This window comes from Thamnophis sirtalis, unplaced genomic scaffold, assembly GCF_051295495.1.
Source record: "Thamnophis sirtalis isolate CommonGarterSnake01/CBP01778 unplaced genomic scaffold, rThaSir2_p1.2 scaffold_3, whole genome shotgun sequence".
Classification (NCBI taxonomy): Eukaryota; Metazoa; Chordata; class Lepidosauria; order Squamata; family Natricidae; genus Thamnophis; species Thamnophis sirtalis.
In genome coordinates, this window is record NW_028261383.1 from 16,049,831 (window position 1) to 16,110,778 (window position 60,948).

Consider the following 60,948-nt stretch of genomic DNA (forward strand, 5'->3'; position numbering starts at 1 on the left):
ATTTTTATATAATAAGGAGAAGTAATAATAAGAGGAGAAATTAGAATTTGATTGATGGCATTACTAAGTATACTTAAATAATATGGTGACTGTTATAAAAATAATTAATCAAACCATTGATTACATAAATAATGAAAATTATATAGTTCAATATGAATAGGTGTATGCTTGCTAAATGCAACAACTATGACTAAAAATACTTTATTTTTATTAAATTGTTGGGGCCAATATGCTGACTCTGTAAACCACTTAGAGAAGGCTGTAAAAGCACCTTGAAGCAGTCGGTATATAAGATCGGGGTATCATTACAAGAATTATATAAGGTTGTCAAATGAAAAAAATATGATCAATACTATTGTTGATCATATTTTTATTAAAATATATGACACTCAGGTGCAACACTGTTAATGCAGTCACATGTTTGTAATATACATATATATGTGTGTGTGTGTGTGTGTTTGTGTGTGTGTGTGTGTCTGTGTGTGTATGTGTGTATGTGTGTGTATGTGTGTGTGTATGTGTGTTTGTGTTTGTGTGTGTGTGTGTATATATATATATATGTATGTATGTATGTATGTACATACGTACATGCATGCATGCATACATACATACATACATACATACATACATACATACATACATACATACATACATACATACATACATATATATATATATATATATATATATATATATATATATATATATATATATAAAAGAATATCATTCAATGAAGTGGGCACTGCTTCCCTGTATGGCACCAGTGGGTTGAAAGGCAAGCTGGGAGCAAACTATCCTTGGCAATGGACTGATATTTATGATCTCCAACTTCCGGATCACATCTCAACCAGACTGAGACAAAAAAAAAAATCAGATCTAGTTGTTGCCGCCAAGGTTTTAGGGCATCAGTTGGAACCCTGACAATTTTAATTGTTCTGTCAGGAGAGTTTTTCCTTAGTTCTAGGTTGCTTCTCCCCTTGATTAGTTTCCATCAATAGTTTCTTGCCCTGTCTTCAGGTGCTTTGGCGAATAGGTTGAGCCCCTCTTCTTTGTGGCAGCCTCTTAGATATTGGACATTGCTAAGCTGTCAAGCCAGTTCTTTTCATTCAACTGGACATACCCAATTCCTGCAACCATTCTTCATATGTTTTAGCCTCCAATCCAGAGGTGGGTTCGTACCAGTTCGCACCTATTCGGTAGAACCGGTTCGTCAAATCTACCGAACCGGTTAGAAGAGGTTCCACCAGTGGACCTGGAAAGCAGGCCACACCTACAGAAGATGTTCCAAAAAATTTTGAAACCCACCACTGCTCCAATCCCATAATCACCTTTTTTTCCTGTTCTCTGCACTTTCTCTGGACACATCTTCTTTTTTATATAATGACGACCAAAACTGAATGCAATATTCTAAGTGTGTTCTTACCAAGACATTATAAAGTGGTAGTTAAACTTCATGTGGTGTTATAGGTATCTTCAGGGGATATCATGATTAGTAGTATCAAAGGCCAGAGAGAGGTCATGTAGGGGAAGGATGGATGCATAACCTCCATTCCACCCTCACCACTCAGGATAAGGGAGCATCAAACACAAACATTGGAGGGTCACCTTATCCAGTCGTCTCAGTTAATAATGGAATGCATAGAAGAGAAGATGCCATCCAAAAGAATATCAGAACTCTTTCACCTGGGGTTGAACTCTTATCCTACAACATTCATTTCCCAATATGTCCGAATAGAAAGGGTTACAATTGTGCCCTCGGTGCTGTTCCTGTGATTTTGTAGTAACATGCAGTTCTCCAGCTGCCCCTCTGCACATGGAGTCCTGGAAGAAGTTCAAGGTCCCCAGAGAAGTTGCTTCTCTCTCTGTAATTATCACCATCCTGTACTTGGAGACCTTGTCTGATACTTCTCCAGTGGCTGCCTTTGATGTAAACCCAGATTGATACAACATGGAAATAACCATGAAAAGAATAAATACCTCTAGTTATGTTGGGTGTTTCCACAAGATTTAGGACAGGCAGAGGACGTGCACTTGAATGTACCTTTCTCTCCTTTTATTGTGAAGCTCAGTTTGTCTCTGTCTAAACCCGCATTTCAATCTTGTAGCTTCTTGAGGTTTAGAAATAGAGAAGTCTCTGATTCAGACCAAGGAAAAATGGACCTCCTGCTTCTGCTTCCCATGTTGCTGCTGGTTCTGATGCACAGAAACTGTGGAGGGTTCAGAACCAAATGTCCCCTGACTTTGAAGAAGCGGGAGAAAGGAAACCCTTGGAACTATTACGGGGCAGGAGACCACATCATTAGTGTGATCGAAAGTGTAGCAAAGCCTTCTCCTGAGCTATTACTGTTCAACGGGGCTCGTTACATTTCATCTCCTCCGTAAGTCATTCACTGTGATGGACTTGCTTCTTCCCTGTTTGCATTTCCAACACTCTTCTTCCCATCTTTTTATTTCAATTATTCCTAAATTGTAGGGTTATGTATCAGATCCTGGTTGGCTTTGATTTACAGGGCTCTTCTCTTTTACCATAACTTCTATGAGACTCAAATGCAGGGATGGGCAGAAAAAAATTCTGAAAAGAACCAGAGAAATGGAGAGACAGAAGTCCAGAGGATTTTCTCCTCTTCCAGTACTGACTTCACCCCTTGAATAATGTTTTTTTTTTCAATTTCATGTAATAATTGAAAGAGGAATAGTTGTCTCTGCCATCCTATATTAAATGACTGCTCCTTATAGGAATAAGGATGATTTGATTATTGAATTGCTTTGGTGACTCACTTATTCATCCATGGTCTTGCTTTTATAGTGACTGTATTTTAAGGGTTGAATGAAATTGAATCCTGCTGTCAGAACTGCTAGGAGCCAAGGTGGCGCAGTGGTTAAATGCAGCACTGCAGGCTACTGCTAGATCAGCAGGTCAGCGGTTCAAATCTCACCGGCTCAGGGTTGACTCAGCCTTCCATCCTTCCGAGGTGGGTAAAATGAGGACCCAGATTGTTGGGGGCAATATGCTGACTCTCTGTAAACCGCTTAGAGAGGCCTGAAAGGCCTATGAAGTGGTATATAAGTCCACTGCTATTGCTATTGCTACCTCTTGCCTCAACTCTGCTATTGCTTGGTATCAGTCTGCCATGAAATCTGAGAGAGGGAAAACTGGTATGGGAGGGTGGAAGGCTTTACTGATTACTGTGTCTCCCTAAGACATGGCTTCAAGGAGAGACAGCTGGGAATGGAATGCAGCTGCATACCAGCCCCACACTCGAAAGGACCATTCCAAAAACATCTTTTTTTTAAAATTGATTGAGCGATTGTGGTCAGCTATGGAAAATACTTAAAGTGGAGGAAAGTTACACATAGATATTTTGGCAAACAAATTTCAGTTCTGGCTTTGCTTTACCGCAATTCACTTTCCTTTCACAAGAAATGAAACCAAGGATTGTTTTTACTTAGGGGATCAAGCTGAGCAGCTGTTTACTAGGTAGATGAAAATTAGTACTACTAGATATAAGGGTTTACTTGTGATTCTTAACCCTGGTGAAAGAATATCCCCATCCCATCTTCCAAAACTGTAAAAAAAAAATGGTAAAGGGTGATTATCATTTGACTATAGTTTCGGATCAATATTGGTTTAAGACTCAATAGACTCATGGAGATAAATAGGAATAAATTAAAATATTTTGTTCTTGCTGTTTCTGGTGGTGATAACATGAAAACATTTATATAGTACTGAACATATTAATCTGGCAAAACTGCTACACTTCGCTTTCGCCATTCAAATGGTCAACAAGAATTCCTGGCTCCTGCAAAATCTCACACTTGGCTACAATGTCCATGACAACTATTTGAGCACCCTTCGCACTTCTGATGCCTTGATGGACACGCTCTCTACTGGAGAAGTCAATGTTCCCAACTACAGCTGTGGAAGGAAGGACAATCTTTTGGTTATTATTGATCGAGCTCTCAGGGAAATTTCCATACAGATATCAACATTAGTAGGCACCTACAAAGTCCCACAGGTTTGTGTTTCTGTATCTCTACCTAGTAAAGTGAATAGAGGGAGGGATGGGGGTGGGTGAGCAATAGATCTAATCATGCCTTCTCTATTGAATTCAAGAACTGTTTCTTACCAGGGCCATCATCATGACTGTTTATCCATATTTATTTATTACATTTCTACTGTATGCTGCCCTGTACGATGACCCTGGCTAAGGATTGGGATCCAGAGTGGGGATGTGGGAAAGATCAAAGCAGCCATATCTGCTTTGGAGGCTTCAGCTTCTCACTTCTTATAGTGAGATAAGCCTTTGTGTCCAATCAAAGTTCTTCTATACAAAAAAAGATCTAGAAGTGACGGAAGCTGATATCTTGTGCATGTTCTGCTCAAAGGAATAATAATTCCAATGTATTATCTTACCTACTCTTGAGAAAACATATAAAGCATGTCTCACAGAGTCATTATTACTATTAGCATTAGTTGATTATTTTGTTAAAAATATTACAAGCATATTAGTTAACACATTAACTAGTTTTACCCTAATCTGTTCATGATCATAAAAGGTTCAAAGAGAAAGAGATTCCATACTGAGGATTTCTTATTGATTTAAATCGTTCAAAGAAATATGCTGGCTGGTGGGGCCCTTTATTGGCAGGTTGATTTACATATGTAAATGATGGCTCCCATATCCCAGGTGGATAGAAGATGGCAATATCTGTTCTGCATTTTAAAAATAGTAGAAAAATGTCTTTGGAAATGAAATCATGGCCATGGTTGATTACTTCATGGAGAGCCACTAGAGCAAATAATATCTTTACTTAGAAAATTTTCTGTGAGACTGGGTGACAAACTCAGACAAAAAAGCTAAGAGTAAACAACAGTTAATCAAGGAACCACAAAGGCTGCTGCCACCAACATGGACAAGGCACTGGTACATAAAATAAGACCAAGCCCCACTTCCTTCTAGTGCTGATGATGCTATTTTGTTTGGTAATGAAATGTCTGCAAGAAAACATCAAAGATCAAAGAACACCCATTTAGATAATTTGTTCTTTGTCTGAAATTAGAGCATATATTTATAGGTGTGAAATTAAAGCAATAGCAATTTTCCAGTCAGAAAAAACAAAATTTAAATGAAAGTCCTCTTGAATTGTACAAATTATATTTGGAGCATCTAAGAACCACGGTGGTGCAGTGGTTAGAATGCAGTTCTGCAGGCTACTTCTGCTGATCACCAGCTCCCAGCAGTTTAGCAGTTCGATTTTCACTAGATTCAAGGTTGATTCAGCCTTCCATCCTTTTGAAGTCGGTAAAATGAGGACCCAGATTGTTGGGGAAAATATGCTAACTCTGTAAACTGCTTAGAGAGGGTTGTAAAACACTGTGAAGTGGTATATAAGTCTAAGTGCTATTGCTATCTTGTGTGAATAGAGAACAAAGTAAAATATTGTTCCCCCCAAAAAAATCAACACAAAAAAAAACAGAGAAAAATATAGCTGTCCTCAGCAAGCTGACCCATTGAAATGGATAAGTCATTACAAATGGACCTTCCAAAATGCTAAGTATTTAAACACAGAAATATTTAAACATCTTAGCATGGTATTTACTGGAAAAAGATTTTAACAGCTGGACATAATGGTTAAATCTGGAAGGTTTAACTTAATCCATCACAGTGAATAGGCTTTTTGTTTGATTAATTCTTTTTCTTAATGTGTTTTTTATTCCATTTTATATACAATCTTTTTATGTTGTTCTATTTTATATTCTGTATCTTGATATGGGCTAAGGACTAATCAACTAAATAATAAGTTGGATTTATTAAAAGGTAATATTCTGGATTTCATCTGACCCTAAATATAATACACCATTCTTCATTTCTCTTTCAGATCACTTGTAGATTTGTTTCAGAGGCTCTGAGTGATAAAAGTCAGTTCCCCTTTTTCTACCGAATGGCCCCCAAAAGTGAAGTCCAGTACCCAGCAATTGTCCAACTGCTTCTCCATTTCAGATGGACCTTGATTGGTCTCTTTGCTTCAGACACAGAGAGGGGAGAGAATTTCATGAAGACTTTTACTCCCGTGCTTGTTAAGAATGGAATTTGTGTTGTTGTAGCACAACGATTCTCAGTGACTATACACATAGCACCCTTGAAGGATGCCCTCTCTAAGTGGAAGCAAGTCAATGTCTTTGTTTCCTTTACAGACTATACTACCATGATTGATGGAATTTCTGCTGTCCATTTCACACTTGGAGGTTTGCCAGGACCCATTGAAGGGAAAGTCTGGATCATCACACTCTTTGGAGCATTACCAGTGAAAAGTCACAGAGTTTACCAATATGTCCATAGTATTTGGAACTTTCAGATCCAGGAAAGAGGACATGAGAAGACTTACCAACCAGTTATCATGGTGGCACCCCTACATAAGTGCTTTCGCTGTTCTTTTTCAAAGCATGTCTTTTCTGTCAAAGGCCGAAAAAGATGCACCCAGAAAGCACCACTGGAGACTAAAGACGAAAGGAACAGTTACAAATTTGAAGGTGATCACCGTATTTACAGTGTTGTCAGGACTCTGGCTTATGCTTTGAATGCGGCATATTCCTCCATATCCAGGAGGAAAAGGAAGGAGGGTGAAGAGAGTTTGGGAGCTTCAAGGCTTCAGCCATGGCAGGTACAGGGTTCCAACAAGAATCCATCCAACTTAATCCAAAGAAAAAGAAAGAAAACCATATCAGTCTCCTTCTACTACAAGAGTGCAACAGGTTTGACCAATCTGATTTCAACTATGAGAGATATTGGAAGAGTGTTGTATCCTCCCTTTTCCAACCGTGAGTTTATATTAGGTTGAAAAGTGCTCCCAGATGTTTTCCGATTTTCCTGTACACAAACATGGCTCTTCTCCTTGTTTTGACTCAAGGCTAAGAGCAGCTCCTTTAATTAATGCCTTGGCTTAATTGCCCTTCTTTAAAGCCGATCCAGTTTTTATACAAAGTCCCTTCCAAGCAAGGTCCCTGCAAGGGCACGTGGTCCTCAAGAACCATCATTTCCTGAGATTCTTATGGATTCATTTGCTTCTTTCCATTATTATCGCGCTGCTGAGTCATATTCAGTTTACAGCAAATCTTCAATACTTTTCTGTAAGTTTGATATTTTTAAAAAGACATCAAAATAGCTTTGTCTACAAGGTGATATTAAACTTGCATCATAAATTCATCAATTCTACCTGCCTTCTTAATAAAAATGTAGAACAGATGATAGAGGACTAATTGTTGTTCTTAACTTTCCAGTTTTATGAGGAACATTGAAAATTATTTGACTACAATTTTATAGCCAGTTTTTATCCATTTAATGGTTGCACCACCCAGCCCTCACTTAACTAGGTTTCTAATCATGACCTCATGAAGTACTGTGCTGAAATTAAGTTATTAAATCAAGCATTTCCACAATCTAACAAGAAAGTCCCCAATACCCCAATCAACAAATAAAAAGCTACAGGCACTATATAAATACCACAAACAGAATAGCCAAAAGCCTGTTAGACAGCATTTCTCTGAGGATGAGTCTGAAAGCTCAAATGACTAAACCTCTGGTCAAGGGGTTGGATCCTACTGGTGTAAACACCAGTTTGCTGAGTGCTTGCTTCATGCGTGCACTTTCTGCATGTGTGTGATTGCTTCCTAAACCTAACCCTCACCTTCCGCATTACTGCCAGCAAGGAAATCTGCCGGGTTTCAGAAAAGGAAATATGGGTGAGTATGAGGCAGGGGTGGGTGGGCGGGCGGAAAGTCAGAGAGAACCGGTTCACTGCCAGCTGATAGTTACAGCTACCAGTTCGCCCAAACCAGTCCAAACCCCTTAGAATCCCACCCCTGCTCTGGTCCTGGTGTCTCACCCAGATTTGATCCTGTAATAAGAAAGTGTAATTATAAGTGGGAATTATTCAGGGGATTGAGGGAAGAGATGTTTCCTAGAGAATGGCCAGAGCCCACTGTACTAGCATTGCCAAAAAGGCATTGAGAGTTGTTAACCTAATCTTATGGAGCTTCTCCTCTGGTAAAATAGTACTGCTAAGCAGATCATACAAAACATTTGCTAGACCAATTCTCGAATACAGCTCATCTATCTGGAACCCACACTGCATATCGGACATTAACACAACTGAGTGAGTCCAGAGGTATTTCACAAGAAGAGTCCTCCACTCCTCTCATCGAAACGGAATACCTTATGCCACCAGGCTTGAAATTTTGGGCTTAGACAACTTAGAACTATGCCTTCAGTCTGACCTAAGCGTAATACATAAAATTATCTGCTACAATGTCCTACCTGTCAATGACTACTTCAGCTTCAACCACAACAATACATTGCACGCGATAGATACAAACTTAAGGTAAACCACTACAAACTCGATTGCAGAAAATATGACTTCAGCAACAGAGTGGTCAATGCCTGGAATGCACTACTTGAGTGTGGGATTCCTAACAGGTCTGTAAGGGGCATGCATATGCACACCAGTGTGTCTACCTGTTCTTTTTTATTCGTATCCATTCCATGTGTATACTTATATATGTTATCTAATACATGCTTGGCGAAATAATTAGATAAATAGATGATAGATGATAGATAGATAGATAGATAGATAGATAGATAGATAGATAGATAGATAGATAGACAGACAGACAGACAGACAGACAGACAGATGATAAATAATAGATAAATAAAAGGGGCATAGCTGAATAACAATAGAGAAAAAAATTAAGAATGGATCTGAACATTTTCAGGCTTTAAAAAGCATTGGTGGGAGATTTGTACTTTCACACTTGCAAGATACTTTTAATGTAGCATTACAATAAAGTAGAATTAGCTCACCTAGTAGCATTCCCCATCTGGTCTACATGGCAAAATATCAGCCTACCAACTTCTTGACAAATTTTGAAAGAATGAATAATCTGTTTGTTTGTTGGAGTACCTTTGACCTGTTCTTGAATGCTCCCTAGGACTGACAAATTGTATCAATTATTTGTTCTGTCAATATATAATTGGAAAAATATGCTGAATCTTTATTTCTTTGCTTTCTGGTAATCACACCGTTACTTTCAATGAGTCTAAGAATTTTCTTAAGAAGAGTTTATTTATTCAATTTAGCTGTGACCTGCTCTAGAATGTTTAATATAATTGACAAATTATATTTGTCAATATAAACTTAGTCAATATGATTGCATTTTTAAAATCTTTTTCCCCTTTAATATAGTGGTAACATTTGTTCCCCCAGCAAGAATATTTCCAATTTAGACAACCGTATTAGACAGATTCAAATGTGAAAAGAGTATATATGATAATATATTAAAACTTCATTTAAAATTCCTAAAATTTCCATTCTAGCTTCATCCATTTCTTCAGAATAATAAATTTTGCAATCTTTCTGAGATGAAAATGTACTTGAACCTAAATGGAGAGCTGATAGCAGATGTGAATATCTTGAGCTGGGTGATTTTCCTGAAGAAGAATACCATCTTAAAGCACCCAGGGAGTTTTGAAAGACAGAGACTTTTGATCAATGAAGATGTTCTTTCACAACTAAAATGGTGGAATAAGGTGAGAAAAATATTGGTGTCTTTTAGGACCCATTTCAAGTGGGTGAAACCTAATCACCAAGAAGGATGATTTTCACTGAGATTTGAATGTGGAGAGTAGAACACTTATAGTTTTCTTAGACTGCTTGTAAAGCTTGGAGTACTGTACTATAGTCCAAGGTGTCTTTTAAATGTTATAATATGGAACACTGATTTAAGCTGACTCAGCTATGACTAAAATGAGATTTGGGGTGATTATTTTTGAATATCATGATGTCAAGAATTCAATATCTCTACTGGAATAGAACAATCTGTCAGGCCTACAAACCATCTTTTCTTTTTGGACTTCAGGCCTGCCATACTTTCTACTACTCATTTTCTATTGTAGGAAAATGGGAGGGAGGATTATACAGAGTTGGGTGATATGTAGCCATAAGAACATTCTTTCTAGAAAACCAAGGTCATCCTTTGTCTCTGCACCTGGCCAGAACTGGATGGGTGGAAGCTGCCAACATGGCAGTGGAAGATTGGACCATGGGTTGGCACACCTGGGAAAACCCGAATCTGAAGGCTTCTTAGTTTTCCACCCAGTTGAAAGTTCAAGATCTTGCCCCTACACCCACACGTCCATCACACAGTCCAATCTTCCACTGCCATGCTGGCAGCTTCCACCCATCCAGTTCTGGTCAGGTGCAGAGGTGCAGAGACAAAGGATGGCCTTGGCTTTCTAGAAAGAATTTTGTTATAACTACATACCATCTAACTCTGTACAATCCCCCCTCCCATTTTCCCACAATAGAAAATGCATAGTAGAATAATAGAAAAGTGTGGCAGGCCTAAGATCCACAGATTAACAGATTAAATGTTTTTTCTCTGAGAGCATATGCACCAAAGACAAATTCCTTGTGTTTCCAATCCCACTTGGCCAATAAGGAATTCTATTCTATTCTATTCTATTCTCCTAGAATTTATTAAGAGGAAACTCCTTTATTGCAATGAGATATACCAGAAGCAAAAGGAGGAAATAAATGAAAAATCTGTTGGTAGTTATATCTCCTGCAATTTTCAGGAACTTGTTAGAGATTTCCTATTTATCAAAGGGAATCCTGTGGACTACTTAGCTAACATTACTTTTGAGCACAGTTTTTCCTGAATGCTAACATATTTCATTTGGCATTCCTTGTTTTTCGGCTTAGCCTCTGCCTCAGTCCAAATGTGTAGAAAACTGTCATCCTGGATTTTTCAAACAGACTCGGGAAGGTGAGCCAGTTTGCTGCTATGACTGTTCCCCTTGTCCAGAGGGGACCATCTCCATCCAAGAAGGTGGGTGACACCATAGGAAAGAAGAGTAGATTCATCCAGAACATTTGAAAGCACTGCTATGCTTGGTTATTTTGTTCTTGTTTATTTTCAAGCTGCCTAATTTCTTTCATTATGGGCAGAATAAGAAAAATATTTGGAAGGATAAGGTAAGATGGGATACAAAGAAATGGTGGATCAGAATAAACCTCTCTTCTACTTGTCAGTTTGAAATTGTCCTTCAATGTTGTCCTTTCTTGGCAATAGTTGATTTTTAAAAAGATATGAGGTATCATTTCAGGTCAATAGATCTTCCTCACCCATATCAAATTTTCCTTAAGTGCTAAAGATCCATCTCTCTCTCTCTCTCTCTCCCTCTCCAATATTAGGAATAAATCTGCCTCTTTTTTCTCCAGTGCTCTAATTGTCTATGTTATAGTTTAAGAGATGAACATAAATATTATTTGTAGCACATTTCAATAATCCCAGTTTCAGTGTAACCATGATAATGGATTCCTTGGTAGGATTGCTACTTGGCCTTCCCACTACTTCTTATCTTTCTGAATTTTTGTTATTAAATAGTGAAATAGAAAGAATTACATCACCAAAAAATGAAAAAAAAAAGAAAAGGAAGAAAGAATGGAAAAGGAAAGAAAAGAAAAAGAAAAGATTCCATCTGTAGGACTGGAAAGACTGGGGGGGGGGGACATGATAGCAGTGTTTGATAGCAGTGTTCCAATATCTCAGGGGCTGCCACAAAGAAGAGGGTGTCCAGCACCTGGGGGTAGACCAAGAAGCAATGGGTGAAAACTAATCAAGGAGAGAAGCAACTTAGAACTAAGGAGAAATTTCCTGATAGTTAGAACAAATAATCAGTAGAACAACTTGCCTCTAGAAGTTGTGAATGCTCCAACTCTGGATGTTTTTAAGAAGATACAATACAATAATACAATACAATAGCAGAGTTGGATTGGACCTTGGAGGTCTTCTAGTCCAACCCCATGCCTAAGCAGGAAACCCTATACCGTTTCAGACAGATGGCTATCCAACATCTTCTTAAAGACTTGCAATGTTGGGGCATTCACAACTTCTGGAGGCAACTTCTGTTCCACTGATTAATTGTTCTAACTGTCAGGAAATTTCTCCTCAGTTCTAAGTTGCTTCTCTCCTTGATTAGTTTCCACCCATTGCTTCTTGTTTTACCCTCAGGTGCCTTGGAGGATAGTTGGACTCCCTCTTCTTTGTGGCAACCCCTGAGATATTGGAATACTGTTATCATGTCTCCCCTAGTCCTTCTTTTCATTAAACTAGACATACCCAGTTCCTGCAACCATTCTTCATATGTTTTAGTCTCCAGTCCCCTAATCATCTTTGTTGCTCTTCTCTGCACTCTTTCCAGAGTCTCCACATCTTTTCTACATCGTGGCGACCAAAACTGAATGCAGTATTGCAAGTGTGGCCAAGGCATTATAAAGTGGTATTAACCCTTTACGTGATCTTGATTCTATCCCTCTATTTATGCAGCCTAGAATTGTGTTGGCTTTTTTGGCAGCTGCTGCACACAGCTGGCTCATATTTAAATGGTTGTCCACAAGGACTCCAAGATCCCTTTCACAGTTACTACTGTTGAGCAAGGTACCATGTTGGATAACGATTTGTCTGAAGTGGTGTCGGTTTCCTGCCTAAGCAGGGAGTTGAACTAGAAGACCTCCAAGGTCCCTTCCAACTCTTTTATTCTGTTCTGTTCTATTTCCCTATGAAAAAAATCCTTTCCTCCTTTTAATTCCACTATATGGATTAAAAGGAAGAAGACCTGAGATAAAGGAAGGGGAAAGGTTTAGGTTTAGGTTTATTGACATTTGTATGCCTCCCACTCCCAAGGAGCCCACTTTTATATCATTGTGGAGCTCATTTAGTTTTTAAAACTGTTAGGAAATCTATAATCATTATATTTTGCATTATCTTCTCATTTTCAAACCATTTAAATGTTTCAGTCCTAAATTATATCAGGAATTAACCTTTTTGTTTACATTTTTTTTTTAAATTTTATTTATCACACAAAGTGACAGGGTGACATACAATAAAATCAAGAAGGAAATGTATTACAAAATGTTCTGACCCCCCCCCCCTCATCCCACACCAACATACTCCGAGCCAAAGATAAGTTATGGCATTTAATTAACAGACAGACTGGTCCTTGGCAGCAAACCGGCACAGACAAGCTTGGGCAGCAATCCAGCACAGATAAGCCGTGGCAGCAATCCAGCCTGCCAAGCTCACAATAATGTTCTCCAGCATTAATTCCTGCGTTGACTTCTGCAAAAGGGGCGTGCGCACAAGCAGTCCTTTTATAGTCTGGAGAGGAGCCTAATTACCAGCAGCTGAGTGCAATTACCTCCTGTAACTGCGCAACTGTTCCTGACGCCTATTAGTTCTTCGGTGCCGTGCATCCAGGAACAACTCACTGCTGACATCAGGATCACACTCCCTTGTCTCCTCCCCACTGGTCCAATGCTCAGGCGCCTCCTGGTGGCCAACCAGCCTCTCTGCGCCCTGCTCGAATTCAGACCCCTGTCCAGGGTCCTCCACATCCTCCAAAGTCGACTCATAGGGCCCCTCGCTGTCGGAGTCTGGTGGCAGCTCCAATGGCTCCTGCTGGGCCACAACACAAAATGAGATTAAAACCATGACATTTTTTTAAAAAGAAATAAACAAGATTGCTAGAAGGGATTACACCAAGACATCAGCAGCACACAAGCTACTTGTTACCAGAGGACCATCGGACCAATTGAAAGAAACACGTTGTAGACCTCAACAGTTGGAGCTACTCTCCCTTTGGGGTTTGTTTGTTGGCCGCAGCCAATTGCCGAGAGAAGCACCTGGGATCCAATACTTTATTTCTGCACAGAATAAATTTGAGCCCTTGGGAACCAAGTCTAAAGCAAGTGAACTGATATTTGTTTTTATACCATGAAATCACATATACACCATTTACAAATAGTTCAGAATACACACACACCACTGTTGGGTTCCCCGACATTCTACAATATCACACACCCCTGTTGTATGTGCTGCACAGGCACCCAATTTTTCCCCATGTGCAAATAAATTCATCTTTAAAGCTCTGCATGGCATAGAACCCATGGTTTTGGTGAGATTTTCTCTCCTTGAGGTTATCTGCTCATCTCATTACAGCGAATAGGAAATGGCATCCTTCAGGTCCATTCCCTAAAACTTTGTCACTTTGTGGTTCCCTGGAAATCTGTCTTTTTTGTTGCAGTCCCTCCTCTGTTAAGATCTGACAGACCCCCTACCCTTCTAACCTTCCAGAGAAATGACTCTTCCCATAGGCATTGGGAGGACAGAGGGGGTTGAAAATGTGGGTGGACATTATTAAACATGCATAGAAATATGGTTAGCAGTGAAATGCTAGAATTAAACAATGGGTGATTAGATGATGAAAGAATATATTTTAATGTAAACATGTCTGTTAACAGTAGAATTATATGGATTGGAGGATTGGGAAGAACATGAATAGAGATACTTTAAATAGTTATATGATTGTGATTGGTGGTAGAAGTATATATTGAGATATTGAGTAATAAAAGAAGGAAGGATGAAGCTTTAACAAAAATAGAAATGAGCTAAAAATGGAAATGTGAATAGCAAAATAGGTGAAAGAAAGAAAGAAAAAATATTTGAATACGGATAAATAGATATAAATATACAGTAGATATAGAGATAGAGATACATAGAGATAGAGATGATAGAGATATATAGATAGAGATAGAAATAGTAATAGAGAAAGAGAAAGAGAAAAAGAAAGAGATATATAAAAGAACAAAAAGGAGATTTAGAACTGAAGGGTGATAGTAAAAGGTATGTGTAAACAACATGAAACAATGAAAATGAAATGTAATAACCATGAGTAATAATATTATGCTTTTTTTGTATTGAAATGCACGATACCAAGGTATCACATCATTCACTAATTGATATGTACAAACATAAAATAAAAAACTTGAAATAAAAAAAGAAAGAAAATATGGGTGGACATAATGAAAGATAGTTGTAGTGCCAGGTATTTCTCTTTGGGGTATTATTTTGTAATTCATTATATAATCATAAATACTGTAATTGTGCATGTATATCTTTATGTACAGACTCTTCTTTTACAGTTTAATTAGGATTTTCCTGGCTCTCAATATCAGCTGTCATCTAAGCAAGTCTTTCTTGAAATGTGAGAGACTCTAAAAGAAATATGACTTTCTATTTTCTCAGATACTGAAAAATGCACCAAGTGCCCAGATGATAAATATCCAACTGAGAACCGAATTCAATGTATCCCCAAAAGAATCTCCTTCCTGTCCTATGAAGAACATTTGAGCATTATCCTTGTCTCCTTTGCCCTACTTTTGTTCCTAGTTGCCTTCTTTGTTTTAATCCTATTCCTTCAATCCTTAGAAACTCCCATTGTCAAAGCCAACAACCGAGACCTCTCCTACATCCTCTTGATCTCACTCTTGTTTTGTTTCTTGTCCTCCTTTCTCTTCATTGGACGACCGAGGAAAGCCACCTGTCTTCTCCGACAAACAGTGTTCAGCATTGTCTTCTCAGTAGCCGTGTCTTCTGTGTTGGCCAAAACAATCACAGTGGTGCTGGCTTTTCTGGCCACAAAACCAGGAAATCAAGTAAAGAGATGGTTGGGGAAGGGCTTGGCCAACTCCATCATCCTTTCTTGTTCCTCTATCCAAATAATCATCTGCTCCATCTGGCTGGGAGTTTCTCCCCCATTTCCTGACTATGACCTTCACTCCCAGCCTCAACAGATTGTCCTTCAGTGCAATGAAGGATCTGTTACCATGTTTTATGTTGTCCTCAGCTACATGGGTTTCCTAGCTGCCATTTGCTTCGTAGTGGCTTCCCTGGCCAGAAACCTTCCTGGGGCCTTCAATGAAGCCAAGCTGATCACCTTCAGCATGCTGATCTTCTGCAGTGTTTGGATCTCCTTCCTGCCCACCTATTTGAGCACCAAAGGGAAATACATGGTGGCTGTGCAGGTCTTCTGCATCTTGGCCTCCAGTGCTGGACTGCTGGGCTGCATCTTCTTCCCCAAGTGCTACATTATCATCCTGAGGCCAGACCTAAACACTAAGGAACATCTAACCATAAAAGTAGGTAACTGATAGCAAAATTGTTTCTTAAGCACATATTTGATTTTTTTTGCAATGATTATTTGTATGCTTCTTTTTAATATGATAATTAAGGTTATAATGAAGGAATTAAAATAATCAATATAAGAATTATGAAATTTAGAGTCCCGTGTCTGTGTTGTATAGTCATCACTCTCCAAAAACCATATCTTGATATGTCCCAACAACAGCAGTGACCCACTGTCAGATCTGTCCCAGGTAGGTCCCTTAGTAAAGAAAGCCCCTCAATTCCATTTGGTTGAAGTGATAGATTCTTTTACTAATAGATACTGGTTGCAGCAAAATCAGGCTAGAACTAAGTTTTCCATGTGAAAAAGATAGAAAAAGTTTCTTCACATGACCAGTCCTTCTTCAGCCAATGAAGAATCGCCTCGGTGTTTTGAGCATACTGAGATGTTTGGTGTAATCCACATTCTTTCTCAGGGTGCATGGCCTTGAGTGCTGGCACAAACTGGTTCTGAGCTTCTCTGTTCTTTGCCAAGCTTTCATTTCTCCTCTCCTTTTCCCATCACATACCCATATGGGTTTATTACCCATTTGTTCCCTCCCTCCTAGCCTTCGATGCCAGGATGCCAGTGAGGTACCAAGCTGAAGATGACTGACCTGCCACCTACTGCCAAACAGTAACTGGGAGGCTCAACATTCTCTGCAAAGACTTGATTCCAGAAACAAAGAAGAAAAGAACCTAAAACTTTTGTGTGTGTGTGTGTGTGTGTTTGTTTGTTTATTTATTTATTTATTTATTTATTTATTTATTTATTTATTTATTTATTTATTTATTCGAGGTCACTCGTCATCTTCAAGCTGGTGCCTTTGGATTCATGCTTGTGCAAGCAAAGCATGATCAGAGCTGCCATTTTTCTATAAATTGGGGGTTGTGGAATGTTGTGGGGGGTTGTGGAATGTTGGCTTTTTTGCTTTAAATGGATTGGTTGGCTGTGTTGTCACATCTTGATTGGTTGATGGAATTGATGTTTGAACAACATAGGACACCCTCACCAATCAGCCTCACCAAACATAAATTCCATCAACCAATTTGGGAAAATTTGGGTGTACCTTATATACTAAATGTAGCCCCACCCACTCTGACTAGAGGCCAAAAACATGAGGCATGAAGGCATTGATAGTCTCTGGCAATCCCTGTATCCTGGAACAGCTGATTGGGGATATTGCAGCAGTCGGATCCACCAACCAATCAGCTGTGCTGAATCAGGCTGCAATAAGGGCTGAAGCTGACCTGGCTGATCAGAGTTTGCAGCAGCAATCTTATTCAGAAAGCACAGTATCTGTTTCAGCAGGATTCAAAATAATAATAATAATAATAACAACAACAACAATAACAACAACACATTACCAAAAGCAGGTTTTCCAAGGTAACAGTAAATATAAGCAAAACACAAGCAGTTTCACTTTCAGTTCTTGGCTAAGCCAGGCTCCTTCCTTCTCCTTGTTGTCATACAACAAGGAGACAGGATTTGTCATACAGCAAATTTCTGAGTCCAAATAGCCCTCATTGGCTGACTTAGAGGCTATGCCTATTCATTGGCTGCCCTTGTTCCCATGTGTCAGCTGAATACGATTGGATGCTGGTAGGCAGAGGCAGAATTTTTTTCTTTTTATTTTGCTCCCCAAAAACTAAGGTGTGTCTTATACTCAGGAGAGTCTTATACTCCGAAAAATACAGTAAATAAATATAAATCAATCAATAACTAGGAAGCTTAAGGGAGACCTTCTTCAATTGCTAGACACTAATTGACATTGCCACATCCAATAATTAGGAAAGGTGGGAACTGAAGCCCTACCTGAACCGGGAGGCCCTCACAACAGTCACTTGCGCCCTTGTGACCTCTAGACTGGACTACTGCAACGTGCTCTACATGGGGCAGCCCTTGAAGAGCATTCGGAGACTCCAGCTTGTCCAGAATGCAGCCGCGCGAGCGATCGTGGGTGCACCTCGGTTCATCCACGTAACACCTATCCTCTGCGAGCTGCACTGGCTGCCTATTGGTCTCCGGATACGCTTCAAGGCGCTAGTCCTCACTTATAAAGCCCTTCATGGTATTGGACCTGGGTACTTGAGAGACCGCCTGCTGCCAATTACCTCCACTAGACCAATTAGATCCCACAGATTAGGCCTCCTCCGAATTCCATCCACCGGCCAGTGTCGACTGGCGACTACCCGGAGGAGAGTCTTCTCTGTGGCTGCTCCAACCCTCTGGAACGAACTCCCCGTGGAGATTCGAACCCTCACCACCCTCCAGGCCTTCTGCAAAGCCCTTAAAACCTGGCTGTTCCGACAGGCCTGGGGCTAAAGAGCTGTTGCCCCCATTTCGAATGGTATGACTGTTGTGTGTTTTAAATTATGCATTGTTATGTGTCGTTTTTTAATTTTTTGTCTGTATCCCCCTTCCCTGGTTTGAGTTGTGAGCCGCCCTGAGTCCCCTTCGGGGGAAAAGGGCAGCATATAAATATAATAAACAAACAAACAAACAAACAAACAAAAAGGAAGTAAAGCTTTTGGCCAATTTCCTAATCATCTCTCTCTTCCTTTGAGAAACAACTCCAAGGAGGAGGGGAAAAGGGAAGATTCTCCTCCCTCTGCAATTTTCTCCATAGTTGGAGCTGTATCTCGAATAAAGCTAATTCAGTGTATTCAAGTGTTTTACACAAGACATCTCTTTGTGTTGATTTTCAGTCTAGGATCTCCATCAGTGCCTTACTCATGTGAAAATGGAGAGGGGTGATGGGGATGGAGAGGGTCACATGCCACTTTCCAAAGAAACACACAGCCTGGCACTTGCTGCCGTGTTGTTGGTGGGAGCAGCTCCAGAGCCTCTAGGTGCCAGAGGAGTGATGCTGGCTGTGGAGGGGAGTGAGAAGCTGGGGGAAGAGCTGGGGGAAACAGCAGCTCCTTCTTCTTCTTCTTCTGTGCTTCAGGTCAGGAAGGTTCCTGAGCAAAGGCACACCTCACAGGTGAATGTGCCCGGTGCATGCTGATGTGTACCTGGGGCCTGCACAGCTGCCACTGCTGCCTGGATGCTTGAGGCTCCCCAGGAGCTGGCAGCTAAGGGCACTCAGTGGCAGCTGGAGGAGGAAGAAGATGGAGAGGAGAAGGAAGAAAAAGACGTGGGCGATGTTCCCGGGCGTGTGTAGCAAGTTGTGAAAATCCACAGCAGAAAGCTTGGGAAATGAGTGAGAAGGGGGAGCCAAGCCCTTTGTTTCTCTCTCTTTTTTGTCCACCCTCCATCATCTCCTGGACTGGATGTCTGAGGTGGAAAGGTGGGCAATCTTCAGGGCTAAGAGGCGTTGGATCTGGCTTGGTGAGGGGGTCAGGCTGGCCAGGTGCTGATCATCGGAAGCTTTTTTACTAGTTAAAAATGCTTTAAAAAATAAAAATAAGTTGGCCATGCCCACCCAGTCACATGACCACCACCACTACCAAGCCACGCCCACCAAAGAACCGGTGGCAAAAAAAATTAGATTTCACCACTGACTTGGAGGTTTTCTAGTGCAACCACCTGCTCACCCTAGTCAATTAGACCAGTTGAAATGGATCCTAAGGCTTTGGCAAAAAAGAAAAGACACCAATATTTTCCTCATAGTATTGAGCAACTTTAGTTGTGAGAGTGCATCTTGGTTAATCGTAAGACTCTGCCTTGCAAAACTCCCCAGGTGCTCTTTGATAAGATCCTCCTTGGAGAGAACCTCCAAACTTATCCTGATCAGATCTGCTGCTACATCTCCACTGTGGTCCAAGTAGGGCTTCCTGCAGGAAAGATTGCAAAACTCATTCTTCTCCAGAAAGGGATGTAACTAAAATTGAACATTCAAGAATTTTGACGGCTTGGAAACGGAGATGAGCACCATTCCGTAGAGTCTAGCATACATATGCGAGGGGAACCTTTATCTTGTGTGTGTGTGTGTGTGAGTGCACGCGTGCACGCGTGCACGTCCGCATGTGCGTTATATGTACTGTATATGTATATGTATCTGGGTCAGTTGTTGTATATATATAATAAATATATACTGCTCTCCAACTCTTATTTTTATCTCCTATGCCTCCACTCCTCTATTACTCATGCCCACATAACATTTTTTCATATTAATTCCATCATAGGCAAAGACCAACTCCATTTGGTGAGTCCAATAATAACTGCAATGAAAAAATAATTACACAAGCCTAAGAAACAATTTCACTATTGGTTCCCTACTTTTATGGTTAGATGTTCCTTAGTGTTTAGATCTGGTCTCAAGATGATAATGTAGCACTTGGGGAAGAAGATACAACTCAACAGTCCAGCACCAGAGGCCAAGATGGAGAAGACCTGCACAGCCACCATGGACTTTCCTTTAGTGCTCAAGTAGGTGGGCAGGAAGGAGACCCAGACACTGCAGAAGACCAGCATGCTGAATGTGATCAGCTTGGTTTCATTGAAAGCCCCAGGCAAGTTTCTGGCCAGGAAAGCCACCATGAAGCAAATGGAAGCAAGGAAGCCCATGTATCCAAGGACAACATAAAATATGGTGACAGAGCCATCATTGCATTGAAGGATGATCTCTCCAGGCTGGGAGTGGAGGTCAGAGTCAGGGAATGGGGGAGAAACTCCAAGCCAGATGGAGCAGATGATAATTTGTCCAGCAGAACAAAGAAGGATGATGGAGTTGGCCAAACCCTTTCCCAACCATCTTCTCACTGTGTTCCCTGGTTTTGTGGCAAGGAATGCCAGCACGACTGTGATTGTTTTGGCCAACACAGAAGACACAGCTACTGAGAAGATGATGCTGAACACTGTTTGTCGAAGAAGGCAGGTGGCTTTCCTTGGTTGCCCAATGAATAGAAAGGAGGACAAGAAACACAGCATGAGGGAGACCAGGAGGATGTAAGAGAGGTCCCGGTTGTTGGCTTTGACAATGGGGGTTTCTAAGTATTTAAGGAATATGATTAAAGCAAAGCCTGTTGCTAGAAGGAAGAACAAGGTAAAAGAGACCAGGATGATGCTTAGATTTTCTTCATAAGACAGGAAAGTTATAACTTTTGGGATGCATTGGACTCCGTTCTTGGATGGATATTGATCATCTGGGCACTTGGTGCATTTTTCCGTATCTGAGAAAACAAAAAAGCAGTATTTCTTCAACGTTCTCACTTTTCAAGAAACACCTGCTTTGGATGTCACTTGACATTGAGTGACTGGAAAAGGTAAAGGTAAAGGTTCCCCTCGCACATATGTGCTAGTCGCTCCCTACTCTAGAGGGTGGTGCTCATCTCCGTTTCAAAGCCGAAGAGCCAGTGCTGTCAGAAGACATCTCCATGATCATGTAGCCGGCATGACTAAACACCACAGGTACACAGAATGCTGTTACCTTCCCACCAAAGGTGGTCCCTATTTCTCTACTTGCCTTTTTTACTTGCTGACAAACTGCTAGGTTGGCAGAAGCTGGAACAAGTAACGGGAGCTCACTTGGTGCTAGGGATTCAAACCGCCGAACTGTTGACATTTCTGATCGACAAGCTCAGTGTCTAAGCCACTGAGCCACTGCATCCCTTTTGGAGAAGCCAAAGTAAATGGTAAATAAGAGTCTTTGTATGTGCGTGTATGTATATGTGTATTATTAAAACAATAACAAAAATAAAATTCAAATTGATATACTGTACATGGTGCCACAAGCATCCTTTACTTAGGCAGCTCACCCATTTTTCATATTACACTGGTTGGGTCCTGTCTGAGCTTAATGGGAAGGGAGTTCTGAAAGGAAAGGGCTGTAACATAATAAGCAGGTTTCCAAGAACTCACAATGTGCCAATGTTTTAAGGAATGGACCTGAAGCATGCCTTTTATATCTGTTCTGGTGGGACTAGCAGAAAACCTTAGGGTGAGGAAATCCCACAGATACACTGTCCCATGTAGGCCTTTAAAAGTGAACTTAATTGCATTTGGAAAGAAACTGGGAGCCTGTGAAGCTCACACAACAATGGTGCAATCTGGTTGAACATAGGGGAACTCAACAATGTGCATACCATTGCATTCTGAACAATTTGTATATTCCGGGAGGTCTTCAAGAACAGCCTCATATAGAGCACACTGCAATAATTCCAACAGGATGTGACAAAGGCATGAGCAAGGCCCCTTTGGTGCAGGAAAGGGCATAGTTTATATACCCACCCACCTTCCAGAGTGGAGATGGTTCCCTCTGGACAAGGAACACAGTCATAGCAGCAGATTGGTTCTCCTTCTCGAGCCCGCTTGAAAAATCCAGGATGACAATTGTCCACACATTTGGACTGAGGCAGGGACTAAGCAGAAAAAAGAAAAGCACCAAAGAAATGTGTTAGAACTAACTGTATATGGAAAATGGAAGCGGTCTACAGCCCAAGCGATGATGGCTGGTGGGGCCTAAGCACCAGATGGTGGACTGCCAATGTAGAACTGGTTGCCGATGCCAGACAATGGTTGTGTAGGTGAGATTGAGGGGCATGGCCTCGCCCAGGGATGTGTTGCTCCCGGCATTACTACCAGTTCGGAGCACGCAAAAAAAATATTTCCCAATATGGTCAAAAGAAGCACCATTCTTTTTTAATTAACTTTGGCATTGGTCAACGGGACTGTTTTCTTTTTTTAAAAGCTAATTTTGGGCAAGGAACAAGCAATGTTGATGTTATCAGGCCTACAATCTTCAGCACTTCTTGGCTCATCACACCAGATTTTGTGGAGATACTAAAGTGCAGAGGGTACACAAAAGGTCCATGATCTGGATTCTAAGCAATAGTCACCCAGAATCCATGTTAAATATGACTGAATCTGCTTAAATAGCAATAGGACTTAGACTTATATACCGCTTCATAGTGTTTTTACAGCCCTCTCTAAACAGTTTACAGAATCAGCATATTGCCCCCAACAATCTGGGACCCCATTTTACCCACCTCGGAAGGATGGAGGAATGAGTCAACCTTGAGCCAGTGAGATTTGAACTGCCCAACTGCAGCTAGCAGTCAGCTGAAGTAGCCTGCAGTACTGCACTCTAACCACTGCGCCACCTCGGCTCTTAAAACAGTGTTCCATGTTATAGCATCTGAAGGACACCTTAACAGTGTAATAGAACAACAGAGTTTTAAGGGATCTTGGAGGTCTTCAAGTCCAACCACCTGCTCACCCTGGTCAATAATATAGAGATTAGGCTTAGATCAGTGGTGGGTTCCAGATGCCATCACAACCAGTATGCTGCAATGGGGCTGGGCATCCACCAGATGCATGCATGCTGCAGATGCATGTGCTCCCACCACCCGCAATGCTCCAACTGCTTGGCAGAGTGTCGTGTAGGCACCATATGCTGCATGCACAAATGGTCCAGTTGGGTCAAATACAGGTAAGGAACATGGGCAGGTGGGTGGGCCCTCCGAAGCACCATACTGGAACAGTGCCTGCTGCTGCCAGCAGGAACTGCTACGCCCATATCAGGGCATACCAACCGGAACCCACCACTGACTTAGACCAGTTGAAATGGATCCTAAGGCTTTGGGAAAAGGAAAAAAAACACCAATATTTTCCTCACCATATTGAGCAACTTTATTTGTGAGAGTGCATCTTGGTTAATCGTAAGATTCTGCCTTGCAAAACTCCCCAGGTGCTCTTTGATAAGATTCTCCTTGCCGTGAACCACCAAACTTATGACGTTCAGATCTGCTGCTACATCTCCATTGTGGTCCAAGTAGAGTTTCCTCCAGGAAAGATTGCAAAACTCATTCTTCTCCAGAAAGGGATGGAACTAGAATTGAACATCCAAGAATGTTAAGAGCAGAAACCTTGGTTTCTTACCCCAGGTGGCCTTTTCAGGCTTGAATGTTTCTTCTACATTTGTCTAATATGCAAATATGTAACCATATTGGGAGAACAACGTGTCCTGAAAAGTGAAAAACATTTCTATGTGGTAATGATATGGTAATTCTAATACAGTGATGGTGAACCTTCTCCACACTGATTGCCAAAAAGGGAGCATGCGCGTGTGCTGATCAGGGATGCAACCTGGAAGAGGAGCTGCCCACGGGGCATGTACACACCAGGAAATGAACTTCTGTTTTCCAGCACGCACTTCTGGTTTCTGGCATACCCACTTCCCGTTTCTGGCGTGCTTGTGCGTGAGACAATCAGCTGACCACATGTATGCACATGCCAGAAAACAGAAGACCAGCTCTTCGGTTTCCAGCACTGCCACACGCATGAAGGCCAGGTGATCATTGGCTGCGCATGCATGCCAGAAACCAGAAGAAGAACGAGTGATGCTGCACGTGTCAGCTGACATGGCTCTGCATGCCACTTCGGGCATGTGTGCCATAGTTTCACCATTACGGTTCTAGTACATTGTTAATCTACATTAACAGAAATTTGGAAGGTGGGAATTACTAATCTCTCACAAATAGTTTCTACAGCATAGGAAGGAGGATCCTTCCTGAGTTTCTTTCTTTGCCTGTTATGTATCTTCTTCCATCTTATCTGATCATTTTAGGCAGCATCTCTTCCTCCTATCCCCAAATTCCACATGTCCTTATACTTCCTTCATGTATTGTGGGAATGGTGGTGCTCAGGGATGTGCAGTCATTAGAGGCAGGGGAGGCGGGGCCTCACCAGTGTCCTGGGGGAAAGGAAGAATTTTAAATAATATTTTTTAAATAATTAAAGCCAGGGTAGTTGCTACCAGATTCAAAGTCACAGTGGCTTGGTGTCTGCTCTCAGTGTTAACTATAGGAGGAGGCCAGAGAACTTGGAGCCTCTTTTGCCTAAGGAATTGTTCACCTTTTAAAAGTTAAGGCGGAGTTAACAAGCGAACACTTTCATATGCAAAAGAGGCACTGATTCTCTCGCCTCCTGATCGGGGAGCAGCGAATCATGCCTTAAGAGCTTACGTTGAGCACGCTTACGTTGGGCGGACAAGAGGAGAGTTGAGAGAGTTTCCACAGCTGGAAAAGGTGGATTGGATGGAGGGAGGGGGGATTCAAATTTATTGTAATTTAATTTGTAATTTAATAAAAAAAATAATTTTTATTGTGAGGTTTGTGTGTGTTTTTTTTTCTTTCTTCACAGCGGTGGGGTCGGAGGAGGCAGGGGGGCGAGGCGGCAGAGCACGGAAGCGGCAGGGATGTTCTCTCTGCTGTGTTTCAACAGGCCAGGCGTCTTGCATTTATGTCCGCCATAAACACGAGACACCTGGCCTGTTGGACACAGTGGTGGTGGTGGGGGAATTGGCTGGGTGGGCTGGCTGGCTGGGGAGGGGAGACCCCTTTAAAGCCCAGCATCGAGTGGGGAGGAGGAGGAGAGCGGTGAGTCCAGGCAGGGAGCAGGTCGGGCGGGGGTGGGTGGGCTGGCTGCAGGCTGGGACAGCAGGATTGTTCATATGAGGAGGTGGGGGGGCAAGGCGGTGGAACGCGATGGCGACGAGAAGCATCTCAGATGGAGCCAGGACACCCGGAAGGCAAGCCGGCACTTAAAGGCATGCCGAAGCGCCGGCTTGCCTTCCGGGTGTCCCGACTCCATCTGAGATGCTTCTCGCCACCGTCGCGCTCCACCGCCTTGCCCCCCCGCCTCCTCCGACAAACAATCCTGATGCCCCGGCTGCAGCCAGCCCAGCACCGAGCGGGGACGAGGAGGAGGAGGAGGAGAAGAGCGGTGAGTCCAGCAGGATGGTTCATCGGAGGAGGTGGGGGGCAAGGCGGTGGAGCGCGACGGTGGCGAGAAGCAACACCCCCGCCACTGTGTCCGACAGGCGTCTCATGTTTATGTCTGCCATAAATGCGAGACACCTGTCGGACACAGTGCCGGGGACGTTGCTTCTCGCCGCTGCTGCAGTCTTGCCTCACCAACGGTAACCGTCACCGCACGTCACTGGTGGTGCTATATCTTGATTTCTGCAAAGTATTAGAATAGAATAGAATAGAATAGAATAGAATAGAATAGAATAGAATAGAATAGAATAGAATAGAATAGAATAGAATAGAATAGAATAGAATAGAATAGAATAGAATAGAATAGAATAGAATAGAATAGAATAGAATAGAATAGAATAGAATAGAATAACTGAGTCGGATGGGAACTTGGATGTCTTCTAATCCAACACCCTGCTTAGACACGAAACCCTATACTATTTCAGACAAATGGTTATCCAACCTCTTCTTAAAAACTTCCCGTGTTGGAGCATTCACAACTTCTGGAGGCAAGCTGTTTCACTGATTAATTGTTCTAGCTGTCAGAAAATTTCTCCTAAAGTTCTGCTTCTCTCCTTGACAAACTACTTCCTGATGTGATGATAAGGAAGCTAGTTAAGTGAGGACTGGATAGTACGATAAGTAAATGAATTAGAATTGTATGAAAAATTGTACTCAATTTATTTCCAATTTTCCTCATAAACCTGGAGAGTTATTAATAACAATTAGCCGTTAGTTAGCTATAATTCTATGTCTTCATTAACATAGATGGATATAGTTGGCTACTAATATATCCTAATGCAATATTTTTGTGGTGCAAGATTTCTATCAACCCTTAGAGAAAGCTATTTTGATCTGAATATTTTTGATTTTGAATATTTTATGACTTATTCCTAGTTCTGATCTTTTCTTTACTTTGATGTACCTTCCTGGGAATGGGGAGGAGGGTGGGAGGGATGTGCCTGGAGCCATCTGTTTTGTCTCAGCTTCAGAAAGACAAGTACATGGTGCCTGAGAAAAGTTCCTTATCATCTTCTCAGCTCAAAATCCTCACAACAATTTCACAGCTGGAGATTGGCTCATGAAGGACTGGACAAAGGGGACAAAGGGGAGGGGCTTCTACAACTTTTCATCTAATATTTTCACGTGGGAACTTTAGATGCTTCTTTCCCTCCTTGCTATCACTATCTCTCAATAAAAGTTTCCTTTTGAAACGCTGATTGTTTCAAGAGTTCTGCTTTCTTGAGGGGTTAGGGGAGGCAAAACCTTACAGATCCAGAAAAATATTGATGTTTTACTGATAGAAAGAATTGCAAAAATTAAATCAATTAGAAAAATATCTTATTTTTAGCAGCTAGGACTTGACAAACTACAGGTTCTTATCTAAGAAAATAAAATAACAACTACAATGTAGATCTATCATTAAGATTTGATTTCTACTTTTTCTCATTTTATTATATATGCATAAGGGTCAATGATTTTTAAAAATTGGTAATAAAATTTTAAGATTTAATAATCATATGAATAATGCCAATAACGATCCACTAGAAGCAGCATGACGGATACCAAACTTTACAAGAAGACGAGAAGGAGATCTCAAAACAGTAGTTGATTGTAAACTGACTGTGAATTGGTAGTGTGGTGCTCATGGAAAGAAGGAAAAGGCTTCCATAATTCCTTGAATGTTCTGGTTGGGGTGAACCCAACTCCAGTATAAGGTCAACTTGCTGTCTACCGAGAAGACATTGCACAAAAACTGAATGAAGTTTATGGAAGGACAATGAAGCCAAAGAAGAGATCAAAGGAGCTATTCTTAACCTCAAGGAACGACAACAATAAGAGTCATATTGGTCAACTGGAGTGGAAAAAAGGGCATCTGGTTGTTGGATGATTGTTGGGTCCCCATACCTGCCATGGCTGCAGCCTTAGAGCAGACAATTTCTGTTCCCCCTCATTTTTTCTCCTCCTGGATCTGGAAGAATAGGCAGCTTTCAAGACATGGGCCAGAGTCTTAATGACACTGTAAAGATGGTGGTAACTTCGGATCTCTATACTGTTCCTTTTCGGTTGGTTTTCCAGTGGTGCTTTCTGGGTGCATCTCCTCCGGCCTTTGACAGAAAAGACATGCTTTGAAACAGAACAGAGAAAATAATGGTCTTCAAATTCCTGTTCCACGAATATGTCAGGTTGAAAATAATAATCTTTCAGTCTTTTTTTTTCCTGAAAAGCAAAGGTCCAAATACTATGGATATATCTGAACAGTTTGCTCTGTTTTATTTTATATGTTCCCAAGAATGTAGTGATCCAAACTTTCCCTTCAATGGATCCTGGAAAATGGTTAAACACCACATGGAAAGGAAGAATTCTGTCCAGAAGAGAATCATATTCCATGAAATGAACAAATACATTGACTTGTCTCCACTTAGTGATGGCATCCCAGAGGGCTGCTGTAGGTTTAGTCTTTGAGAATAGTTGTGTTATAACAACACAGATCCCATTTCTGAAAAGCACAGGAGACAAAGTTCTCATGAAATGCTCCCCATTCTCTGTGTCTGAAGCAAAGAGACCAATCAACGTCCACCTGAAATGGAGGAGCACCTGGACAATTGCTGGGTAGTGGAATCCTAATTTGGGGAAAATCCGGTAGAAAAAAGGGAATTGGTTTTTTTCACTCAGAGCCTCTGAAACAATTTTATCAGTGATCTGGAAAAGCAATGAAGAATAATTTGTTTTATTTGTGGTCTGATCAAATCAAAAATATTACTTTAATTTTAATAAATCCAAATTGGTTCTGATGAAAAATGATTGTTGATTGCCCTTAGGCTGCATATTTCTCTGTTTCTAATGCAAATCATATTTATTTATCATCTCTACCATCAAATGTTTTGTTCAAATAAAGAGCCATATTATAAAGACATTAAAATTTCTAAATAAACAGGAAATACGTTGTTTTAATATTAGGATACCAATATGTTCTTCATCTAATGCTCAGTCCAAGATATTGACTTCTTACACAGTGGAATTCAAATCATAGGTGTGTTACATTTTCTATCTCTCAAAATCCACAAATAAAACTTTGTTCACTATAATTTTTATATATAATTTTATATAAAATTATAATTTTAGTTTTCTAGTATGATTTTGATTCCTTATTTAGTATCCTATGACTATCACTAAATGTTGTATCTTACGATTCTTGATGAATGTATTTTTATGTACACCGAGAGCTTATGCACCAAAGACAAATTCCTTGTGTGTTACACTTGACAAATAAAGAATTCTATTCAAAAAACAATAAATATTTCAATAAACAGTTTGGAAAAGATTGTTTTTTTCTTGGTAGAGTTTTTTATTTTTTCATTTTTGTAACATATAATCACATGTATACTATTACATAGCCAACACCATATTGTATTATTAAATGTTTACATCAATTCATCTTACCATCAATTCCCAAAACACAATTATTTAGCTCTTCTGCTCTCCATACATCATATTTGTACCTTATCCATCACTTTCTTCTCCCTCTCTCTCCTCCCCTGCCCTTCCTCCTTTCTTCCCTCTGTCATCTTTCCCTTCTCTACGTCCCCTTCCTCTCTCCTTCTCCTCTCCCCGCTTTCCACTCCTCATTTCTCTCCTAATTTGGAAAAGATTGTTTGTAGCAGCTCATCCATTTCAATATGTAAACCTTACATATGTTAGCTATTTCTTTCGCTGCTTGAAGATTCCAGATTCTTTGTGCAACAAACTTTCTAGCTTATTCTCCAGTTGAGACAGAGAGGTCACAGCTCCTAAAATGACTTGTTTGTTGCACAATCCAATGGGTGTTTAACTGAAATTTTGTCTGTTTAAACAGACACAAATTTGAGTGTCTGTCAGTTTCCATAGCTTCAATTAGCCATTGAATTTTTTTGCTAAGATTGTGTACAAAATATGAGCTTCCCATTACAGAACGCTCTTTGATTGGATACAGAGCCTCCCCTCACCTTCAGAAGAAGCCCCTACAACAATGGGGCTGGTGTCATAAGAGGATATGTCTGTTTTGATCCTTTCTCCCTCCACATTGGGAATCCCAGTCCATAGTCATGACACCTACAATGGCCATGATGAAAAGCATCTTTTGAATTCCATAGAGAAAGTATAGTTGAATTTATTGCCCAAGTACAACCACCACACCTGTTTTACCAGATAGAGAAACACAGATGCACAAACCTGTGGGACTTTGTAGGGGCCTATCAAGGTTGACATCTGGATAGAGATGTCCCTGGCGGCTCCATCAAGAAGAGCCAAAAGGTGGTCCTTCCTTCCACAGCTGTAATTGGGAACATTGGCTTCTCCAGTTGAGAGCATGTCCAGTAAGGCATCTGAAGTGGCAACAGCATTCATATCTTTGTGATGGATGTTGTAGCCCAGAGTGAGATTGAGCAGATGCTGGAGATTATTGTTGACCACTTGAATGGCAAAAATGAAGCCAAGGGTTCTAGACTTATCAGTAGACAAACTACTGTAAAAAATATTCATGATCATCATCATCAAATATTTTCATTTATTTCTTTTTCTTCAGAAGCCTATTGGGTGTTAATGCAATTTTGATCCAAAGTGAGAGACTAATTATAGTCACCCATCTCTATTTAATTTTTATGAATGTTGAGAAGATGGGATGGAGAAAGTCTTCTAACAAAGTTAAGAGTCACAAATCTATCATTATTTGTAGTAGGGATTATTTTTGTTTGTCCAATAACTAGTATTGAAAATCTTGGAATCATTAAAATAGAAGCTCCAGAATAGGAAGGAGATATTTCACGTGTGACTCAGAAAAGCAACTCTAAAAACAAGTCAGTCTTTATTTTATAAGCATTTGGCTTTGAATATCAATGAACATTCATAAAAAATATAGAAGTCGGCTGGGCAGAGGTGACTATAACTCTTTTAATAATTCAGTTTTGAAGTGTTGAAATGACGATTGAATGTGAAAATAGTCTGGATTCTTTCAGTGTTTTTTTTCTGCCTAAACCTTTGGTTTTCATAAAATAAGACAAAGCAGAGAAACTATGTAAAGTAACCAATTTAAGAAATTAGGCATGTTTTGCCATCTAGGAGTAAGTGAAATAAGAAGAAAAGTAGAAGATTGTTAGAAATGCAAATGGAAGGAATGAAATTCCAACATATTGAATGACTTACGTGTTAACCTGACAATATGGAGCCCTGTCGAAAGGCAACTTTGTATACGATAGTTGTATTGCAGTGGTGACCACACTTATGATATGGTCCCCCGTCTTGTAATATGAATTGTCTCCATCTCGATGCTCCATATTTAGCAGACACTTCATTCTACGTTTCCCAGAGACTGGCTGAGATACTAGCAATATCAGAAGCAGAAAGATGAAGTCCATAATTCATGTAACCCTCAATCTCCTTCCCATTTCTAAAGAAGGACAATAAGAGGAGTTAGATGAATTCAAAGCCCTTTTGCAAGGTGGAAATGCCAGCAGTTTTCCTGATTCAGACAGAGACAAACTGAGCTTCACATGGAAAGGATAGAAAGGTACATTCACGAGCTAAGCCCCTACATGTATCACACAGAGTGTCCTCTCAGGCATATATTCTTATCTAATGAAAAATCCCTTCCATGTTGCTTCAGTCTGATGTTTACAGCAAAGTAGCAGAAAGACCAGGATTGTGAAAATTACAATGAGGAGCAACTCCTCCTCAGAGAATCTTGGAGGCCTTTGGGGGTTCCATGTGCAAAGGGATATGTGGAAAAAAGCATGTTGGTGAAAAAAACAGAGGCAGACACCTGGGGGCATTGGTTTGTAATTGCTTTGGCTCCTTCCTGTCAGGACATGTGCAAAAAGTGATGCTGCAGGTAGATAGTTCACCATCCAGGTAACTGACTTTTGATGTCCTGGCATTTTTCCTCCATAGACTGCTAGGGAAGATCAGCAGGGGTGAGATTCAGCTGGTTTGGACCAGTTATGGTGGACTGAATGCTAATTTTATATCTGGTTCGCTGAACTGGTAGTTGGAAGGACTGCCTGACCCCACCTACCCCACCCCGCCCCTCCCAGAAGTCTCCACATGGTCCATTCATCATGCCAGATAAGTGCAGGGCTCATTGGAGACTCTGGGAAGATGAAAAATGGGCCTCCAGAAGGCCAGAAATGAACCTGTTTCCGGCCTCTTGAAGGGGAGGAGCCTGGGGGAGGTCGTGTTTGCCCTCCCGGAGGCCTCCAGAGTCTGGGGAGGGCAAAAAGTCCCCCTCCATGGTGCAGGAGGGCGAGTAGGCAACACCCCCATGTTAAAAGTTTTCAATCCCACCCCTGAAGATCACTCATAAGTATGGAGTTTATTCTAGGTTGATGAGACTTAATTCTAATGACATTTGTCTTCTACATGAAGGAATAGATCAGTACCTTTGAACACAAACAGAGTAGGATCTGTTTGTGATTTTCTTTTATATGAGATCTCCATAAATTTATTGTAAATCAAAGCTGAGTTTAAAATTATTTCTTCATAAAGTGAGATTTCATTTCCCATTTGTTCTGGCAATATAAATTTTGGGATAAGACCTTATTAAGAGATGGGAAAGTAGCAGCCTGTGGACTGTAGGGATGGGTAAATTGGGAGAAAGTTACAGATTGGATATAGAAGTTGGTATAAATTTATTTTTTCTTTGAAACTCTCTACATCAGGGCTGTCAAACTCAACATGCACTGGCCACACCCATGCCTGGTTTAGTGAATGGGAAAAATTCATGGCACATCACATGACAACACTGTAACAACATGAGTTTGACACCCCTGCTCTACAGTGTCCTTCCAGCATCATGCAAGACACTGAGATTCATTATATTTTGAAGTTTCCTATTGTATTAGATAAACAGTTCCCTGGGTGGTCTGCAGCTGAGGTGATGGTGATGACCATCAATTGGTGAACAGGGAGACCTTATTTATTGCCACATCCATCCAGAAACAGGTTTTGGGTCAGGTGGTGGTCCTTGTTCTGGTTGTGTGCATATGTCTTTTTCCAATTATCTCAGGGGTTGCTACAAAGAAGACGGAGTCAACCTTTTTTTCAAAGCACTTGAAGAAGTAAAGGATGGAAACTAAGGAGAGAAGCAACCTAGAACTAAGAAGAAATTTCCTGATAATTAGAACCAGTGGAAGGTTCCTACCGGTTTGCACCGGTTCAGCTGAACTGGTAGTGGTTTGGCAGCCTGGGTCACTGGAACAGGCAGTGAGCCAGGCCTGCCACACCCCTGAGTCAGTTCTCTGGACGGTGCTGTAGACGCCGCCAACTTTTTTTTCCTGCACATGCGCAGAACATTTTTTGTGGCACTGTGCAACAAGCAGTGAGCAAACCGGCAGTAATGACTGCCGGAACCCACCACTGGTTAGAACAATTAATCAGTGGAACAACATGCCTCCGGGAGTTGTGAATGCTCCAACATTGGAAGTTTTGAAGAAGAGTTTGGGCAACCATTTGTTTGTGGCAGACCCTCAAATTATGAATTTAAATTCATAGTTCTGCAAGAAGCACAGATGAAGATTGTGGCTAGGTGCTTCTGCCCAACTGTGGAAGGTAAACCATCCTTCCCATAATTACCACTTGGATAATGTGTTCTCCTGGGGAGGGGGGGGATATCCTTTAAAAATCATCCAGAAATGTTAGCTAGTGTTGGATGCAATAGCCTCGATGCTCATTGACAATGCAAGCCTTACAGTCAGACATGCCACCAATTAAACCTCTAAATAGAAACCAACCTTGGCTCCATTTGTTGAGAATGGTATAGTTTTATTAGTAATCAGGTGTATTGCAGTAATACATAGCCAGAACTGAGAATTGTGCACCAAAATCCCTAAGTTCTATCTTCCCCTCCCTTAACTGCCTCCCATTGCTGATCTCCCCATGACCAACCAAGTTCAAGCAAGATGTTTTCAGAGTGGTGGGTTCAAGCATTTAAGAGAGGTGGGTATGCAGCTGCCTTCTTCTCCCAGCCAGCTGACCTTGAAGCAGCATCTTGGGAAGATACAGCAGCCACTTTCATTTCCCCCAAAACATTCCACCTCCCTTCCACCCTCCCCAGAGTTCTTGGCAGACAGTCACCAGATCAGAGGTAGTATTCAGTCGCTTTGGACCGGTCCAGGCAAACCAGTAGTGGAGATTGCGGGTGGGCTTACCCTCCCACCACCACCCCAGAAGTATGCCATCCTATTTAGCCACATTTTTGAGGCCGGGCACATGTGTGGAAAGTCTTTGCATGAGCAAAGGCCAGGGGCATACACAGAAGGTGCACATGTGTGTGAAGTGAGAATGCGTGAGCAGGGCAAACCGGTGGTAAAAATAAGTGAAACCCCACTGCATCAGAAGGTAGCAAAGCACAAGCAAGTATAAGATGGCATACCAATTATTAAGTTCAAAGAAAAGTGCTGGTCTTATGCTAAAGAGCACTAGAGCTTAGCAATAGTAACAGCAATTAGCTTGTTGATCAGAAAGGTGGGTAGTTCGGCTGTTTGAATCCCTAGTGCAACCTAACAAGGTGATCTCCTGTTACTTGTTCCAGCTTCTGCTATCTTAGCAATTTGAAAGCATGTAAAAATGCAAGTAGAAGAAATAGGGACCACCTTTGGTGGGAAGGTAACAGCTTTCCGTGCCCCTTCGGTGTTTAGTCATACTGGCGACATGACCATGGAGACATCTTCGGACAGTGCTGGCTCTTCAGAGCCAAGGTGGCGCAGTGGTTAAATGCAGCACTGCAGGCTACTGCTAGATCAGCAGGTCAGCGGTTCAAATCTCACTGGCTCAGGGTTGACTCAGCCTTCCATCCTTCCGAGGTGGGTAAAATGAGGACCCAGATTGTTGGGGGCAATATGCTGACTCTCTGTAAACCGCTTAGAGAGGCCTGAAAGGCCTATGAAGCGGTATATAAGTCCACTGCTATTGCTATTACTATATTCAACTTTAAAACAGAGATGAACACCGCCCTGTAGAGTCGGGAATGACTAGCATACATGTACGAGGAGACCCAGAACCTTTACCTTAGTGCTTTTAGACCCCTCTCTAAATGGTTTACGGAGTCAGCCTCTTGCCCCCAACAATCTGGCTCCTTATGTTACCCCCTCAGAAGGATGGAAAACAACTTTGAGCTGCTCAGAATTGAACTCCTGGAGTGAGCGGTGAGTTAGACCTGCATTACTGCATTCTAACCACTGTGCCACCACGGCTGTGAACTTAGCCTAGAAAGCAGAACTGGCAGTCTGGATAAGAGGAGGAAGTTCACAAGATAGGCAGAACTATCTGATAATAACAGGCAGAGGAGTGTCCATTGTTGAGAATATTGGAGGGTCCGTTGTTGAGGATACTTGAAAATTTTCCCACTGTATGGTCCTTGGCTTCTAATCTTAGTGCTTGGCTGCCAGGTCCTTGGTGCCTCTGGGTTCTGAAGGCTTATCTGAGAGGCATGTGAGAGACTCAGATAAAATGACAATATTTCTTGCTGAATGCAACATGGTCATCAGGACCAGACCAGGGGAATTTGTGATGGACAAATCATGAGCATCCTTTATTCTTGGCCTCCCGACATCTTCAGCCAGCAGACAAGCCTGTCTTGTGCTTGAGCTCAATGACCCAATCTTGGATAACCTCCAAAACTTCATAACCAACTTCAGGCAACACTTCAGTGATCCCAAAGAAGAAGATACCACCATACAACAATTGTACTAACTTCTACAAGATAACCACAGAATAAGTTTCTGCATAGAAGAAAACAAACTGATTGTGGTTCCACCACAAATCCGCGAAGCCCTTATCCGCGGAGACATAAGCGTGAAGACTAATTCGCGCCGTTCGAAGCGCTAAGGAAAAACGCAACCCTACCGCGATGACATAATCGCAGAGGGCAAATCCGCGCATTTCCAAGCACTCAGTACCCTAAACCTAACCCTAAACCTAACCCTAAACCTAACCCTAAACCTAACCCTAAACCTAACCCTAAACCTAACCCTAAACCTAACCCTAAACCTAACCCTAAACCTAACCCTAAACCTAACCCTAAACCTAACCCTAAACCTAACCCTAAACCTAACCCTAAAACAAACCCTAAAACAAACCCTAAAACAAACCCCTAAACCTAATCCTAACCCTTACCTTAATTGAAATCGGCTTTCTGCCGCGGCACCGTTTTAAAGCGCCCTTCTGTTGCCGCGCTGTTGTCGCGGCGGTGATGACGCGCAGTGATGTCGTCGCAGCTTTAGCGATGCGCTTATGTCTCCGCGGATAAGGGCTTCACGGTTTTGTCGTGCCACGACTGATTGTAGTTGGTTTGAAGTGAACGAGCCTTCCCTAATGGCTATAGTTCAGACATGGCCTGAATGACAGATTTGCAAATGAATTCATCAGGTGGGGAGTTCCCCAAATGGTACATCAACTCTACAGGACTTGCATAATGATTGATGCACATTTAGAAGGGATCATCATAACCCACCACCTCCTAAACTACTTTCCCCAATCTTCATCCCACTCAAACAAACTGAAGCTGATAAAGGGAAATGAGAACCAAAATGAGCCGTGGTGGCACAGTGGTTAGAATGCAGTATTGCAGGCTAATTCTACTGACTGCCAGAGTTTCATTCCCACTAGTTCAAGGTTCACTTAGGCTTCTGTCCTTCTGAGGTCAGTAAAATGAGCAATGAGGTTGTTGGGGGAAATATGTTGATTCTGTAAATTGCTGAGAGAGGGCTGTAAAGTACTGTGAAGTGGTATATAAGTCTGCTATTGCTATAAATTGACACAAATAAATATCTTGCATAGAACATCTGAATACCCAGAGAAGTTTTATTCCAAATACATTTCAGCTTTGTGCATCCTTTGTACATCATCTCTCTTACGTGTGTTGCACCCTCCAAATCAAAAAAGCCCATAGAGATCTCAATCATGTCATATTAGACCTTTGACCTGCAATCATTACTGTATCTATGTGATAAGAGGGGTGACTGTACAAGTGACATTATCTGTGGAAGTGGGATGGATTAGAACCACCAAAGCTTTACATAGCAGGAAAACATCTCATCGTTGGGATCATTTTTGCAACACATAATCAGTTTAAACTTAGCAGTTTCAATTTAAAAAGTTGGAAGTGATCTTGGAAGTCTTGTAATCCAAACTCCTGCTTCAGCAGGAAACCCTATAGCATTGCAATAGTGGCAAATATCTGTAGCACGGATGTAGGATTGTCAGAGTTCGTTGCAAAAATTCAAATCCAGAAAACAGACACAGATAACTGATTCAGCTGGTTTCCTTAACTTCTTTATATACATAAGAATAGATGAATAAATGTACAATACCAACAGGTGGTTCTTCCAAGTAAACACAAGGCAGGAAAGTTACAGGGAAACACAAGCAATTAGCTTCATTTTAGCCCACAAGCCCAGACACACTGCTAGTTTATTTCTCAGAGCAGCAGACCGCTTAGATTTCTGTTTCAATTTTCTGCACAGACTGAGATATGTTTAAGCTCCCATTGTCTGACTTAGTTGCTATGCTTATCCATTGGCTGGTCTCTCCCAGTCATGAATATTTTAACAAGGAGGAAGGTAAAGGTTTGTTCTCCAAGCTTGTGAGTTGGTTTCCAAAGACTCTTTACAAGACTCTTACTTGACACACCTACACATGACACATGACATCACTCTCACCTGATATATCCATACCTAACCCATCACAAGACTTAAGGAATTTTTCCACTATCAGTTCCCAAATTTTATCATTAAATGTTCCTTAGTGTTTAGATCTGGTCTCAAGATGATAATGTAGCACTTGGGGAAGAAGATGCAGACCAGAAGACCAGCACTTGAGGTCAAGATGGAGAAGACTTGCACAGCCACCATGGACTTTCCTTTTGTGCTCAGATAACTTGGTAGGAAGGAGACCCAGACGCTACAGAAGACCAGCATGCTGAAGGTGATTAGTTTGGCTTCATTGAAAGTTCCAGGGAGGTTCCTGGCCAGGAAAGCTACTGTGAAACAAATGGCAGCTAGGAAACACATGTAGCCAAGGACAACATAAAACAAGGTGACAGAGCCTTCATTGCATTGAAGGATGATCTCTCCAGCCTGGGAGTGAAGATCAGAGTCAGGGAATGGGGGAGAAATTCCCAGCCACATGGCACAGATGAAAATTTGGCCAGTAGCACCAGAAAGGATAATGGAGTTGGCCAAGCTCTTCCCCAACAATCTTCTCACTTTATTCCCTGGTTTTGTGGCCAGGAATGCCAGCACCACTGTGATTGTTTTGGCCAACAGAGAAGACACAGCTACTGAGAAGACGATGCTAAACACTGTTTGTCGCAAAAGACAGGTGGCTTTTCTAGGTCGACCAATGAAGAGAAAAGGTGACAAGAAGCAAAGCAGGAGGGAGGCCAGGAGGATATAAGAGAGGTCCCGGTTGTTGGCTTTGACAATGGGAGTTTCTAGGTATTTAATGAATATGATTAAAACAAAGCCTGTGATTAGGAACAAGAGTAGGGCAGAGGAGATCAAGATGATGCCCAGATGCTCTTTGTAAGAGAGGAAGGTTATTCTTTTGGGGATACATTGGACTTTGTTCTCTGTTGGATATTGGTCATCTGGGCACTTTGTGCACTTTTCAGTATCTGAGGAAACAGAAAGTAAAGTTTCCTTTAGGCACCAATCTCTCCTTCCAAATGACTCACCTATCAGTTTAATGCACATTATAAAAAGGGAAAGAGAAGGGACCTAGGGCCTGAACTCTGTCCTCCAACAACAACACCTGAAAACATCTGTGAAGAAGAAAAACATTGCCTCTCATTCCCAATCCTCAATGTTGTTCCAGAAGATACCTTTGTTGATGGTAACAGAACCTTTTGAAAAGTCCAGAAGGTACAGTATGGTTTTACCACCCACATCCTGAGCTCTTCAGAGATCATTGCCAAGAACAATTGGTGTCATCTTTCTGCTGCAATTCAGGATACCATCCATTCCTGGGAAAAGACATTAACTCCCGTACTTTTCAGAGTAGAAAATGCACTCCCCCCCCCCTACAAAAGGGTGAAAATTGTGGTGCTTCTGATACACCAACTGTTGCCAAAGCTCCGCCCACACACTGGTCCTCATTGTTCAGCTGTTTTAAGCCTCCAAGCATTGTGTTTTCAGCCTCCGCACATGACTTTTTTAGCCTCCGCATGCCTTGTTTTTGGCCTCTGCACGTGGCGTTTTCAGTGGGTTCCAGGTGGTGGGGATCAGCATTTGGAGGTCAAAAACCCAACGCACTGAGGCCAAAATTGTGATGCATGTAGGCAGAGATCAGCAGCAATGAGCTGTGGCGATCCTGGCAGCCTGGAATGGGTGTAAAATGGAGCATGCGGATGCCAAAAACATGACACACCAAGGCCAAAAATGTGATGTATGGAGTCGACGATGGGCTGTGGCCATCCCCACAGCTTGGAACACCTGATTGGTGGTATTCTCGGAGGCCAATCCAACTGCTAATCAGCTGCTCACATGGAATCACACTGCAATAATGTACTGAAGCTGACCAGGCTGTTGGCTACAAGGACCAATGGATGCTGGTAGGCAGAGGCATACTTTTTTTTCTTGTTTCCTCCCCAAAAACTAATGTGTGGCTTATACTCTGGAGCATCTTATATTTCAAAAAATATGGTACTTCAAGTTGAGATTAACTCCAACATTTGAGGTTTTTCTGGAAATCCCTTTAAAATGTGATTTGTTCAACAGAGCTGCTCTTATGTTTGTTTGTTTTTAGGTTTCATTGATTTAATTTGGGTTTGCAAAATATTTTATTGTTGGTTTTATAGAATGCCACCCAGAATAAATGGTGAACCCAGGATTGTTGAACTGGGCAATAAGCAATATTGGTGCTTTACTTCTCAATTTATAAGATGAATAGTTAGAGTGTTGGCAAGGAGACAGGCAGGTTTTATCTCTGCTAACAGAAAAATTAATTTCATCCCTCCTGTCACACTGAAATTCTCTTAATGGATTTTATGATGGGTGCTCAATTTAGATTTCTCTTGTCCCTTGAACCCATCTGCTTCCCTCTGTGGTCCTCGTGACTACACATTTCTCTTTATAAGGCTGTACGATCTTAGTAAATATTGACAAGATATTCAATTGATTGAGTGATGTATTTTATTTGTTTGCTAAGTTTATATGCTGCCCATCATATGTTCAGTGGTTTGCATTCTTTGCCCAATAATGTAAAGTCGATTTGAGTGAGAACAAGCCATTGATCTGAAACTGTTCCTCAACTTTCAAAGCGCTTAGTTGTTCCTAGCAAAGGTAAACATGGAAAGCATGGCTTCAAATTGATTAGTAGAAGCGGTGGACGTGATGAACCGGGGCCTTGAGGCTGTTAAAGACTGGATGAGAGCTAACAAACTGGTACTCAACCCGGAAAAGACCGAGTGGCTGTTGTGTTTTCCTCCCAAAAATTTGGTTAACGTCCCATCAATCAGGCTGGGGGGGCAAAATTTACTCCCCTCAGATAGGGTCCGCAACTTGGGAGTCCTCCTGGATCCACAGCTGAGTTTTGACCACCATCTGTCGGCTGTGACCAGGGGGGCATTTGCCCAGGTTCGCCTGGTGCGCCAGTTGCGACCCTACCTGAACCGGGAGGCTCTCACAACAGTCACTCGAGCCCTTGTGATCTCTAGGCTGGAATACTGCAATGTGCTCTACATGGGGCTGCCCTTGAAGAGCATCCGGCGACTTCAGCTAGTCCAGAACGCGGCCGCGCGAGTGATCATGGGCGCACCACGGTTCGCCCATATAACACCAATCCTCCGTGAGCTGCGCTGGCTACCTGTTGGTCGTCGGGTGCACTTCAAGGTCTTACTTACCACCTATAAAGCGCTCCATGGTAGTGGATCTGACTATTTGAGAGACCGCCTCCTGCCAATTACCTCCCTGCGTCCCATCAGATCGCACAGAGTAGGCCTCCTCCGAATTCCATCCGCCAGTCAGTGCCGACTGGCGACTACGCGGAGGAGAGCCTTCTCAGTTGCAGCTCCGACATTATGGAACAACCTCCCCGTGGAGATCCGTACCCTCACCACAGTCCAGGCCTTCCGCACAGCCCTCAAGAACTGGCTATCCCGTCAGGCCTGGGGATAGGATTACTCTCACCCCGCCCGAATGTTGAGTGAATGTTGTGTTTTTATGACCAATTTCCTTTAATCACGATTTTTTTTCTTCTTAAGTTTTGTCTTGCACCCCCTTCCCTTTATTGTTGTAAGCCGCCCTGAGTCCCCTCAGGGAAAAGGGCGGCATATAAATTTGCAATAAAACATAAAACATAAAAAAACAAGTGAGATAAGGTAAAGGTTCCCTCGCACATATGTGCTAGTTTTTCCCAACTCTAGGGGGCAGTGCTTGTCTCTATTTCAAAGCTGGAGAGCCAGCAATGTAGAAAGATGTCTCTGTGGTCATTTATCTGGCATGACTAAACAACATAGTCGCACGGAATGCTGTTACTTTCCCACCAAAGGTGGTACCTATTTTTCTACTACCCCTGGGCCACTGTTCTGCAGTGATTTCAGTCCTTCCTGTCAGGACATGTCTAGAAAGTGATGCTTGAGGAATTCCCTGGGGAGTTGAAGTATCTTTGTCTTGATGGAATTGATAGAACTATAGGTTTTGGAATGAGAGCTGATTAAACTAGGAAAATGTTGGCTCTGGAACTGTGAGGTTTCCCTCGCACATAAGTGCTAGTTGTTCCCGACTCTAGGGGGTGGTGCTCATCTCCGTTTCAAAGCTGAAGAGCTAGCGCTGTCCGAAGATGTTTATGTGGTCATATGTCCAGCATGACTAAATGCTGAAGGTGCACAGAAAATTGATACCTTCTCACCAAAGGTGGTTCCTATTTTTCTACTTGCATTTTTACATGCTTTCGAACTGCTGGGCTAGCAGAAGCTTGGACAAATAATGGGAGCTCACTCCCTTATGGGGCATTAGGGATTTGAACCACTGAACTGCCAACCTTTCTGATTGACAACTGAGCATCTTAGCCACTAAGCCACCGCATCCCTCTTGAAGTGAGACTGTGTCTGGCTAAAATGTCCACCATGTCCTTCTTGCCTTGTTTTTAAGACCTTTCTCTTATTCCTCCTATTCTGGAATAAATTGCTGAATGTAAAGTGCAACAGCAAAATATTTAAGCTTCTATGTGTCTTTAATGTGCACTTTGATCAAGATCTCTCTATGCCTCCGGTATCCTGTCCTCTAGAGTCACCAACCTTCCTGAGTGGAGATGGTCCCCTCTGGACAAGGAACGCAGTCATAACAGCAAACTGGTTCTCCTTCTCGAGCCCGCTTGACAAATCCAGGATGACAATTTTCTACACATATGGATTGAGGTAGAGGCTAAACGAAAAAATAGTGAATGCCAAAGAAAATGCATTAGGACTCACCATTCCATGGGAAAGAGAGGTCAACAAGAACATTCATCAAGTAGACTTTGGGCTTCATTTAGATAGAGATGAAATTTGTAATACGTTCCAAATGGATATAGGACATATGACTACTGGCAAATTCTTTATTTAGTTCCTTTCCTTGCTTCTGACAGATCAGATTGCAAGAAAAGACTTTTGTACTTAATAAAGTCAGGAAGAATGGAATAGAGAAAAGAAAAGGAATTCCAGTGATGTCATAGTGTGGCACAGTGGTTAAATGCAGCACTGCAGGCTACTGCTAGATCAGCAGGTCAGCGGTTCAAATCTCACCGGCTCAGGGTTGACTCAGCCTTCCATCCTTCCGAGGTGGGTAAAATGAGGACCCAGATTGTTGGGGGCAATATGCTGACTCTCTGTAAACCGCTTAGAGAGGCCTGAAAGGCCTATGAAGCGGTATATAAGTCTACTGCTATTGCTATTGCTAAAAAAATCAACGCAGGGTAACTGGGCTCTGCATCCCCATGCTGATTCATCTTCATTGGAGAGCCCCTCTAAGGGGATAAAGTCACCCTGTAGGGGTGACATAGAAAGGAGGGGCATCCTGCAGGTCACGGAGAGCGGCGGCTCTCATGCTGATCCCAGAGTTTGTTCCCTCTTTACCAAAGACAAAGACAAGGCAGACATTATGGCTGCCTTGAAGCTGGGACAATGAAGAAACTAAGATTGTGCTGGAGCATTGTGAGTGGACAGTGAGGGGAGCAGGGAGTGATTTTTAATTTTTACCTAGGATTTGACCCTAAAAGAAAAATAAATAAATCCAAGGAAGAGGATCTCTGGAATGCTTTTAAGTAGTGACTAAAGAGAGATAGAGAGAAATTGCACCCTAACAGGAAATAAGTAAAAGCTATAAAATACAGAAAGACTGGATGCATAAGTCTTACTGGCATAACTTTGAATAGACATTTTAAAATGCTGGATAATTGACTGCTTATTGAAGCCTTTTTTAATCAACTTGAAACAAATAACTGGCAGAATAACTTTAACATTGAACTTTAAGCTGAAAGCACCATCTACTTGTGACTGCATATATATTATGTCACACTCCTAGAATAACAAAAACAACCTTGGAGATTTTTGATAAAAAGAAAGAAAATAACACCTGGAGGTCTACCATATTATCTACCATTCTATACTTATTTACTTTATGGTCACCAAAGGATCAACCTTGAAAACCTGGAGGATATTTAATGGAATTACTTTTGAATACTGGAGCTAATTAGCAATTTAAAGAGTGGATTTAAGGAGCTATTTGGAGAACTACCTGGACTGGACAAATGGAACTAACTGACTAACTGTGGGATATAAAGAACTATAACCATTGTATCTCCTGATGGACAATGTTAAGATTAAATAACTTGCTGGCTTTAGGAAGTTAAAAAGAACAAACTTTGAAAGGTGATAGACTATTGACAGAACATTGAGCAATATTTAGACTTTTAAAAATAAGATGATGGCACATCAGCAAGAATTGAAGGCACTTCAAAAAGACATTATGTTGATGCTCCAAGGTTTTTATGTTATATACTAGGAGATAGAAAAATGGAACTGAATAATATTTTTGGAGAAAAGATAGCAGTTTTGGCAGACTCAGGGGATGGATTGGCAGCAAAAAAAAAAGTGGAGTTGGAAATAAAGGTTGGGTTGAATACAAAAGATGTAGATAAGAACTCAAGGGAGGAGTATTGGGGGGGTGAGTTAAACTCTACACATTCAATTATCAGTGTAGTTCACCTACCTTGTGACTGGGTCATAAAGCTTTTGAAAACAGAAAAAAAGACTAATATTTCACCCACCTTGTCGTACCACTTTAGCAAGGAAAGACTCTCTTGGCTGATGATAAGCCTCTGCCTTTCAAAACTTCCCATTTGCTCTTCATAGTTACTCTCATCAGGGAAAACCACCAAGCTCGTTATATGCAGATCTGCTATCAGATCTCCATTTTGGTCCAAATACATTTTCATCTCAGAAAAATTGCAAAATGCATTCTTCTTCAGAAAGGGATGAAACTGGAATGAGAAACAATCAGACAGTTTAAAAGCAGAAATCTTTGGTTTCTTATCCCACTTTGGTCTCTACATATTTTAATTGTTCTAATAGAGTTGTCTAACCAGCAGATATTCTTGAGATTCTAGATCTAAGATGTTGAGATTCTAGAAAGAGTGCAGAGAAGAACAACAAAGATGATTAGAGGACTGGAGGCTAAAACATATGAAGAACAGTTGCTGGAATTGTGTATGTCTAGTTGTCAGCAACCCATGTCTCTGGAGCCACATGTGGCTCTTTCATCCCTCTGCTGTGGCTCCCTGTCACTCAAAATATGCATTACAACTGCCAATGTGTGACACCACTGGTATGTGATTTATTGAGTTTTAGATTCCTAGTAGGCCAACAATGGATAAATCCAAAAAAAAAGAAAAAAGAAAAGTTTTCCCCAAAAAATAGAATCTTTGATTCAACTACATATGCTAGCTTTATGCCGCTCAGGAAATAGTCCTGCACAGGAAGCGTTTTGTGGCTCCCTGTGTTTTCTTTTCTGTGGGAAATGGATCCCAAAAGTTCTTTGAGTGTTTAAGGTTGCCGACTCCTAGTCTTGATGAAAAGAAGGACCAGGGGTGACATGATAGCAGTGTTCCAATATCTCAAGGGTTGCCACAAAGAAGAGGGATTCAAGCTATTCTCCAAAGCACCTGAGAGCAAGACAAGAAGCACTGATGCTACACTTCCAAGTAACGGACCCAAATCAGTCAAAACTCTGAGGCCAGGGGTTTCCTCAAAGTATGAATTATTTAGACATGCCATTTTGGCACAGCTGGTGGAAACCCAACTCTGAAAGACCTGAGGTTTCTTCCACCCAAATCAAAACCCAAAGTTCTTTCCCTGGGCCATACGTCCATCACATGGTCCAATCAGTTCACAGTCCCAACTCCAGTTGGCTTCACTCCACACCTCCCCAACACCTGGTGGGAACATCCTTGGATCCAAGGAGAAAGAATTTTATTTTGGCTACAAATCCCCAGCTATCTCTATTTCCCCCTTTCCTTCCCACAGCTCCAACTGGCCTCGCTGCAGCAGCCCTGAAGATGCTCCAATATGACTGACAACTGAACAGAAACTAATCAAGGAGAGAAGCAACTTAGAACTGGAGAGAAATTTCCTGCCAGTAAGAAAAATTAATCAGTGGAACAACTTGCCTCCAGAAGTTGTGAATGCTCCAACATTGGAAGTTTTTAAGAAGGTGTTGGATAACCATTTGTCTGAAATGGTATAGTGTTTCCTGCCTTTGCAGGGGGTTGGACTAGAAGACCTCCAAGGTCCCTGCCAACTCTGTTATTCTGTTATTTTTAATTGGAAGAACAAGTTTTACCATTGTCTTCAAAAGTGAAAAAGAATGGTTCTGTGAAATTTTTCAATCACATGTATGTATATATGTTTGTATCTATGTATGTAAGTAAGTAAAATAATGAAAAGTAGGGAGCAGTCTAAAAACAGAAATGTATGTATGTATGTATGTATGTATGTATGTATGTATGTTTGTATATATGTTTTATGTATGTTTGTATATATGTTTGTATGTATGTTTGTATGTATGTAAGAAAAATAACGAAATGAAGGGAGCAGTCTAGAGCAGAAACTGAACTAACAAAGAAATCAAGAGATTATTCTTAAACTCTATGAAAGCCACAAGGGGATTATTCAAAGAATGGGATTTTTGAAATATATGAGCATAAAATTCTACAGTGCTAATACCAAACACTCATCATGAAATCTCAAGAACTGTAAATCCTACAAACTTGAAATTTGGACCATAGGTTCCTCTTGGCTTCTAGGTGCTCGCTGAGAAAGGATTTTTCGAAGTGACCATCTGATCATTAGTATTTCCTATATATTATTATATTAACACACCCTGATGCTAAGGAGTTAGATGTTCAACTCCCCCACCCCACCTAAAAAGAACTCTGTTCCAACTGCCAATTGCCTTATATTAACCAAGCCCAATCACATAGTTTCAATTCAAAGCATGGGTATCCAGCATAGCTAAAATATATCTGTCATACTTCCCTCTCTCTGGAAGATTATGCCCCAAGCAACTAAAGTTGGCCAAACCTGTTACCCTGTTGTAGCACAAATCGGTTGGATATATTTTTCAAGGGAGCTAACCTTAATAAATCCTTTTATGGTCCCCTTACCTGCCATGGCTGAAGACTTGTAGTCACCAACCTCTTATTCCTTTTGCTCTTGGACCTGGAGGAATATGCATCATTCAAGGCATAGGCCAGAGTCTTAGTGACACTATAAATACGATGGTCAACCTTGTAGTCATGACTGTCTCCTTTCCCTTTGATCTCTAGTGGCTCTTTCTGTGTGCATCTTCTTCGGACTTTGACAGAAAGGACGTGCTTTGAAAAAGAACAGTCAAAAGAACGGTTTTGAAATTGTGGTTCCACAACGATAAATGGTTCAAAGGTATCTTCATACCCTCTTTCCTGTATGTAAAAGCGCCAAATACTATGAACGTATTCGTAAAGTCTATGTCTTGTCACTGGCACGTGTCCAAAAAGCGTGAGGATCCAGATTTTCCCTTCAATGGGTTGTGGCAGACCTTCAAGTGCAAAATGGACATGACGAATTCCATCCATCATGGTACTAAAGTCTGTATAGAAAACAAAGACATTGACTTGTCTCCACTTAGAGATGGCATCCCTGAAGGGTGCTGTAGGTGTAGTCGTTGAGAATCGTTGCGATATAACAACACAAATTCCATTCCTCACAAGCATAGGAGTAAATATCTGCATGAAATTCTCCCCCTTCTCTGTGTCTGAAGCAAAGAGACCAATCAAGGTCCATCTGAAATGGAGGAGCAGTTGGACAATTGCTGGGTACTGGATCCCATTTTTGGGACCCATCCTGTAGAAATAGGGGAATTGTCTTTTATCACTCAGAGCCTCCGAAACAAATGAAGAAGTGATCTGAAAAAGCAATGAAGAATGGAGTGTCATATTTAGGGTGAGTTGAAACCCCAAATAATTTTTAATAGATCCAACTTCTCATTGACATATTAGAATGGCTTATTGTTGATTAGTCATTGGCCATATCAACATACAGATTACAAAACAGACAACATTAACAATAAGTAAAAGGACATGACTGCATCAATCCTTATCCCTCCACCACTGTGGACCCCTATCCCTAGACATGACTTCTACAGTGGCCATGATGAAAAGCAGCTCTTGAATTTCATAGAGAAGATCGGGTTGAATCTTTGGTTTACATACCACCATTCCACTCATTTTACCCACAGAGAAACATGCACAAACCTGTGGGACTTTGTTGGTGCCTACTAAAGTTGACATCTGGATGGAGATGTCTCTTTTAGCCCCATCAAGAAGAGCCAAAAGATTGTCTTTCCTCCCACAGCTATAGTTAGGAACATTGGCTTCTCCAGTAGAGAGTGTGTCCAGCAAGGCATCTGAAGTGGCAAATGTGCTCAAATAGTTGTCATGGATGCTGTAACCAAGTGTGAGATTGTGCAGGAGCCGGATATTCTTGTTGACCAATTGAATGACGAAAATGTAGGGTTGCATTCCTGCCAGATTTGTGTTTCTAGTACTGTATGAATATGTTTACGTTATTATCATGAACAACAGAAACCACAAAATCACTGATCAAAAACCAGAAGAAATGATAGACATATCACCATTTAATTTCCAAAAATGTTGAGACAATGGGATGGACATAGCTTTCAACCAGGGTCAATAGTCACAGATATATCATTATTTGTACTAATGCTGATTTTCATATCTCCGATGACCAAGTTTCACAGTCATTCAGTCAAGTACAACTACTGAATCATTAAAGCAAGAACATAGATGAATAAGTGAGCCAGCTAAGCAATTCTAGAAATAACACATTCTTATTCTATAAGAAAGGCAATTAATACAACTTTTCAATAACCACATGAAATAAAAATCACCATGAACAAAATGAACTCATATTTTAGAAGATCCTCTGAATTCTGTTTTGTTTTTCTCAGGTTCTTTTAGGTTTCCTTCTTCCCCATCCTTACATTTGAGTCTTGTACAAGATAAGGCAAAAGAGGAGAGCTTTATCAATCAAGATGATTCACCCCTCATACACATTTTCCTACAATTTAGAAATAATTGGAAGAAAAAGAAAGGAAGAACAGTACTAGAAATGCAAATGGAGGGAATGCAACTCCATCACATAGAATGACTTACGGAGAAGAAATATACGGAGCCCCGTTAAATTGTAACAGCTCAAGAGAAGGATTTGTTGCCGTTTCAAACACAGTGATGATATAGTCTCCTGGCCTGTAGTAGTTCCATGGCTTTCCTGTGTCCTGCTCCTTCAAAATCGGGGGGCATTTAGCTGTGAGCCTCCCAAAATTTATTTGGGTTAGCCGAAGCATCAGAAGCAGAAGCAGGAGGTTCATTCTTCCTTTGGTTGAATCAGCCACTTCTGTTTCTAAACCATAAGAAAAGAAGAATTCAAAGCAAAATGGAAAAGCAAATGATTTTCCTGATTCAGACAGAGACAAACGAAGTTTCACATGGAAAAGATTGGAAGATACATTCAACAGGGCAGTGTTTGCATGCCCTAAATGTTGTGCATAAGACTCAGGATGACTAGAGGCTGATGCAAGAGCTCTTCCAAGTTGCTTTAGTCTGATTATTACATGAAAGGCAATGGTTGGAGAAGCAGCAGAAGACATCCCAAAGACTGGGATGGTAATAATTATAGTGAGAAGCCACATCTCCTCTGGGGAATCTTGAGTCCTTCCGGGTCTCCATGTTCAGAGGGAGGGATGGAGAATAGGATGCTTGTGTAAAGTCGCAGATTTGCCTCTGGGGGAATTGTTTTGCAGTAGTTCTGGCCCTTTCTACTGGGATACCTTAGGAAATGAACATTGGAGGATGAGAGTTCAGGTGAAAGACTTTGTTGATCAGGATTATGATGATCAGAATTCTTTCACTGAAATGTCTGAATTCAAGAGATGAAATGAATTGTTACAATGTGTGCCTATCCATAGCTCCATGGAAGCATGACAGGAAACTACAGATAGGGTGTCCCAAAGATGTCTTTTTTCTTTTTAATCAGTTTTTTATTATTATTTTTTATTTTTATACCAATAATCAAATGTGTACCATTACATCATAACCAACGCTATTTTGTATTATTCAATATTATATCAATTCCTCTTACCATCAACTCCCAAAGACTATCTGCCAGGGCTGCTTCACTTAATAACCAAGAAAGAAACCACTCAACTCCATTTTGCAGAATTAAGAGTACTTTTACTGGTTATAAGTAAATAGTAGCTAAGCAAAGCAGGATCTGAGACAAAAGTGTGCGCAAACATAAATATCAATATATGACCCATTCCCCTCCCCTTGGTAACCCCAACCCATAGTCCAATCCAATTACTCCACAGGTGTCATGTGGGAGACATCCTCAAAAATCATCATCAGGTTGGTATGCCGGACAGTTGGACTTGGCGGGAAACTCCTCTCCCTGCCACATGCGCAGTAGATGGTGAGAACAACTCCTTTCTTACAGTCCGTCCTGCACAGAATATTTCCCACACCCAAATACCATGCCCCCCCCTCCCAGTTTCAATGGCAGCCAAAAAGCAAGCAGCAAAACAGAGGCTGACACTATCATTTCCGCTTCCGCTCTCCATATTTATACCCTATCCATCGCTTTCTGGCCTCCTCTCGCTCTCTCCTCCTCTCTACCTCCTTTCTTCCCTCTATCATTCATCTCTTCTCTACTTCCTCTCTCCTTCTCTCTCCTCTTTCCACTCCTTCTTTCTCTCCTCCTCTTCCCCCCACCCTCTCTCCTAATCCCTCTCTTCCTCCTCTTGTCTCACTTCTCTCTTCCCCTCTCTTCATCTGCCTTGCATGGTGCATTTCAGCGTCTGAGCAGGCTCCGTTTAATGTTGATGGTGTTAGTAGTTTTATTTCAATAAACATTTTTCATATTAATAATTTGAACATATATCCTCCTTTTTTTTAAAAAAAAAAGTATACATATATTGCAATTGCATTTTTATCCACCCACTCACCACCAAAAGCTTATTTTTTTGGCCAAAGTGTGGACCTGGTTACAATTTCCAGCTATTCCCTTCATAATATTGTACAGTTATACATCATTACATGCCCCAAATTTTTAGTTCTCTCTTTATAATCTCAGTAATTTTCCATTATAAGTATATTTCCAGTTCCCCTTCCATTTTTCCATATCTTTACTTAGCTTACATTTAATTATCTTTTAATTACAATCCTTGCTATTCAATGCATATTACAATTCCGTTGATCTGCTATATAACATGAGAAGCAATATGCACCTCGCTTATATTCATCCTCTTAAAAGTTCTATATGAATCCATATTCCAAATATTTTAACTTATATTTAATTATCTTTTCATTAGCAATTCAGTTTAACTATCATGTCATTTATATTCTCCACATAATAACTTCTAAATATCCAATTAGCTAGTCATTCATATTAATATATGTGCTTCTGTATATATTTGTATATGCTTCCCTTCTTTCTCTCTCCTGTCAATCCTTTCCATTTCTTCCTAGTGAGCCTTTTATCCCAAACTCTAAGTTCCTGCTTTTTCTTTCTACTGGGCATATATTCTTCCTTCTCTGGCTTTTCCATCACCCACTGCTGCGTCATTCGACGTATCCTCTGTCTCCCTGTCTTCTCTTCCTCTTTTCTCTTATCACTCCTTTCTTTCTTCTCTTTCTTCTCTATGCCTGTCTGGCCATTTCCTTTCCTTTCTTCTATAGTCCCTTTCCTTGTTGGGACATATCCCCCTTTTCAATTTTCCTTGTCAAACCCAGTGAAATCTTTTGTCTGTTTTTTTTTTTCTATTGTTTTTTCTATAGTTCCACTACCTTTCCCTTCTTCTTCCCTCACTTCTTGTTTCTTCTTAATTTCTAACTTCAAAATTCTATTTAATTTTAATTTTAATGACTCGTATATTTTATAATCTCATGTATTTCTTCAAATTCCCAACTTTCCAGAGTGTCTTGAAAAGTTACAGTTAAGCACCGTAATTTTCAGAGTATAAGGTGCACCAGAGTATAAGACGCACCAAGATTTTGAAGAGGCAAATAAAAAAACTTTCCCAAAAATGGATCAGAACCAGTTTGTGCCAGCACTCAAGGCCATGCACCCTGAGAAAGAATGTACAACTGTGTGGAAAAAATCCTGCACGGTTTATGGTTTATGACATTTTTGGGATAGGCCATTGATTTTATGATGTTTTATGCTAACTGCTATGCAAATATTGTTATATTTAAATAAATACTGGTGGTTTTTAAGTGAAAAGCATAAGCTTTTTGCAATTTGGTGCTGTTTCGATGGGGATTGTGAATTTTCTTGCATGCTTACAATGACTATGAAAACAATTAACTGATGCATACCCAGTGGGATATGTGTTGCAATTACTAAGGTCGATGCTAGTGTTTTGTTAACATTTTTATTGTTTGTGGCCCTGAAAAGGACCGTTTAGGTAACCAAACATGGTTACTAATATGAAATTGGCCAGCCTTTATTGCTTATCACCAGGCGGCATTGCTTTGGCATAGACTGTATAAGCCTTTGCACATGATTTTTGGTGACAATGTGGTGCCAGGCTGCAATAATGGATTCAATTAGCTCCTGCTTGATCTTCAGATGCTTCTTGCTTATTTCGTAACCAATCTTGGCCCACAAGTTCTCAATTGGGTTCAAATGCAGGCTCTGAGCTGGCCAATCCAGAAGTCGAACACCATGCTTCTTCATCCACTGCTGGACAAGCTGAACTTGTCATCCTGGAAGTAAAAGTTCTTCACTACAAGTTGCTAAGCTGAAGGAAGCATGGTCTTTTCCAGAACTTCAACATAGTGCTTGGAAGTCATGATTCCCTGCCCAATTTGTATCTGACCAATACCAGAAGCAGCGATACAGCCCCAGATCATCACGTGCAATGGATGCTTCACCAATACATTCAGGCAGTACGGCCTAAATTCTTCAGCTGGAAATCTTCTGACATACTTATTGCACTGATTCCCAATCAAGTAGAAATTGCTCTCATCGCTGAAGATGACCTTGGCCCACTGTTCATTGGTCCACTTGGCATACTTCTTGGCCCATGCACATCAACGAAAGTGGTGAGCGTCTGTGAGCAAAGGTTTACTTCGAGCCCTGCAGCCTTTGAGCCCTCTGGCAAGCAGTCTGTGATGCACTATGCTTGTGCACACTTTTACATCACATGTTTCACCCCAAATTCTTGTAATCTGAGGTGAGGTGAGCTTCCTGTCAGCCATCAAAATGCATTGCAGAGCTCAATCTTGCTGTTTTGTTGACTTTCTTTGTCTTCCAGAGCAGAGCCTGTAATCAACTGAACCAGTTATTTGGTATTTTTTCAACCACTTTGCTTACTGGTTCAGTTGATTACAGGCTCTGCTCTGCAATGGCAATTCATTCTCTTGGCTATTTCTGTACAGGAGCAAACCTCTTCGTGAAGCACAATGATGTAATGCCACTGCTCAGTACTGGTGAAAGCAAAGGCCTTCATCCTTGCCCGCAGCCAGAGCTAAATTAAATTTCTCGATGCTTTTCATGCCTATTTATAGTCAGAGAGTATGACAACATTGATTGGTTCATAGATTTAGCCTCTGTGCATTTTACTTGGTCAGCCAAAGCTGGCTGCTGATTGGCTACTTTCGATCCTAACATTCTCAAAAATTCAAGTTGTGTTTGTTTAGCACATAAACTCACTCAAAACCTTAAAAAGACTTTGGTTATATTAACAAAAATTATGCATCTCAATCTGACTACAGAAATGTTCATCGAAGTACTAATTTTGTGTGGTTTCTATGAGTGAACATGTAAATACAGCTTAAAACTGAAAGCATGCAGGACTTTTTCACACAGGTGTATATTACTCCAAACATCTCAGTATGCTCAAAACACCTGGGTGAATCTTCACTGGGTGAAGATGGAGTGTTCATGGAGAGAAACAATTTCTCCACATGGAAAAATTAGTTCTAGCCCGATTTTGCTGCAACCAGTATCCACTAGTTAAAGAACCAATCATGTCAACCAAATGGAATTGGGGGTCTTTCTTTCCTAAGGAACCTATGTGGGGCAGGTCTGACAGTTGGTCATTGTTGTTGTTGGGACATGTCCAGATGTGGAGAGTGATGATTCAACCACACAGTCATGGAACTCTAAATTTCATTACTCATTGATAATTTTAATTCCTTCAGTTTAAAATAAGCTTAATTGTCAGATTAAAAAGAAGCATACAAACCTACTAATAATTATTGCAATAAAACATTAAATATTATGAGCCTAAGAAACAATTTCACTATCAGTTCCCTACTTTTATCATTAGATGTTCCTTAGTGTTTAGATCTGGTCTCAGGATGATAATATAGCACTTGGGGAAGAAGATGCAGCTCAGCAGTCCAGCACTGGAGGCCAAGATGGAGAAGACCTGCACAGCCACCATGTATTTCCCTTTGGTACTAAGGTAGGTGGGCAGGAAGGAAACCCAAACACTGCAGAAGATCAGCATGCTGAAGGTGATCAACTTGGCTTCATTGAAGGCTCCAGGCAGATTTCTGGCCAGGAAAGCAACTATGAAGCAAATGGCAGCTAGGAAACCCATGTAGCCAAGGACAACATAAAACATGGTAACAGAGCCTTCATTGCACTGAAGGACAATCTGTCGAGGCTGGGAGTGCAGGTCAGAGTCAGGGAATGGGGGAGAAACTCCCAGCCAGATGGAGCAGATGGTAATTTGGACAATGGAACAAGAAAGGATGATGGAGTTGGCCAAGCTCTTCCCTAACCATCTCTTCACCCTGTTCCCTGGTTTTGTGGCCAGGAAAGCCAGCACTACTGTGATCGTTTTGGCCAACAGAGAAGACACGGCTACTGAGAAAACAATGCTGAACACCGTTTGTCGGAGAAGGCAGGTGACTTTCCTTGGTTGACCAATGAAGAGAAAGGAGGACAAGAAGCAAAACAAGAGGGAGATCAAAAGTATGTAGGAGAGGTCTCGGTTGTTGGCTTTGACAATGGGAGTTTCTAGGTATTTAATAAATATTATAATAATGAATCCTGTGGTTAGGAACAAGAATAGGGCAAAGGAGACAAGGATAATACTCAGATGTTCTTCATAGGACAGGAAGGATATTCTTTTGGGGATACATTGGACTCGGGCCTCAGTTGGATATTGATTGTCTGGGCACCTAATGCATTTTTCAGTATCTGAGAAAATAGAAAGTAATATTTCTTATACAGTCTCCCCTTTCATATTTGAAGATAGATCTTCTTTCATGACAGGTATTAATAAGAGACCAGAAAGCCATTGTAAATATTAAACAGGAGCCTATACGTATAAATATACATACACAATCACAGTTATATACAATTGTATAAAGAACATTGAAGAGGAAAGAGGCAGATTTTGTCCCAAAAAAGCGGCGAATTTAGTTTATATTCAATCTCACACTCTGATATCCTATTGATAGGTTTTATGGTGAGTCCTCCATTTGGTTTTCTCTCATCCCTTGAATCCAACTTCCATCCCTCCATGGTCCTCCTAATTAGATCTTATGCTTATGTAACTAAAAATCTAAAAACACATTGATTGAATGATTGATTGATTGATTCTGGAAAAGATAATCAAGTAATGAATCTGCGAACACTTAGAGGAAAACAAGGTCATAAACACATCATGCCAGACAAATCTTTTTACATTCTTTTACAATGTGACAAAATTAGTGGACAAGAGAAATGCTATACTTGGACTTCAATATGGTATTTGATAATGTAGACCACAACCTGCTACTTGATCAGCTAGAAAAATGTGGGTTAGACAGTATCACCACCAGATGGATTTGTAACTGGCTGAGCAACCACACTCAATGGAACTGCATGTACATAGAGGGACATGAAAAGTGGGGGAACCACAAATTTCTGTCTTAACTTCAGTATTCTTTAATATCTTCAACAATGACTTAGATGAGGAAAATTGAAAGGGAACTCATCAACTTTGCAGATGACACCAAGCTGGCAGGAATAGCCAACACTCCAGAAGATAGGCTTAAGATACAGAAGGATCTTGACAGTCTTAAACACTGAGTCCTATCTAACAAAATGAAATCCAATGATGAGAAAAGTAAGGTTCTACATTTAGGCAAGAAAAACCAAATAGCAATAGCAGTTAGACTTATATACTGCTTCATAGGGCTTTCAGCCCTCTCTAAGCGGTTTACAGAGTCAGCATATTGCCCCCACAGTCTGGGTCCTCATTTCACCCACCTCGGAAGGATGGAAGGCTGAGTCAACCTTGAGCCGGTGAGATTTGAACCGCTGAACTGCAGATAGCAGTCAGCTGAAGTGGCCTGCAGTACTGCACTCTAACCACTGCGCCACCTCAGCTCTCAATATAGAATAGGTGGCACCTGTCACAATAGTAGTAACTCCAAGAAGGATTGATAAGTGGAAAATCACTTAAACATGAGTCAGCAGTGTGCAGCAGCTGCCAAAAAAGCCAACACAGTCCTAGGCTGCATTAACAGAGGGATAGAATCAAGATCACGTGAAGTGTTAATACCACTTTATAAGGCCTTGGTAAGGCCACACTTGGAATACTGCATGCAGTTTTGGTTGCTATGATATAAAAAAGAAGTCGAGACTCTAGAAAGAGTGCAGAGAAGAGCAACAAAGATGATTAGTTAATTGGAGGCTAAAAGATATAAAAAATGATTGCAGGAATTGGGTATGTCTGGTTAATTAAAAGAAGGACTGGTGTGACGTGACAGCAATAGTTCAATATCTAAGGGACTACCCCCAAAAAGAAGGGATCAACCTATTGTCCAAATCACCTGAAGGCAGGAGAAGAAACAATGGATGGAAACCAAATAAGGAGAGAACCAACCTAGAAATTAGGAGAAAATTCCTGAATGTTAGAACAATTAATCAGTGGGAAAACTTGCTCCAACTCTGGAGAATTTTAAGATGAGATTGGATAGCCATCTGTCTGAAATGGTATAGGGTTTCCTGCCTGAAAAGGAAGTTGGATTAGAAGACCTCCAAGGTCCCTGCCAACTCTGTTATTCTGTTATGTCCCTTTTGTCCTATAAGTAATTTGGTGTGAATGAACAACAGCCATTGGCTAGAAGCAATTCTTCAAGCTTCAAAGAATTCAAATGTTCCAAAGAAAGGTTAATATGGAAAGACGCTTCTAAACTGAGAAATAGAAGAGATGTTTTCTGTACCAGAAGTAATCTTATCCAATTCCCCATGACTTGCTATCCCTTCCTACTTCACCCTTCCAGATTTTTCCCCCTAATTTCTCCCATTATAATAGAAATCGGGCAGGTTGAAAATAAACAAAAAAACAGTCAAGTGTCAATGTGTCTCTTTTAACATGAACGTTGATTGAAATGTTTAAAATAACCTTAATTGTCAGAATAAAAAGAATCATACAAACCTATTAATAATTATTGCAATAAAACATTAAATGTTATCATCCTAAGAAATAATTTCATTATCAGTTCCCTACTTTTATCATTAGATGTTCCTTAGTGTTTAGATCTGGTTGCAGGATAATAATATAGCGCTTGGGGAAGAAGATGCAGCCCGGCAGCCAGTGGTGGGGTTCAATTTTTTTTACTACAGGTTCTGTTGGCATGGCTAGTGGGCGTGGCATGGCTTGGTGGGTGTGGCAGGGGAAGGATACTGTAAAATCTCCATTCCCTCCCCACTCCAGGGGAAGGTTACTGTAAAATCGCCATTTTCTCCCGATCAGCTGGGGCTCGAGAGGCAGAGAATAGATGGCAGCAGGGCCAGTCAGAGTTGGTATTTACTGGTTCTCTGAACTACTCAAAATGTTTGCTGCCAGTTCTCCAGAATTGGTCAGAACCTGCTGAATACCATCTATGCCAGCAGCCCAGCACTGGAGGCCAAAATGGAAAAGACCTGCACAGCCACAATGTATTTCCCTTTGATGCTAAGGTAGGTGGGCAGGAAAGAGCATCCTTGCCTCTGATGTCACCCACCTTCCTCAGTGGAGATGGTCCTCTCCGAACAAGAAATGCAGTCATAGCAGCAAACTGGCTCTCCTTCCCGAGTCCGTTTGTAAAATCCAGGAGGACAACTCTTCACACATTTGGATTGAGGGAAAGACTAAAAAGAAGAAAAAGGAATTCCAGAGAAAATAAGTCAAGAATAACCATCCATGGAAAATGGAGGTTGGCGTGAACATCAGTCAAGGAGACTCAGGGTTTCAATTAGATGTACTCTACATGGATGTATTTTTTAATTAGTTTCAAATTATTGCAGAAGATACAACTACTGAAAGATTCTTCATTTAGTTTCTCCCATTTACTTCTGGAATATCACATTGCAATTTTCTATTTAATAAAGGCTGGAGGAATGGAATTGAGAAAATATTTGTACATTAAGTGACAATCAGCTCCTCACAGCCCTATTAACATGCATTCCTCCATTCTTCACGTATCCATCATTTGGAAAACATGACGATCTATTTCTATTAATTTTACAATAAAAATCTACAATAAAATTTATTCTAAAATATTTATTATTTTTTATTCTAAAATATTTATTGAAAGAGAATAAAATTATGGTAAAGAAAGAAACTTTGAACCAGTAGGATCTGCAAAGATTTTTTTAGAAGTGCTTTTTCAGGAGGCAACTGGACTTTCTTGGATCTCCTTCCCAGAAGCAGAGCACTATTGCCCCATCCCAGTGGAATGAAAGAAAGACATGAGTTACTCTGGTCAGATGGTCAGGGTTCCAACCGATGCCCTAATTAAATCATGAGCCTCAAGCCAAGCTTCAAAAAAAATCCAGTTATTTATTAGGAGCACCATGTTGGCATGAACTAAGTGAAGCCAACTCTGAATCAGATTGGGTGCATGGGTGATGTTTTTAAATTGTTTTCCTTTATTTTTTTATTAATTACTCTTCTTTTCGCTTTGTAAGCCGCCCGGAGTCCTCCAGGATTGGGCGGCCTATAAATCTACTAACTAATTAACTAACTAACTAAATAAATAAATAAATAAATAAATAAATAAATAAATAAATAAATAAACAAATAAATAAATAAATAAATCTCACTTAGTTTGCACCTTGGCTCAGACCCTGTTTCCCCTTCTCCCCAACCCCCAGGTGTGTCATCAGTCACATTCCCCATTGAAGCAATTTTGCGGGTTGTAGAAGTCACACCCTCTGACCACTGTGGATCTCTGTGGATTTGACCTTGATGTTTGCCAGCTGGAATTGCTTTGTTTTGACTGAAGTGCAAGTTCCCATCCCCTTGTCTATGACACACGATAGCAATATTCCAGTATTTGAGGGGCTGCCCCAAGCAGTAGGGGGACGATTTATTTCCCAAAGCACCAGAAGGTAAGACAATGTGTAGAAACTATTCAAGGAGCGAGGAAACCTGGAATTAAGGAGAAATGTCCTAACAGTGAGGACAATTAACCAGTGGAACAGCTTGCCCTCAAAAGTTGTGAGTGCTTCATCACTGGAGGATGTTAAGAAGAGACTGAACAGCCACTTATCTGAAATGGTATAGGGTCTCCTGCAGGGGCTTGGACTAGAAGACTTCCAAGGTCCCTTCCAATACTATTCTGATTGATTGATTGAGTGAATGAGTGATTTAGCCCAACCAAACCTTCTTCTTCTTCTGTGCTTCAGGTCAGGAAGGTTCCTGAGCAAAGGCACACCTCACAGGTGAATGTGCCCGGTGCATGCTGATGTGGACCTGGTGCCTGCACATCTGCCACTGCTGCCTGGATGCTTGAGGCTCCCCAGGAGCTGGCAGCTAAGGGCACTCAGTGGCAGCTGGAGGAGGAAGAAGATGGAGAGGAGAAGGAAGAAAAAGACGTGGGCGATGTTCCCGGGCGTGTGTAGCAAGTTGTGAAAATCCACAGCAGAAAGCTTGGGAAATGAGTGAGAAGGGGGAGCCAAGCCCTTTGTTTCTCTCTCTTTTTTGTCCACCCTCCATCATCTCCTGGACTGGATGTCTGAGGTGGAAAGGTGGGCAATCTTCAGGGCTAAGAGGCATTGGATCTGGCTTGGTGAGGGGGGTCAGGCTGGCCAGGTGCTGATCATCGGAAGCTTTTTTACTAGTTAAAAATGCTTTAAAAAATAAAAATAAGTTGGCCATGCCCACCCCGTCACATGACCACCACCACTACCAAGCCACGCCCACCAAAGAACTGGTGGCAAAAAAAAATAGATTTCACCACTGGCTTGGAGGTTTTCTAGTGCAACCACCTGCTCACCCTAGTCAATTAGACGAGTTGAAATGGATCCTAAGGCTTTGGCAAAAGAGAAAAGACACCAATATTTTCCTCATCGTATTGAGCAACTTTAGTTGTGAGAGTGCATCTTGGTTAATCGTAAGACTCTGCCTTGCAAAACTCCCCAGGTGCTCTTTGATAAGATCCTCCTTGGAGAGAACCTCCAAACTTATCCTGATCAGATCTGCTGCTACATCTCCACTGTGGTCCAAGTAGGGCTTCCTGCAGGAAAGATTGCAAAACTCATTCTTCTCCAGAAAGGGATGTAACTAAAATTGAACATTCAAGAATTTTGACGGCTTGGAAACGGAGATGAGCACCATTCCGTAGAGTCTAGCATACATATGCGAGGGGAACCTTTATCTTGTGTGTGTGTGTGTGTGTGTGTGTGTGTGTGTGTGTCTGCGCGTGCGCGCCCATGTGTGCGTGTATATGTACTGTATATGTATATGTATCTGGGTCAGTTGTTGTATATATATAATAAATATCTACTGCTCTCCAACTCTTATTTTTATCTCCTATGCCTCCACTCCTCTATTACTCATGCCCACATAACATTTTTCCATATTAATTCCATCATAGACAAAGACCAACTCCATTTGGTCAGTCCAATAATAACTGCAATGAAAAATTAATTACACTAAGAAACAATTTCACTATTGGTTCCCTACTTTTATGGTTAGATGTTCCTTAGTGTTTAGATCTGGTCTCAAGATGATAATGTAGCACTTGGGGAAGAAGATACAACTCAACAGTCCAGCACCAGAGACCAAGATGGAGAAGACCTGCACAGCCACCATGGACTTTCCTTTAGTGCTCAGGTAGGTGGGCAGGAAGGAGACCCAGACACTGCAGAAGACCAGCATGCTGAATGTGATCAGCTTGGTTTCATTGAAAGCCCCAGGCAAGTTTCTGGCCAGGAAAGCCACCATGAAGCAAATGGAAGCAAGGAAGCCCATGTATCCAAGGACAACATAAAATATGGTGACAGAGCCATCATTGCATTGAAGGATGATCTCTCCAGGCTGGGAGTGGAGGTCAGAGTCAGGGAATGGGGGAGAAACTCCAAGCCAGATGGAGCAGATGATAATTTGTCCAGCAGAACAAAGAAGGATGATGGAGTTGGCCAAACCCTTTCCCAACCATCTTCTCACTCTGTTCCCTGGTTTTGTGGCAAGGAATGCCAGCACGACTGTGATTGTTTTGGCCAACACAGAAGACACAGCTACTGAGAAGATGATGCTGAACACTGTTTGTCGAAGAAGGCAGGTGGCTTTCCTTGGTTGCCCAATGAATAGAAAGGAGGTCAAGAAACACAGCATGAGGGAGACCAG

At 41.2% G+C, this 60,948-nt stretch overlaps 1 protein-coding gene across 1 annotated transcript; it reads right to left on the reverse strand.

Annotated features, from left to right (window-relative positions):
• Nucleotides 1-37,506: 37,506 nt before the first annotated feature.
• Nucleotides 37,507-44,203, reverse strand: LOC148047279 (vomeronasal type-2 receptor 26-like). Its single transcript, XM_087708029.1, has 2 exons — nucleotides 43,984-44,203; nucleotides 37,507-38,411 (listed from the first exon to the last, which is right to left on the reverse strand). Exons 1-2 carry the CDS (start codon nucleotides 44,201-44,203, stop codon nucleotides 37,507-37,509), a joined length of 1,125 nt encoding a protein of 374 aa, XP_087564155.1.
• Nucleotides 44,204-60,948: the final 16,745 nt, after the last annotated feature.

Bases quoted from the DNA above. Each gene is read 5' to 3' on its own strand.
- LOC148047279 (XM_087708029.1), bottom strand. From the start codon at position 44,203: ATGTATTTGGACCAAAATGGAGATCTGATAGCAGATCTGCATATAACG. The intron at 38,412-43,983 runs GTAGGTGAACTA...CTGTTTCCTCAG, and splicing joins CTTTATGACCCAGTCACAAG to ATACTGAAAAGTGCACAAAG.